At 37.0% G+C, this 60,246-nt stretch overlaps 10 protein-coding genes and 1 pseudogene across 11 annotated transcripts in view; 6 read left to right on the plus strand and 5 right to left on the minus strand.

Annotated features, from left to right (window-relative positions):
* The window catches only part of LOC130987591 (reticulon-like protein B21), a 4,251-nt gene extending 4,149 nt beyond the window's left edge, over positions 1–102 (minus strand). The window contains exon 1 of the mRNA XM_057911177.1: positions 1–102. This exon is cut by the window's left edge and continues 1,133 nt beyond it. The gene's annotated coding sequence lies outside the window, so the exon portion shown is untranslated.
* A 2,922-nt stretch (positions 103–3,024) lies between these two features.
* Positions 3,025–7,183, plus strand: LOC130987593 (omega-6 fatty acid desaturase, chloroplastic). Its single transcript, XM_057911181.1, has 10 exons — positions 3,025–3,427; positions 3,532–3,592; positions 4,042–4,283; positions 4,408–4,551; positions 4,790–4,941; positions 5,601–5,723; positions 5,841–6,018; positions 6,273–6,391; positions 6,532–6,646; positions 6,742–7,183. Exons 1-10 carry the CDS (start codon positions 3,389–3,391, stop codon positions 6,901–6,903), a joined length of 1,335 nt encoding a protein of 444 aa, XP_057767164.1. The 5' UTR covers positions 3,025–3,388; the 3' UTR covers positions 6,904–7,183.
* A 1,227-nt stretch (positions 7,184–8,410) lies between these two features.
* Positions 8,411–10,578, minus strand: LOC130987594 (BTB/POZ domain-containing protein At4g30940). The gene has a single exon (XM_057911182.1). It carries the CDS (start codon positions 9,952–9,954, stop codon positions 8,626–8,628), a length of 1,329 nt encoding a protein of 442 aa, XP_057767165.1. The 5' UTR covers positions 9,955–10,578; the 3' UTR covers positions 8,411–8,625.
* A 1,695-nt stretch (positions 10,579–12,273) lies between these two features.
* On the minus strand, positions 12,274–17,952 carry LOC130987595 (ubiquitin carboxyl-terminal hydrolase 23-like). The gene is made up of 10 exons (XM_057911183.1): positions 17,424–17,952; positions 16,210–16,324; positions 15,966–16,076; positions 15,634–15,806; positions 15,228–15,554; positions 14,779–14,904; positions 13,890–14,594; positions 13,108–13,783; positions 12,920–13,016; positions 12,274–12,786 (listed from the first exon to the last, which is right to left on the minus strand). Exons 1-10 carry the CDS (start codon positions 17,700–17,702, stop codon positions 12,627–12,629), a joined length of 2,769 nt encoding a protein of 922 aa, XP_057767166.1. The 5' UTR covers positions 17,703–17,952; the 3' UTR covers positions 12,274–12,626.
* A 5,762-nt stretch (positions 17,953–23,714) lies between these two features.
* LOC130990022 (uncharacterized) lies at positions 23,715–28,193 on the plus strand. The gene has a single exon (XM_057914224.1). The coding sequence runs from the start codon at positions 23,715–23,717 to the stop codon at positions 28,191–28,193; it is 4,479 nt and encodes a 1,492-aa protein (XP_057770207.1).
* A 375-nt stretch (positions 28,194–28,568) lies between these two features.
* On the minus strand, positions 28,569–31,457 carry LOC130987596 (uncharacterized). The gene is made up of 2 exons (XM_057911184.1): positions 29,512–31,457; positions 28,569–29,430 (listed from the first exon to the last, which is right to left on the minus strand). The coding sequence occupies exons 1-2, from the start codon at positions 31,420–31,422 to the stop codon at positions 28,708–28,710; spliced, it is 2,634 nt and encodes an 877-aa protein (XP_057767167.1). The 5' UTR covers positions 31,423–31,457; the 3' UTR covers positions 28,569–28,707.
* A 2,206-nt stretch (positions 31,458–33,663) lies between these two features.
* Positions 33,664–34,320, minus strand: LOC130987597 (LOB domain-containing protein 25-like; annotated as a pseudogene).
* Positions 34,321–36,982: 2,662 nt separating this feature from the next.
* On the plus strand, positions 36,983–40,063 carry LOC130987598 (probable LRR receptor-like serine/threonine-protein kinase At2g24230). Its single transcript, XM_057911185.1, has one exon. The coding sequence runs from the start codon at positions 37,351–37,353 to the stop codon at positions 39,919–39,921; it is 2,571 nt and encodes an 856-aa protein (XP_057767168.1). The 5' UTR covers positions 36,983–37,350; the 3' UTR covers positions 39,922–40,063.
* A 3,538-nt stretch (positions 40,064–43,601) lies between these two features.
* Positions 43,602–45,705, plus strand: LOC130987599 (eukaryotic translation initiation factor 5A-2-like). Its single transcript, XM_057911186.1, has 5 exons — positions 43,602–43,865; positions 44,778–44,900; positions 45,023–45,079; positions 45,193–45,267; positions 45,430–45,705. Exons 1-5 carry the CDS (start codon positions 43,743–43,745, stop codon positions 45,532–45,534), a joined length of 483 nt encoding a protein of 160 aa, XP_057767169.1. The 5' UTR covers positions 43,602–43,742; the 3' UTR covers positions 45,535–45,705.
* A 1,635-nt stretch (positions 45,706–47,340) lies between these two features.
* Positions 47,341–52,755, plus strand: LOC130987601 (probable WRKY transcription factor 32). Of its 2 annotated transcripts, none has more exons than XM_057911187.1 (5): positions 47,341–47,723; positions 47,892–47,944; positions 48,790–49,430; positions 49,527–49,685; positions 52,127–52,755. In XM_057911187.1, exons 1-5 carry the CDS (start codon positions 47,447–47,449, stop codon positions 52,467–52,469), a joined length of 1,473 nt encoding a protein of 490 aa, XP_057767170.1. In that variant the 5' UTR covers positions 47,341–47,446; the 3' UTR covers positions 52,470–52,755. The 2 variants fall into 2 exon arrangements, with proteins under 2 accessions (XP_057767170.1, XP_057767171.1); XM_057911188.1 differs by having other exon boundaries at positions 48,802–49,430.
* Positions 52,756–55,441: 2,686 nt separating this feature from the next.
* On the plus strand, positions 55,442–59,546 carry LOC130987602 (leucine aminopeptidase 1-like). Its single transcript, XM_057911189.1, has 10 exons — positions 55,442–55,704; positions 56,038–56,452; positions 56,644–56,838; positions 56,941–57,166; positions 57,254–57,380; positions 57,636–57,731; positions 57,978–58,055; positions 58,430–58,490; positions 58,557–58,744; positions 59,221–59,546. Exons 1-10 carry the CDS (start codon positions 55,492–55,494, stop codon positions 59,353–59,355), a joined length of 1,734 nt encoding a protein of 577 aa, XP_057767172.1. The 5' UTR covers positions 55,442–55,491; the 3' UTR covers positions 59,356–59,546.
* The last annotated feature ends 700 nt before the right edge of the window (positions 59,547–60,246 follow it).

Raw genomic sequence — 60,246 nt, forward strand, 5'->3', positions numbered from 1 at the left:
GATGTAAATGCAGTACCATTATTCATTCATTCGGATTGAAGGGGGAATTCAAATAATTTCGAGATTTCTTTAAATATCATATTTGTTTCTTTTTTGGTCGAGTTCTTAAATATTTAGTGGAGATTTTTGCTTACTAAAGAAGCTGTTTTGAAACTTTTTTATTAAAAAAAGATAAAAATGTGACAATGTATTAGGGGTGAGTATCGGTTCGATTCGGTTCGGTGCAAAATCGAATCAAAAACTTAAAACCGAAAATCGAACCGATGGTTAAAATTGGAACCGAACCGCACCAATTGGGGGTCCGGAACCGAATCGAAAAAACCATCGGTTCACCGAACCGAATGATGCAATTTTTTTTATTTTATTTTTTTCGAAAATACTATCAATTAAAAATTGTAAAATAATATAAAAAATTATATATTATAATTGTGAATTAGGGTTTTAGTGTTGGGTTAAAAAATTAGAAAAATAATTATATATAATAAAATATTAATACGTATCGGTTCGGTACGGTTTAAAACCGAACCAAAAATTGGAAATCGATACCAAACCGAAAATTTTCGATTTTTACTTTTCAAAATCGAACTGAAAATCGAACCAATAGAATTGGAACCGAACCGCACCAACTCGATTCGATTCGGTTCGATTTTCAGTATCGGTTCGATTTCTGTTCACCCCAATGTATGGTGGTGGGGTGGAAATGAGATGGGTTTACAATGAAATAGGACATCTTTTGATATTTAATAGTATATCCCCTTTGTCTAAGCGCATATCTGCGTTTTACGAGGCACAGAAAATGTCACAGGCTACCGACTAATAATAATATGTCGAGAAAATAAAATTTGCAAAAGAACTTTATGTAGTAGAATGAATTTTATGGTTATATGTGTCTTGGGCCATTCCATATTCATTGGGCATAAAAAATATCGGCCCATATAAAGAAGAGTTAAACATTTTTCCTAAATATATATATAGAGGGTAATTCTACATATAATTCTTTAGTTTATTCATTATTGCCATCTAATTTCTAAAAATTAATAAAAATATTAGTAATAAAATTACAATTCTATCATCATAGCCGTAAATTAAGATTATATTAAAAGAATACGTCCAAAAAAAAAGATTATATTAAAATAATGTTAATATTAGAATTTGACTTTATGATGAATTTTTAGCTCAAATTTATAGAATTACAAATATATTACAATCATATCTTAGTTGTTAAATTCTGACCAATTGAGGGGTGTCATGACTCATCGACGTCCCTCGATATCGAGCTCTGTTATGGATGCTATAAGTATTTTTATGCTTAAGATTGAAAATTTTCAATTTCACATTTTCAATAAGATATGAATCAAGTAAAATTAACTCAATTATAAAATTATCAAAGACTTTGGGATATCCCAAAGTTTCAATGTATCAAAATAAATAAAAATTACTCTTTGTATTTAGCTAAATCCATTCTTAAAAGTAAACACCCATTAATATGATATTAAAATAGGCTATAATGAATAGATTAAATAGACTATTTTTAAAATCCCCTAATATATATTGTATACTAACTTTTATTGTGTGCTCCAACCAATACGTTGTGTGTGTGTCCCTACGATGAGGAGTAAAATACGTGCAAGTTGATGAGTTCGGGTTTGAATCTCAACACCCTGTATTTCGTTTGTTACATGATAGGGTTTCTACATAAAATAATTTATGTATATGAAATAGTTATATTGGAAGTGGGATTGATTATTATTATTATTATTATTATTATTATTATTATTATTATTATTATTATTATTATTATTATTATTATTTGAAGAATTTGATTATTTGAGTAGTAGAACATTAGTGAAGCTCAAGCCAAATTTATGTTGAGCTCGGGCGAGTTTATTTAATTTTTCCACTACTTGTGCTTCGAATTTATTAAAAATAAGCTCCTACCAATATTTATTTAATTTTCAAACTTATCTTTTAACTGTAGGTATTCACAATTTAAATCACATTTATAAAATAGAGAACTAAAAGTTAAATACTATGATTTTAATATGGTTTGCGTGCCACCGTCCATATATACTGCGATTTGTTGAGCCTCCACTTATGCCTATGATCTTCAATAAATGGGAAGTAAAACATAATATTAATGGCTCACCAAATTTCTTGACTTTATTAAGATAGGAGAAAAGGACTTGCACATTACACTATATAAACTTTTATATCATCAACATATTTTTCTAAATTACAACTGTGTCACGTTTAATATATATATATAACATGTCTTATTCCGCTTTTATTGAGAAAGAAAAAAAAAGTAAGGCAAAAACCAAACTCCTGCCGCACATACTTCATAATAACTTGGTATAAAAACATGATGGAGGTCTCAAAATATTCTTTATAATATAAAAGATTATAATAGCATTCCGTGCATTTAAAAGATTACAATAGCATTCCGTATGCACGATCATAATTATAATTAAAAAAATCAAGATATATATAATAAATTAACAAAATAAAAAGATTCAAATATATTTAACGATATCCACTTACATAGAAAATACCAGTTAAAAAAAAAATATTTCATTCGTCCATAGAAAATAGCCATTTTTTTACTATTTTTGGATGTCCACAAAAATTAATCCATTTCCATTTTTGGAAACTATCTATCACATTAATCATTTATATTATATTTATATCATTAATGTTGTTTTTCTATTATATAGTATAAGATTATATCATAATTGTGTGTTCATGTTTGTATTTGTATTAAATAAATCTTTAATAAAATGTGTGTGTGTAATCTTACCCTCATAGGAATAGATATGATTAGTAATGTAATATTATGTTCGGTTGAGTAAATAGGGCCTGAGACTTAATCTCGAGATTATATCACGTAGGATTAGTCATGACTTATGAGTCTTAGCTTACGTCTATGATAAAAACAATCTCGGATAATCATGAGACAATTCAATCTCAAGCAATCGAACACTCCCTATGGATATTATTATAACCTTGAGACACAATTGGGCAGCCCTAATTTGAAGCCATGCATCTTTGACAAAGTAGAGCCCTAATTAACATTTTGGATTGTGGGAATGAGTGGCAATGAAAAAGCAGTGTACAAATTGACAGCAGACTGATGGCTGTGGATTATGATTGGGTGGATTCCGGTCCCAAACAAATTCTAACCAACTGTGTTGTGTGCTACTCTTCAACTATCACTATATAAACCCCTCACCATAACATCCTTAGATTCAGGCCCCATTTTCAACTCTTTGCTAGAATCCTATCTTCAGCTCTTCTACTCTCTGCCCGCGTGCTCTGACCGCGGAGCAGAGAGAGAGAGAGACAGAATTTGAAAAGGGTTTCGTCAATTTGGGTTTCTTTATTGATTGCCATGGCGTGTAGACTTGCACATTCTGGCTTCCTTATCTTGGTAGGTATCGCTTTTTCTGTATTTCTCTCTTATGTGTTTGTGCGAGGAGATACATAATCAGAGTTTTGTACGTTGTTTTATGTAATGTTTCCTTGATTTTGTAGGGGCACCAGAAAAGGCCAAATGAGAGCAACAGAATTTTTGCTCAGAGCTCTACTTCATCAGGTTTCGATTGAGAGATGTGTTTGTGTGTGTTTTTTCTTTCAATTTCGATGATGAAGTTTGTTGAGGGTGTGAATTACGTGGTGGGATTTGTTTTGATCGTGAAAAGTTTCAGTTTTGAATGCTATATTGGTTTATAGAGATGGTTTGGTTTGATTTTGTGGGATGATGGTGAATTACAGGTTCATATCTTCTGAAGTGGGAGAGTGTAGCTCAGAGATTAACCAATATAATAGATGTGTCTCTCTGTGTGTTTCCTTTTAATTTCGATGATGAAATTTGGATTGAGGGTCTGAATTGCGTGGTGGGGTTTGCTTCGATCTTGAAAAGTTTCAATTTTGACTGCTATATTGGTTTGTAGGAATGGTTTGTTTTTTAGGGTGATGTAGAAATAGAAGCCACTGTTTCGATTTTATTGTCGATCATTGTTTTCTGAAAATGGTGAATTGAAGGTTCATATCTTCTGAAGTGGGAAAGTCTGCCTCAGAGATTAAGCAAACGAAAACAATGCTTTAAATCGCTGCAAAAGCGTGAAATTGTGAGAGCTGTGGCTGTCAATGTGGCACCTTCCCCAGCAGCAGACAGTGCAGAATATAGACAGCGGTTGTGTCATGAATACGGCTTTCGACAGATTGGAGAACCCCTTCCAGATAGCGTGACACTGAGAGATATAATCGATACACTTCCAAAGAAGGTGCTCTCTCATTTTGCTTTAAAGAGAGCTCTTGTTTCTCTATCTGCTATAGTGCTTTTAGGAAGCCATGCGTCTTGTCTGTACAGAGTTTACGACTGATCATCCTAACTTTTTTATGTGAAAGGTGTTTGAGATTGATGATGCAAAAGCTTTGAAGTCTGTGTTGGTATCTGTAACATCCTATGCTTTGGGGATCTTCATGATCGCTAAGGCCCCGTGGTACCTGCTTCCTCTAGCTTGGGCTTGGACTGGAACTGCGATTACAGGGGTTAGTTTTGTAATCAATGAGCACTTTTTTGTTTTATGCTGGATAATAGAAATGCTTGTTGGGATAAAACTGAAGAAACCTGCGTTTATAAAAGATGGGAGTCGCTGTAGAAATTTCCTAATTCCATACACCCACAAATTCCTCATGCTGGTTTCTGAAAATCATGCTAGTACTTTTTACTCCTGATTTCAAGCTATAGTTTTTTGACATATAATTTACCAACACTTTCTTTGTATAGTTCTTTGTCATAGGACATGATTGTGCACACAAATCATTCTCGCGGAACAAGTTGGTGGAAGACATTGTTGGAACTCTGGCATTCATGCCTCTCATTTACCCTTACGAGCCATGGCGTTTTAAGCATGACAGGCATCATGCGAAAACAAATATGTTTGTACCCTCTCTCTTAAGACATGTTCATTAATTTGAGACTTTGAGTAAAGTTTTGATACATTATTGCCCTTTCCTACTTGTGTGTGTTGGCAGTTGTGAGGAGGTGGTGGTTTTTGCTTTTCAAACCAATATTAGTATATGATGTTGATTAAATGCTAATTCTGCTCTCACAGCAAGCTGGAATTATGTGAATAATTAAATCTTGTAGTATATAATGCCTAGAAACTAAGTGCCTATTTCTAAGAGTGTCTTTATTTTGATTTTTATTATCAATTTAAAAGTGAAAGAAATGAGTTAGGCTTAGTTATATTCTTCTACAATCTGCATATGTTGATATTCAGGATATTTTAAAGAAATGTTGGAGAAATCATGGGTCTCAACAAGGCAGTAGTAGTATGGTCGAAGTTGAACTCATTTCATCTATCGTTTCACTTTATTGAAAGTGAAAAAGAAATATTTTCGTGCAATAGATGACATAGTGACACTATTCTAAAATCAGGAATAACACCATACGACTAAATATCCCTTTGATCGTAGGTGTTTGTTTTTCTCCCTTCTGTTAGATTAGACTTTCCTCGCACATCAAACCATGTAAATATATTTTGTAATATTACTGTATGAGGAAATCTGATTCATCTCTCTCACGGTCGTTGCAGGTTGGAAGAGGATACAGCCTGGCTCCCTGTTAAGCCGGAGGAATTTGAGTCCTCTTCAATCCTCCGAAAGGCAATCATATATGGTTACGGACCTCTTAGGCCCTGGATGTCTATAGCACACTGGTAATGGTCTAATGTTCCACTATTAAATGTTTTACGTGACACTACACTTTATTATCTTACTGTATTTTCCTATAGAGCCTCGTTGATTTTAATCTGAGAATTTGAAGCATCTCATAGGTTGATAATGCACTTTGACGTCAAAAGGTTCAGACCTAATGAAGTCAAGCGAGTGAAGATAAGTTTGGCTTGTGTGTTTGCTTTCATGGCAATCGGATGGCCTTTGATAATTTTGAAAACCGGGGTCATGGGATGGATCAAGTTCTGGTTGATGCCGTGGTTAGGTTATCACTTCTGGGTATTGCCTCACGCTCACATCTTTCGTGTTTTTTTTTGCTGTGTGATTAGTTTAACTTGCCAAATTTTTATGAAATCTAAGAGCTATAAACACTTGTTTACATTTCAAATAGTTGAGTAAATGGGAAGGAAATCGAATAACTTGCATAAGCATTACATACATCTTTATCAACACATTCGGATTCATTCATTCTGTTTATGTGCACAATAATCTATTAAGTTCATCTTCTGAAAGTCTGTGTTTAAAATTTTCAGATGAGTACTTTCACAATGGTCCATCACACGGCGCCTCATATACCCTTCAAGTCCTCGGATGAATGGAACGCTGCCCAGGCCCAGCTCAACGGCACTGTCCACTGTGATTATCCGAGCTGGTAGTACTTTCACTTGCTGGCTCTTGAATCCGAAAAGAACTCTGCATTGATTGAGAAGTGAAAAACCAAACCTGCAAGATAGAAAAAAACTGTCTCTCTTCATGCAGATAACTGACATAAAAACCTTTTCTCCTCGACAGGATAGAAATCCTTTGCCACGATATCAACGTGCACATTCCTCATCACATTTCCCCCAGAATACCGAGCTACAACCTGCGAGCAGCTCATCAGTCTCTCCAAGAAAACTGGGGAAAGGTAGGATCCACAACCTGCGTGTGCTCGTTTCTCCGTGTTTGTTTTATGATAACACACATTATTCAATAATTTCATTCCCCATGGTTCAACAACAGTACATGAACGAGGCTTCCTGGAACTGGCGGCTGATGAAGACGATACTGACTGTCTGCCATGTCTACAGCAAGGAGAGAAACTACGTCCCCTTTGACGAGCTTGCGCCCGAGGAATCTCAGCCCATCACATTCCTTAAACAAGTAATGCCTGATTATGCTTGAGCCATCATGCTATGCCATTAAGCTTCAACAACTGCCATTTTTGGTCCAAATTCTCTCCCAAAGTTAGGTTTCCTAGCACACCCAATATTCATTGTATCTCATACATATCATTCCATGAATATTATGATGCATTGCTCACTGTCTTTATGCAGATGCAAATTCATTATCTAAAGTAGCAACATAGGCTTATGTGATGGTTTTCTTTTGAAATCTGCATGTTATTGGATGAGAATGCACTGGTGAGAAGAAGAAAAAAAACTAAGGATATTTTTCTTGGAAACTTGACCTTTTCTTTGTTGATGGGTTGACTGTGATTTATTGCATACCATATTAAATAAATCAAATAATTTGTGGAGTGCACAAATGTTAAATTATTGTTGATGCATTAATTTTTAAACCTTGGTTTCAGCTATTAGTTATCTCATTTGTTGTGCAAATCGCTGGCCGAAGTCAATTATGTACAACTTGTTATGTATATTTAATATTTTGTGGGGTTGCCTAAGTTGGGATCTGCTCCCACCACACCAGTTTCAAATTTAAATTTAGTGGGATACAGATTAGATTATGCAAAGAATTTGTGACATTATTAAATTCAACAGAGATTGAGGCTAACCTTTCAACAAAAGATGTTGCCGTCGTCAAATTCTTTACAACCCTTCAATTGATGGAGTAGACGTAGTAAATTTATTCAAAGAAATAGAAATTTTCTTGCTAGAAATTATATTTTAGTAAATGTTTCACACATAAAAAGGAAAAAGAAGAAAGAAACAAGGTCCAAACGTGGCGTGGACGAGCAGTTTGTTTGGTGGGGGATGGAAAAAGTGGTTGGAATGGGAACTCGAGCCATCATATTTTCCATTTGTTCATATTGTTTGGTGAAATTTTATGAATTGCCAAACACGAATTAACTCTTGAGTAAACAAACAATTAAACAAGGACGCGGTCTCCCGTGAAACCGATTTCACGGTGAAACCAGTTTTCCGAATGACACTACTTCAACATACAAATGACACTTTAAAATATTACAGTGTCATTGTGAAACCGGTTTCACAGGAGTTTTTGTGTTAAACAAATTATATTGATATGCAAGGATATAATGAGAATTTTGACATTGTTTTTTCTTGTAAAATTATTAAGTATTATACTTATTAGGTATTTTATTTAGAGACAATCTAAAAAAAAGTGAAAAAACACCAAATCTTTTGACCTAATGCCAAATAGCAGTTGTAACTGCTCACATGCATGTGGGGTGGGTGTCTTTTGCCCCTTTAGGAATCCACAAAAGGGGTTAAATTTCATTACAATTTTAATTTACTATGAGGATAAGGAATCATCTTTTACTAAAGTAAAGAAGAAAAAAAAAGACTGCTGCTGAGGATTCGTTGTCAAAAGAAACCTGACCTTGTCACTTTTGATGGCCCCATAAAACCAATCAGAATAATCAATACAAAGACAGAATTGGTCCCATTTAAATATCAACAACATCATCTACCAAGACCTTAAAGGCTAAATCAAATATTGCATATGTAATACATATATCACACACATACATTATAAGCAAAGACAACTCCAAAGATATGTTTTTTTTCCCTTGTATAACCAATTGCTATATGGAAAACTACAATCTAAACAAGAAAGTAATTGAAGGTGTAAAAAGAACTAAAACTACAATCTAAACAAGAAAATCATTGAAGGTGTGAAAAAAAACTAAGTCAAAATCAATCACATAATTGGAGGAGGGCTAGTCTCCCATATGTCAAACACATTCTCCTCACTATGCAGTGCAAAGAGCCTATCCCCTCCAATGGAGAAGTCACAGATGGAGCCACCATACGCGTTCCTCAGGCGCGACGTGAGCACCCAATCGGGCCCACAGAAGACGGATATGGTGTCGTTCATGGAGGAGAAGAGCTGGCCCCGGTGCAGGGCGAGCTTAGGGTAGCAGGGCTCGTCCGGCATCTTCCCCTTCATGAGGCGGCTCCTCGAGCTCCACCTCAGGGGGCCCCCGGGCCGCCTCAAGTCCATGAACCCTAGATCCTCGTACTCGTTCACCACACACACGGCGGCGCTCTCCTCCATGGCGATGGCGTCCCTGACCCTGCGCTCGTCCCCCACGGCCGCCCCCGCGTCCGACCACGCCCACACCATCCTCTCCTTGTCCCTAAAGTCCAACAAGCTGATGTAGCAATTGTCCTTCCTAGGAAACAGGGTTGCCACCAGCAAGCAGTTGGCGCCGTGCAGCCACTGCAGCTTGTCGGCCTCGCCCAACGGCCAGCCCGCCGGCTCGTAGAAGAAGTCGACCTGCTTGCCACTCACCTGGTCCCACACACCAACACCATACTCATTGCTCCTACCTCTGCAACTAGCAAACAACCTATAATCACAGCTAAAGCTCAATGCTCCACCACTGAAACTCTTCACTTGGCTATCATGTGTGACATGGAATTTATGTCTCAACTCACCACTAGAGGCATTGAAAAGCCCCATCCCACCATCATCCCTACCCAGCCTCTCACAGGCGCTCAACACAATGCTGTCGGAATCCACCCAAACGGCGTCGTTTACCCTCTGGTAGTCGAGATTCAAAGGGGGGTGCTCCTCCATCGCCCAATCATACACATGGACCATGCTGCCGTGGGCCACGCAGCAACCCCCGTCCGGCCCGGCCCGGATGCCCGTGCCGTCGCCCGGGGCCCGCCCCGGGACCGACCGGGAGAGGTGGAGCGTGTTGCCGTCGAATGGGCCCCATTTGGCGGCGCGGAGGTGGTCGGAGAGGCCGTAGAAGAGGGCCTCGCGGTGGAGGAGGCGTTCGGGGATGTTGGGGGGGATGTAGAGCTCCCCGGTGCGGAGGAGGTCCAGGAGGACGGCGAAGCAATCGGGGTTCCGGTCGATGAAGTGCTCGTCGGCGGCGGCGGTGGGGTGGAGATCCCAATTCTCGTCGAACATGGCGCCGAAGAGGGAATTCCGGCCGGCGATTGCCAGCGTCGTCGCCGTCGTTTCGAAGTGGCGCCCGCCTACGTTGAACTTCACTCTATCTTTCTGAACTCCCATGGAATCAAATTCAAATGGAAGAATGTGGAAACAGTTTTTTGATACGACTCAAAAAATCGAGAATTTTAGGATAGAAAAATCGAAGGGGAAAAAGGGGGGGAAGGGGCACGGATTCAAAGTTGGACACTTTTTTTTTCTGGTTTTAATCAGAATCGCACGAGATTTTTGCCGAGAGATCTTCAATTCAATCTCGGAAATTCAAATTCGAAACGATTCTGATAAATAAATAACGATCGCGCAGAAACAGCAGCAAGGAAAAGCGCGTATTTTGACATCAATCAGCAAAAAACCGAACCGCAGAGATTACGAAGCGTTGGAAATCAACAAGGAAACGTTTATAGCATCCGATTATTTTAGGAAAACGCAATCAAAAACACGATCAAAACTCAATTGATTCCATCACATAACTGAAAAAAACAAAACGCAACGAACCAATACAGCAGAAACAGAAGAGGGAAAAAAAAAACGACCAGTAACTGAAAACTCTCGAAGAATCTGTGAATAGGAGGTGAATAATTTGAAGAAAAAGAAGATTTTGATTGTTTGATGAAATTGGAAAAGAGAAAAATGCAGAGCGTTTTTGAGCTGCAAAATTATGGGAGTCTTGAGTTCTGACATAACTAATCATTTTTATTAGCTTTTTATATAAAAAAAATCAAATGGTCTGAAAATGGACCCAGTTTGAGGCTGCAGTAGTATTTTTTCATCTTTAGTTATTGGCCGTTGGATCTGTGAGGACTGAATCAACGATGGAGATGTAAGGGTAGTTTTGGAAATTTGGATGGTTAAGTCAATCAAGTCAGCTCAATTCAGTTACATTTAAGTCATTTAAACTCTGAAATTGGGTTTTAGGTAATTCAAAAAAAAAAAAAAAAATTAAAATGGGTTTTAGGAAAATTTGTGTTTTTATCGTGATTTAATATTATATTTTGATCATAGAAGTTTTATGATTCAGTTTGCAATACATTTTCTGAATCTTTTTTAATATTTATATTAAGTTTATAAATTATGAATCGAAGCATATTTCAAGTTAAGGATTTTAGTTGACTCGGATTGGGTGTTTGACGTATCATTTCCAAATTTTATTGCGTATTTTAGAGATTTTTGATATATGTGTATACATTGACTTTTAAGTTTTCTATAACTACGCAAGTAGAGCTAAAAAATAAATAAACTATGTTAGTAAAATCGTGTGCGTCATTAACGTGTGACACAATTGTGTTTGGCTAATTTGGCATAGTTCTAATTTATGGATAAATTGACATAGCAAGACTCATAATAAATCATTATCATTATAATATTAAAACTGAAAAGTCTCATTCTCTTTCTTTAAAGAAAAAAAATAATTTTAATGAGCCTAAATTTTTAAATTTTATTATTAAGTGTGTAATAAGCCTCTCAATTCTTAAAATGCAGTCATCATTCTTTTTCTGATAGCACATCACATCTCCCACCTTAAGAAGCCTTTCTATGTCAAATTTAAATACCCAATTTTCAATTATGAAATGCATTATTGTAGTAATTAAGTTTCCCACACATAATTAAGAAATAAGTTGGATGTTTTAAGTGTTGTGAGGTGACACCACAAAAAAGATGAAATGATTAAACTTAATCTTGATGAAATCATCATTAACTTAAACCAACCTAATACTTACATCTAAAGCCATTAATTAATAAGCTGACCTAACCTTACATTCACCTGTCCTACTATTTCTTCTCAAATTTCATCAACACTACATAATTAAAAAAAATGTAAAATCAAGGAAATCATTCAACAAATTTCTTTAATATTCAAATTTAACAAATTAACATCATGGGATTTATTTGTTTATTCTTATTCTATACCAAATGAATTCGAAATGATACAACAACTGCATATTTTGGAGCTGTACAACAGCAGCACTAAACAAGCAAAGCAAATGCAGAGATTTGATCTGCTGCTAAGTGTGGCCTCATCTGAATTCCTGGAAGTTGACGTGCCCCATCGCCTGCGCGTGCTCCACGGCCTCCTGCAAAATCGAAAGTCGAGCATCGTGTTGTCTCGAATTCGAGAAACTGAGCACAACCAAGATCATGTATCGCAGACCACATCGCATCGCAGAGTGAAGTTTGCAGTATCTGTATAGCTCCTCTTCCTAAATTTTACCCCCAAAAATGAAGAAAGAAAGAGAAATAAACATCATAGTTAATGTACAAATCAACTCATCTCATGTAACATAAAGTTGCAAGTAACAAATCACCCTTGAAAAAGAAAGACAAGAAACTGACAACATAAAGTTGCAAGTAACAAACTACATTAAAATTTAGAAGTCATTAAAATTTATGCAATTGTAACTTTGTATAAGTAAATGGACAGCTTGAAGGAGTCACTTAAACATGTTATTATAAGGTCATGGCTTATACAATTTCACTCTCACCCTATACCCTCTTTCACCTTCTTCTCAAAATGAAGCTGAAAGCAGGAAATAAATACACCACCCACAGAAAATCCATAACTATGAATGGAAACACAAGGAAAAATTACAGAATTCTGGTCTTCCAAAGCCTTGGGACACCATCTCTCAACTGCCAAAATCGCAGTAACCGCGTTACGAGTAGACAGAAAACATAAGCTTCTCTCCCATGGAATGTTTAGACACCCCCCAAATGCTCCACCATCATCATCATCATCATCATATCCTAAATGGCTGGTTCCCATCTCTGGATCTGTCGAGCTTCGCTCTCTTTGTTTTCGATCTTTTGTTTGCAATTTCTTGGAATAAGTTTGGTCCATCGAAGCTAACAACGGGGACCCTTACCTTCTTCCTCTTTCCTCTGTCGTACTCCTCGTCCCTGTCAGCAAGAGATGTCACAACCATTACATATGTTTGTCCTATCTATAAGGAAAAGTATTGTATTTCAAGATGATCTGAAGATTGATCTTTCATTCACAAAAACCATTTCAAGTAATTATGAGATGACTTACCACTCATCCCCAATATAACCGATTTGGGCAGCAGCTCCTGATGCTCTTGTCTTAGATTTAGTAGATAGTGAAACACCAATGTCATCCCAACGACCAACTGCAATCAGACGCGTATATTTGAGAAAAGAAACGAAAATAAGTAGGAATTATTATCAGTTGGTAAACATCACAGACACCGTGTTCTTTACCAGTTGTCTCTTCTAAGCCCCTGGTAAGCATGTTCATGACATCATTTTGCCTCAACTCTCTTTGGTGCTCTTCAGACATCCCCGCTCCTTGAGCAGTCGATTGCCTTATGTCAGGTTGCTTTTCAGCAGAAACTGTGGAGCCATCGAGAAGAATCCTCTTTCTGAAGTCCTTATCAATAGCATCACCTGATATGCTACTATCACCATCTGAAACAAATTTGGCTTTCTTTTCCCGAGAGCAAGTAGATTCGTCAACAACAGCTTGATGAAACGATTCTTTAGATGCCGATTGTCCTAGCTTTGATGATAAGCCATTCTCACCCAACATATCCTTCGTATCGGGAGACTTCTTAAGCATAGAACATTGCTTTCTCTTCAGTTTCTGCTTGTGCTTTTTCTTTCGTAAGCAGAGGCCCCCGCCTAATATAAGGTTAGAGCTGAGTGATGTGGTGACTGCCTGATATTTCAAGAGCTTCCTCTTTACTTTAAGGTCTTGCCTTTTCTTCTTAGTTATCCCAAGTCTTAGAGGCTCTTTCGACTGCACATTGATTCTTTGCCCATTTTCAACAGTTACCTCAGTATTTGGACTAACAGCCTTCTTTGCTGCCTGCTCGTCTCGAATGCTTTTCCCTAGTTCACCAATTGCTCCCATGGGCATGTTGCTTGTGCTAGCATTCTGAATGGATGAAAAGAAACAATGATAAGTATTATCCACCCTTATACCAAAAGAATGAGAGAACGCAAAAACACAAAAAGGAACAGATTATATACAAGTAAAATACCATTTCAGAAATGGGGCCAACCATTTTGCATTGGTCTCGAGATAATCTGCTGAGCACAGCACTCTCCGGTGCCTTCTCAGCTGATTCACAAGGTTTGTCCTCGTCACTATCCTTGTAGCCCGATGGCATGGCAATAGAGCTGCTTGATTCTTTCTTATGCATTGAAACTTGAGGACTACTGTCAGACAATAAAACAGTACTTGTATTCTGCTCTTCTACAACACTCAACGTGTTGTGGCAGGTATCTGTTGCAACATGACCTCCATTTGAAGCGCCACCAGAGCCATCAACGCTTGAATTTAATTCCATTGAAGAATGTTCCTTCAGTGGAGCCTTTGTCGGTGGCCCCATCGATTCACACTTAGCATTTCTTGCAAGGTCCGAATGCTCAGCTGTCAATTTGCCATTAATGTTTGAGGACGTATTCTCCGAAGGAGCCTCGATCGGTGGAGCAGTCACCGGTGCATCCCTCCCGGATAAAGCTGCAGAGCCATTTAACTTTCTCTTATCTGAACCGTTTTGGATTTTCTCTTTCAATTCCAAGTTCAATTTTGAATATGCAGCATTCCCGATGGCATTCATCACCATGTTATCTTTCTGAAGGGCATTAACATGATTCTTTGAGCCAACGTTTTTCCTATCGCGAACGTAGAACATCATATAGGCCTTCTGTTCCAGAACTTTCCTCTCATTAACTTGGACAACCTATTACATGCCAAAATGATGGTAACCGTGAATTAAGTGTCAACCTATAACTGAATTAAAATTGCAAATAGAAATGAAAGAGGTTGGTTTGTATTTGAACCATATCACAATCATTTCAACTGAAGAATTAATACAATAATAACTAAGATCCCCTCTCATCAAGATAACAGTTATTTTCTCATACCTGATTGTCATCAAGGGAATACCACATGCCACTCGATGTGCGAACAAAACAGTAATAATGGCCAGAATGAGTGCTCCAACCATAATGAACAAGAACTCCATAGAGAGTGTATTTTAGATCCCCATCCTGAAAAAGATAAATATGAGTACAAGAGTGATCATAACTTTGAACAAGTACGAATGCAGGTATCCAAAGAACTGTTTTTTTATTAAAAAAAAAAGAGTTTGCAGGTCCTTGTATACAAAGCTTGCGAGAAAAAATATGATGAAAATAAAAAAATTGAAACAATTTATAAGAGAAGAAGCACAATGAGGACAAGGACACGCCCAAACAGGAGGATGAGCAGAAGGAGCAAGAGCAGAGTACAAGTAGGAGCTCTAGAAGAATAAAAAGGTGAAGATATCTCAAATTGGCTACGAACGTGAGAAAGAAACAAAAGTAGAACTTACATAGGGGCCAGTGACAAAAGGTTTCAAGTCCAACGTAGGTTCAAAAGCAACTCTTTTATCAACTTTTTGGCCAGGAGAATGTGAACTGAAACGCTTCAGGTGAACAGCGAGTACTTGAGGTGCCTTGTGAACTGTTAGCTGCTTCGATGCCTTTACTTTCTGTTTACATTGATCACACTGATATTCCCTCGCACCTCCATCTAACTGCTCTTTGGCGGTGAAATGAGCAAGTGCCTTATACAATGAGTCTGCTTTCTGTATTTCTAGACTTAGATCTAAGAATGGATCAAATTTGTTAGAGCAGTACGAGCACTGCATGCATTTCACCTAGGGAATGACACATATAATTAGCACAACAAAGAGAAAACAAAAACACTAACAGCCTCAAATTCAGTCACAAAAGTACCTGACTACGCAATCGACCACCAAATATTTTGTGGACCAAGCTTTTCTCATAAGCACTAGGAGATTCACTTGGCACTCCAGATGGTAAGCAGCACTTATGCATTGATTCGAGCAAATTCACCATATACTCATGAGCATCTTCTTGCCTGGCATTGCGAAAGCTCCGAGATATGCCTAATATTTTCATTAAGGACTCAAACGTAAAGAGTAAAGAGACCAACGATGTGTATGACTACATGACGCTCAGAGACTTTAAATGACTACCTACATGTGAAATACTTCGAGAACTGAGCACAAATGCTAAAGCACATCTCTTTCATTATCATAGGATACATCTCAAGTTCGACACAAGATCCTTAGGCTCTAGAATCCTCCCGCTTGACTGCAGAGCTCGGCTGACATGTTTCTGGATGGCACATAATGCACAAAACCCGGCAGTACGACCTTCATAAATTATAGGTCGTCAGAGTAAACACATGCTGAAAAATGTATGTCATGAAATATCTGCCCAATCCTTTCTTAAAATCATATAAGAAACCAATGAGATAGATAAATTGATAAAATGAGGAAGGCTCACAAGAATTTTGATGCTTCCCACTTTGAAGATAGGCAGCTAATGGTGCAGTATATGTGAGGCATTGCAGTACCGAATTAAGGAAACAAGTGTTTCCAAGGTTACGCAAACCTGCACCCTGAAATACAAGTTTGAGCCTTTGTACATGCTATGTGACTCATCAAAACATAATTCGAAACTGTAGACTCACAGAATAAAATATCATTTCAAGTATTTGTGAAAGACAATACTCCAAACGTAACAGTTGGCTCATCCATAGACGCCATTGGATGGAAATTCAAATTGAACCCGCCAAGAAGCTTAAATGGAACCACCAAGGCGCGTTCTTTGGTTGAACGTTTATCATAAGAAAATGAGGGATAAAAAAATATGGAAACATTTTATTACATTTTAATGGACCCCACCTTTTATATCCCAAGTTCACTAGGGTGAAAAAACAAGGAAAAATAATATCACATCAATACACCATGTATGTTATCATTAATTGGACGAGATATATATGTTTTCCACCCTTTTCCATCAAAGAGAATGCACCCCAAGTATACAAGTGAAACTGGGTAGATGGAGCAGGGAATGATACAAAACTCATTGTAAAATAAAACAAGAAAACAGCAGCCCATGATATAGGTGCATTTCAAGGGACGGCATTCTCCTACTTCCCAACAAATTGAAGCCAGTAGGAGCATTACAATGCATGACTGCTAGTCTGCTACTTTACTAGAAGAAACCGTTTTAAGGTAACCTTCGAAGCATTGCTCATATTATACTTTCAGCAATTATGTCCGGACAAAATAGATTCTTAAAAGAAGATAAAAAGAAAAGGGAAAAAACACCAAGGTGTGATGGGAGGAAAAGATGCAGTACATTTCATGCATCAGTGAAAAGATAAGAAACAATAATTCCGGTGCAAACATACATGTTCTCCAGTTGACACCGAATAGGAAATTTTTCCACTTTTACTAAGCAAGTTCTACTACATTTCTTCTATCTCATCCGATCACACCAAATTACTGGAAAACAATTGTTCTAAAAAAAATATCAAAATAACACTAGCCACCATATCTTTTAATATGTATAACCAAAAAAACAGGGACAAAACATCGTTCACGAGTAACAAGTAACAAATAATCTCACATCGTTAACGTGAACATTAAAAGAAATCTAGAAGAACATCAAGTAAATTCAAACATATGTGTATAAATATTCCGAGCACTCACAATTCTGCGAAATGTAATCTCGAAGCTGAGCTCAGGATCCAACCTGACATCAGAATGCTCCGATGATTTTTCGTTTTTAGTGCCGAAAACAGAGGAAGCCTTGACCGGGTTCAGCGTCACCAGCTTAAACCCATTGCTGCTCTCGTTTACAAAGCCATTGGAATGCTTCCGAGCTGGGTGGAACTCAATCCTCCTATGGAACAGCGCCACCGTATCGGACTCCGGCTCGGCCCTGCCCACCCCATTCGAACTGATCGTCGTCGTCGCCGTTTCCGCCATATATAAATCGAGCTCCAAACACCTCTCTTGCACCTCAAAAACACATAAATTCTCTAAAAAGAAGTTTGTGGATTTCGATATAGATTTTGCAGCACAATCTCATGCACAAAGAAAAGATGAAAGCGTGAATGAATCCGAGAGATTAAGCTTTCGATAATGTCGGCGACGAGTGCTGGTTATGAATGCCTAGGGTTTACATTACATATATACCAACTTCTTTTTCTTCTTGTCTCTAACTAACTTCTTTTTTCTTTTGTCTCTAAACTCTAATTTGATTAGGAATTTGCCTTTAGCGTTTGTTTGTTTTTTACTCTATAAATAGAGGCATAATATAATATGGTGTAAATTTATAATTTAAGGCATGAATCACATTTTATATATCTTATGAATAATAATTATATAAGTACTACTCCCTCCGTCCACGAAGATTAAGAAATGTGTATAAAGTAGATAAAGTGAGTTGATGGAAATTATTTAAATATTAAGTATAGAGAGAGAGTGTATTGTCAAAAAAGGAAACAGGACATTTCATTTGGGACAACCCAAAAAGGAAAATAGGACATTTCGTTTGGGACGGAGGGAGTATAAAATTTCTTTAAATATAAAATTATAATATTACGTTTCTATGTGTGTATAAATATAAAATTATAATACTATGTTTTTATGTGTGTATTGATCAAACGTAAAGTTGTTAATGCTTAAGGCCAAATATTTTATAATTGTTCAAATATTTATGTTACGTTTTTAAATTTTTTATTACGTCAAAGCAAACGAAGCATAAAGTAATAAATAAAATTTATGCCATCCTTTTTGACAATTATATGTCAAAGCAAATACAAACATGCCAACTATTTCCATCTACAAACCATTAAAAAAATTATTATTAATTCTAATATCTCAGCTCAGAATTTTAGCCGACATTACTGGTAAAATTGTGACTCATAACTTTTGAGCCCCATGCAGTGACGAACAGCCCACAAACAAAAATCAATTGGCCCAAAAAAACAAGGCCCATCATATATAATTATGAATGGGCTATATTTTTGCTATCATAAATTCATAATTCGAATTCCACAAGTTAAATTTGGGCCTTGGTTATCTATTCATTATGGGCTTCTTTTATTTTATGTTTACTTGGTGTATTTCTTTTAAGGAACCTGGTCATATTATTATTATTATTATTATTATTATTATTATTATTATTATTATTATTATTATTATTATATTAGCATGTAAATATACAAATTTTATTTTATTTTTTGTATTTTTTAAAATTTAACATGATTTCTGTTTTCTACTAAAAAATACATGAATTTAACATTTTTTCTTACACCTTTTTGTTTCATTTAGGATATAAATACAAATATTATCCAACACTACTTTTGTGAAGAGTTATTAGGTATTTCTTTTTATTTTTTTAATAAAATTTCAATTTAATTATCCAACACTAGTTAAAGTTTAAACAATTCAACATGTACATGTTGCACGTAAATGGAGTTTATCCAATGCACATTATAGGTAGCGATTTTGATTTTTTTTTTCATTATCAAATTATATATATATATATAAAATAATTTCTCAATTATGTATTGAGCTTTGTTGTCATCATGTCATGATTTAATTTTTTTTTTTTTTTTGGGCTCGACATATTTAGTAAATTATTTTCGAAGTGTTAATTTAACTAATTTAGTAGTGTGTATGAAGCCACCCACCACGATAAATGCAAATCATTAATCTCTCATACTTGCTTTGTTTTCAACCTGTCATTATTGGAATGCCGCTGTCTGCCTCATAAGTCATATCCATGCGCCAATTATGGTGTTTATTCAACTAAAAAAAATTTAAAAAATCTTTTTTAAATTTTAAATTTATTTGGGTATTTAAGGTTGTACATTATGTTTATCAAAATGCACGAGGTGGTAGTTGAAAATTAAAAAGAAAACATGACCCAAATGATTGCATGATGGGTATATGACCGAGAAATAAATTAAATTAAATTATTTAAAGATTTATTCTTTGTAGTCACAGTCTAAATTATTTTGAAAATATATGTATGCTTCCAACCAATAGCATTTATAATCAATATATAATAATTATATATGTTCATCAATTAATATCACGACATTAACTTCGAACACTTAACAAAATGAAAAAAAAAAAAAGTGATAGAACTTCAGAAATGGGACCGTAAGAGATATCGATAGAGTATAGTTAGGGGCTGTTTAGTTTTTAATTATTGCTTACTATTTTTCCAATCAATTAAATTAATCATAAATTTGAACTTTTTCAAATTCAACTTGAATTGAAATTTCCGTAACATTTTGTCCCTATACTGATGCTATAAAAAGACGCCAAAATATTTTCTCATTTTCTTATTCGTCATAGCTAGCTCGTATAAAATATGTCACACAATTAAATTTCGACATTCATATAGGATTAAATATATCCAAGATTTTAATTCGGGCCAAATTTTAAAAAGTTTAAAATTTATGTATTAACTAACCGAACAATAGTAGTATTAGAAACTGAAATTTGAATATATTTTATGTATTTACAAACAATTCACTATTTTTTAAATATTGGAGAGTTTTAACGCATGTCGGCATGTGTGATAGGTTCTAGCTTCTATTATGCAATCAATATTAATCCATGATATCTTTTTCATAACGTGGGATAATGTTTAAATCATTTATGTGCAACGGCCTATAATTAAATTATATAAAAAAAATCATACTAAAAAATTTAATTTTGAAGGTGTTACTAAGAGACTCGTAAAGATCGTTTACTCATAATATAAGCTCACACAATTCAAGTATATATCCATTTCCTAAAAATAAAATAAAATAAAATAATCAAGGTGGTATATTATATCACCACATCCGACTATTGTTTTTTTTTCTTTGTCAATTTTACTTAATTATGCTTTTTTCATCCAATACAAATAAAACCTTTATTTCTATATATTAAGATTGTTAGTACAATCACTTTTTTTTCCAACAAAATTTAATTTTAGGCTTTTAACTATTTTTTAAAAGGCTATAACAACGATATTAACGGATTCAACAAATAGTCCCTCTAATAAAGGATAATTGTAAAGTTAGAATAAACAATATATTTCACGATATTTATTACTGTAGACAATTAAATTGTCGTCGAATTAAATCATGGCACGTGTAAATTCATGAATTAAATATTCAATTATATTTTCTATTTTATTAAATGGGATTTTATTCCTAAATTAAATAGATATATATAATTAATATTTAATAAAATGAATTAATGGGCTTATGGACACCTAAAGCCCTAAAGCCCATGCATAAAGGCCCAAAGCCCATAAAGCCCACGAAGCCCATCTCTAAAATCTATAAATAGAGGTGTTGGGAGCTCATAAATGACAACGTGAAGGAACGGAAGATTGAAGAGCATAAGAATTCTCTCTAGTATCGCAAGTTGAAAGAGGCGAAGAATTGGAGAGTTCAAGTATTCTTCCAAGTATTCAAGTATCTTGAAGAATTCTATCTAGCGTTCAAGTCTTCTTCGAATCTTCAAGTATTTGAGCATTCAAATCTTCAAGTATCCTTCGAAATCTTCAAGCGTTCAAGTCTTCTTCGAATCTTCAAGTATTTGAGCATTCAAATCTTCAAGTATCCTTCGAAATCTTCAAGCGTTCAAGTCTTCTTCGAATCTTCAAGTATTCAATTATCTTCAAATCTTCAAGTATTTCTTCAAATCTTCAAGTGATCAAGACGTTCTTACAAATTCCAAGAACGATCTTCCTCAAATCAAGTTCGAAAGCTTCAAGGCATTCTTACAAATTCTAAGAATGTTCTCAAATCAAATCAAGTTCAACGTTCAATCCAAAATCATGACTTAAGTCCCTTGGATTGACGTCATCAAATCAAGTATTTCAATAATCTTCGAGTTTGTTCAAGAATCAAATGGAAGAGAAGAATCAGAGGATTAACTAGAGATTACAACCCGCATAAATCTATCTTCAAATCTATCAAATTATCTTTGTGACGCGTTTTGTATTTTATCAAATTGAAATACAAAAATTTGTGTTTACAAATTTTGGCACGCCCGGTGGGACATCTCTACCTCTCATCTCTACTCTTCACCAAAAAATCTTGAACAATGTCCATTCAACCAAATGCAACTGCTCCAGCTTCATCTAAAGGTTCTTCGGAAAGCATCGGTGTGATCACGCGAAGCAAAGCAAAATTGATGCAAGAGGTGTCCAAGTCGACTTCCCGTCTTCCATCTATCCATGAAGAAGATGACAACTTTGAGAGAAGCTTCACATTCCCCACTGAAAATTATCAACTCCATGCAAGTGTCATGATGACAAACACTTCCACCATGGAGGAACAACTCTTGAACTTGACAAAGATGGTTGAATCTCTAACCAAGCACATCCAAGAGCAAGATGCCCAGATTGCAAAGCTTAAAGGAGAAAAAGGAGATTCAAGCCACGCCAACAACGATAGGGAAGGCGAAGAAAGCGAAGAAGATGGTGAGAATAACGATGAAGAAATCTCCAAAGACAAATCAAAGAGTGATGGAAAAAAGCCTTCAGGAAAAGACATTCTCTTCTCGTCTGGTGGCCTCATTCCCATTGACCAACTCAAAGAGTTCATCGAAGCAACAATGAAGAATAACTCCGATGGAAGCTCCAAGTCATCGTTAACTTACTCCAAGCCATATACTCGGCGAATTGACAGTATGAGGATGCCTCTTGGCTATCAACCACCAAAATTTCAACAGTTCGATGGCAAAGGAAATCCAAGACAACATGTGGCTCATTTCATTGAAACATGCAACAACGCTGGTACTTATGGAGATCATTTGGTCAAACAGTTTGTTCGCTCATTGAAAGGTAATGCCTTTGATTGGTACACCGACTTAGAATCAAACTCAATTGATAGTTGGGAACAGCTGGAGCATGAGTTCCTCAACCGCTTCTATAGCACTAGAAGAACTGTCAGCATGGTGGAGCTCACAAGTTCACGTCAATTCAAAGAAGAGCCAGTCATTGACTACATCAACCGATGGAGAAACCTTTGTCTCAACTGCAAGGATCGATTGTCTGAATCATCTGCCATCGAAATGTGTATTCAAGGGATGCATTGGGGCTTGCAATATATTCTGCGAGGAATCCAGCCAAGAACATTCGAGGAACTAGCCACTAGAGCTCATGATATGGAGTTGAGCATGATGGCAAGAGGGATCGAAGGACCACCAATCCAGGAGTCTAGCAAATTCAAGCCAGAGTTCAAGAAAGGAGGAAAACCATATGACAAAGCACCAAAGAAGGAATCTATGGCAGTGAAAGCAACTTCTGTGAAATTTCTAAAGAAAGAAGTTAATCAGGAAGACAACCAGAATGCTCCACGAGATAATCAGAACTCTTCCCGAGACATGGGGCAAAGAAGACTTACCTTGAAAGAAATGCAACAAAAGCAATACCCTTTCTTAGACTCTGATGTTTCAGGAATTTTTGATGACCTGCTCAAAGAAAAGCTTATCGAGTTGCCAGAAATGAAGCGACCAAATGAAGCAGGGAGGACAGACGATCCAAATTATTGCAAATACCATCGTCTGGTTGGGCACCCCATACATGATTGCTTCATCTTCAAAGACAGGGTCATGCGGTTAGCTCGAGAAGGGAAAATATCTCTTGAAGAAGACGCTAATACTGTAAATATGGTCTCCACCGACTTGAATGACATAATAGAAGGTATTGGAACCCTGTATGATACATCCAACCAAGTAGATGAAGAACCTGAAATAAACATGGAAGAAGGCGATGATGCATTAGCAATCACATTCTCCAATGAAGACTTGCAACTTGGATTCGAACCTCATAACAGGCCATTGTTCGTGAGTTGTTATACACAGGAGCAAAAGGTCAATCGAATTCTCATCGATGGAGGCTCGGCAGTCAATATCTTGCCACTAAGGACTTTGAAGCAATTGGGAATCCAAGCAGAAGAGCTGTCAAACAGTCGATTGATGATTCAAGGTTTCAACCATGAAGGACAAAGAGCTCTTGGAACTATAAGGCTGCGATTGCAGATGCAGGACATGGAGTCCACAGCGTTGCTTCATGTGATTGATGCAAGGACATCCTACAACATGCTTCTGGGTCGACCATGGCTTCACGAAAATGGTGTCATTCCTTCTACATTGCATCAATGCTTCAAATACTATCAAAATGGCACCGTAAGAAAAGTGGTTGGTGATCACAAACCTTTCACAGAAGCAGAGTCACATTTCGCCGATGCTCAATTCTATTTGGGAAGAACTAAAGCAACAATGGTGGAAAGGGATGTACCACAGGAGGAGTCAGGATCCCGCCAAGAGAAAGAATCTCGCCCAAAGATGGAAGGTTTCACCATCCCTTTGACTAAGATTGATGCCAAAAAGCCCATTCCTCAGTCACTCAAAGATTTTGTCCAACCAAAGCAAAGTGGCGCCACAGAACACGGAGATCTCTCAGACAAAGAACTCTCAAAACACTTTGGTCCGAAGGCATACAAACTCCTTGTGAATGCTGGATACAATCCCCAAGAAAGCTCCACGTCAAAGTCTTATGTGAGAAAAACTGCTAATACAAGCCAAAATCCCAAGGCAGGCTTGGGATACATGGTGCAAAGCCCCATTCGTATTGCCATCAAGAGAGCCACTGCTAACTATGCTAGCACCAAGCAAATCCCGAAATCTTCAAGCAATCCGAGAACCCAAAGGGTTTCTGTTTTCAAAAGATTGGATGAAAGAAAAGCTCAACGAATATCTGTCTTTAAAAGGCTTGGCAAAGGCAAGTCATGGAAAAAGGACGTGACAAAAAGGGCCAATGAATTGGACATAACAGAAAAGCTAAGGAGCTCGATTCCTTCTCGTATGAAGAGGTGTACCACTTTGCTCATATCATGTGGAAAAGAATTGAAGGCCAAAATGAAGACAATCATCTTTACACGGGATGCCGAAGACGATGAAGATAGAGAGAGTGTGGCTTCATCTTACTACACTACTAATAGTGCTAGTAATCCAGTTCCTCTTCCTCATACTACTCAAGGTCAAGTGCGTCGCGAAGATGTTGTTACATCAAACCATATCACCTCATGTGAAGAAGTGGTTGTCGAAGAAGAAGACGCTGAAATAGCTCCTCAACAGTTTGAAGAAGGAGTTAAGGCTACTGTTGATGAATTGAGAGAAATTAATTTGGGCACTATTGAAGATCCACGACCCACTTACATCAGTGCGTTGCTGACCGTTGATGAGGAATACTCATATATCGAATTGCTCAAAGAATTCAAAGACATCTTTGCATGGTCTTATAAGGAAATGCCGGGGTTGAGCTCCAAGATAGCTGTTCATCATTTAGCTGTTAGAAAGGATGCACGACCAGTCAAGCAGGCCCAGCGCCGATTCCGACCAGAATTAGTTCCTCTAATTGAAGCTGAAGTGAACAAACTCATCAATGTGGGTTTTATTAGAGAAGTCAAATACCCAACATGGATTTCAAGCATTGTTCCAGTAAGAAAGAAAAATGGACAAATTCGTGTATGTGTTGACTTCAGGGACTTGAATGAAGCATGCCCCAAGGATGACTTTCCATTGCCAATTGCCGAATTGATGATCGATGCCACAACTGGGCATGAAGCATTAACCTTCATGGATGGATCTTCCGGTTACAATCAAATTCGCATGTCACCAAATGAGGAAGAGTTAACAGCATTTCGAACCCCGAAAGGAATCTATTGCTACAAAGTGATGCCATTTGGGTTGAAGAACGCTGGTGCCACTTACCAAAGAGCCATGCAGAAGATATTTGATGATATACTTCATAAAAATGTTGAGTGTTACGTGGATGATTTGGTGGTTAAGTCCAAAAAACGAAACAATCACCTACAAGATCTACGAATGGTTTTTGAGCGATTGAGAAAACATCAGTTGAAGATGAATCCACTAAAATGCGCATTTGGTGTCAAATCTGGCAAATTTCTTGGGTTCATCGTTCGCCACCAAGGGATAGAAATTGAACAAGCAAAGATTGATGCCATACTAAAAATGCCCGAACCTCGAAATATCCATGACCTGAAAAGTTTGCAAGGGAAGTTAGCATACTTACGAAGGTTTATTTCAAATTTAGCTGGAAGGTGTCAACCATTTAGCCGAATTATGAAGAAGGGTATACCATTCGAGTGGGATGAGTCATGTAGAAATGCTTTCAAGAATATTAAATCTTACTTGATGCAGCCTCCTGTATTAGCAGCACCTGTGCCAGGACGCCCCTTGATTTTGTATATTGCTGCTCAAGAACGATCCATGGGAGCTCTGCTTGCGCAAGAAAATGAAGGTGGAAAAGAGAATGCATTATACTACTTGAGCAGAACAATGACACCAAATGAGTTGAAATATGCTCCAATTGAGAAGCTGTGTTTGGCATTGATTTTCTCCATCCAAAAGCTTAAGCATTATTTCCAAGCTCACACTGTCCGCCTTATATCCAAGGCAAACCCTTTAAAGTTTGTGATGTCAAGACCTGTTTTATCTGACAGGCTTGCACGTTGGTACCTCCAACTGCAACAATTTGAGATTGTGTATGTTCCTCAAAAGGCTGTGAAGGGACAAGTGTTGGCAGACTTCTTAGCAGACCACCCAATTCCTGCTGAATGGGAGCTAAGTGATGACCTCCCGGATGAAGATGCACTTGTAATCGATGTCGCCCTACCATGGTGGATGTTTTTCGATGGAGCATCTCATAAAGAAGGTGCTGGTGCCGGGATCGTGTTCGTGACACCAGAACGTCAAGTGCTGCCATTTTCCTTCACTCTAACTGAGAATTGCTCTAACAATGTAGCAGAATATCAAGCTCTGATCCTCGGTTTGGAAATGGCGTTGAATATGCAGCAATCTCACCTCAAAGTATATGGTGATTCTAAATTGGTGGTTAATCAAATACTTGGACTGTATGAAGTGAAGAAACCTGAATTATTGCCATACGTCAAGTATGCTCGCAAGATCATTGAGTGGCTTGGAGATGTGGAAATCGAACATGTTCCAAGAAGTGAAAATAAGCAAGCAGATGCCTTGGCTAAACTCGCATCTACCATAGCTATGATCAGTGGCGAAATTCAAATTCCAGTGTGTGAAAGATGGGTTATACCACCTATTTTTAAAGAAGAGAAATGCGAAGAAATTGAAAGTCATCTTGTTGAGGTCTTCGAAATTGAGGAAGAAGATTGGCGCCAATTGTTGGTTGATTATTTGAAGTATGATAAATTACCAAATGATCCACGTCGAAGGGTTGACATCCGACGGCGCGCCACTCGCTTCATTTTCTTCAAAGGGACGCTTTATAGGAGGTCTTTTGATGGAGTATTTCTCAGGTGCCTAAGTAGTGAAGAAGCTGCTAAAGCCATGGAAGAGGCGCATTCCGGCATTTGCGGTGCTCATCAGTCAGGTCCAAAGCTGCACTTTCGAATCAAGAGGATGGGCTACTACTGGCCAACTATGGTGAAAGATTGTTTGGATTATGCGCAAAGATGTCAAGCCTGCCAATTTCATGCAAACCTCATCCATCAGCCGCCCGAACCACTACACCCCACGGTTGCGTCCTGGCCTTTTGATGCCTGGGGCATGGATGTTGTTGGTCCATTGACAAAATCATCAGGGGGGCATTTATACATTTTGGCAGCGACCGATTACTTCTCCAAGTGGGCTGAGGCGATACCATTAAGAGAAGTGAAGAAAGAGACCGTTGCTGAGTTTATCAAGACCAACATCATCTATCGCTATGGAGTTCCTCGCTACATCATAACTGATAATGGAACACCTTTCAGCAACACGGTGATAAACAAGCTTTGTGAAAAATTCGGCTTCAAGCAACGGAAGTCATCGATGTATAATGCACCGGCAAATGGGTTGGCTGAGGCATTCAACAAGACTTTGTGCAATCTGTTGAAGAAAATTGTTTCAAAATCAAAGCGTGACTGGCATGAACGTATTGGGGAAGCATTGTGGGCATATCGAACCACCTATAGAACTCCTACGCAGGCAACGCCTTACTCTTTGGTATATGGGGTTGAAGCTGTCATTCCTCTCGAGCAACAAATTCCCTCTTTGAGAATGGCCATTCAGGAAGGGCTAACTGAAGAAGAAAATGCACGTCTGCGTCTGGAGGAACTCGAAGCTCTAGATGAGAAAAGGCTGGAAGCTCAGCAAAAGTTAGAATGCTACCAAGCTCGCCTCTCAAAGTCTTTCAACAAGACGGTGCGAGTGCGTTCTTTTCAAGTTGGAGATTTGGTCCTCGCTGTGAGGAGGCCAATCGTTGTCACTCATCGTGTTGGAAACAAATTCATATCAAGGTGGGATGGCCCATATGTTGTCAAGGAAGTCTACACAAACGGAGCATACAGGCTTCTTTCTGATGACAACGTCAGAGTTGGGCCTATCAATGGCAAGTTCCTGAAACGTTACTATCCTTGAAAGGTGGTAGAAGTTGAAGCATGTACATATGTATATAGTTTAATGCAAAAAAAAAAAAAAAAAAAAAGCCAAAAAGATGAGTCAGATAAAAAAAAAAAAAAAAAAAAACAGAAATGGAGAAAAGCAAACAAAATGGAGTGTATGAAGACAGCTCCTTGACGTACGAGCCTAAACTGCATGTTACTCCTGGCCCGCATGAGTATAAACTGTGCACGGCACCCAATCTCAAACACTTGTTGATCCTATGAACTACGTTTTGACTTGATCCCTTTCAAAAGGGTACGTAGGCAGCTTAGATAATTTCTAAGTTCAGTCATAAGTTGTGTTTGACTCTTTTCAATTTATATTATCAAGTTATGATTTAAGTTGATTATGTGAAGCCAAAAACGTTTCATTCCAAAATAGCAAAGAAATCAAGTCATCAAAGAAGCACAAGCATTGGGAGAAGATGTCAAAATATCCATGACAAACCAAATGAGAATCATCAAAAGAGGAATGATAAAAATGCAATATACTAAGCAAAAGGGTCTTGATCTCTCAAAATCTGCTGCATAGACTCTAGTGAAAGCTTCAAGGCTTCCAAATTCTTCAAGACCTCATCATTTCTCGAAGCCTCTTCAAGCTTGGCCAGGTCTTCCTTGAGTACCTTGATCTCACCACGAGTAGTCTTGAGTATCAGGCTTCGCTGCTCCAAAGACACCAACAATTCTTTCTTGCGTTTCTCCAACTCATCAAGATCCGCTTTTAAAGCATCACAATTCGCAGCATCCTTCTTCTCTTTGGCAAACTTCTCTTGAAGGCAAACCTTGACCTCTCGAACTTTGAGTGTGTGGCCTTCATTGATCTCATGAGAAGCCGACCTTACTTTATCAAAAGCGGTGGCTTTGGAGAATAGTTCATCAATACTATCTTCAAGGTTGGAAAGGTCAAGACCACAAATAATCTTCATACGGGAAATGCCACTCCGTATCTCGTCTTCAAGCGCCGATAGAAACTCGACTTTGGTTCTCTCAACCTTGTCACGAAGCTTTCCCCAGATGATCCTGCAGCACGACTTGAGTTCATCATCGATCATGCGTGTGGCATTGAACTCGGAAGGCGCCCCACATGATGGCATTGGTCGGGGGCGGGATTGTTTAGCAAGACAAGGAATCTCGTTTGACTTATTGGATTCAATGGATACGCAGTCGATTGGTGAGCCCTTCTCAAGATTATTTCCAAACACTTCTTTCAAAGTCTACAAAAGGGCAAGAAGAAGATGCAATTAGAATGGAAATTATATATCAATACGAAAAGAAGATACGAGATGAGGAAAGACCTTGTTCACATCGGCATCCACTAGAGTTGGCTCTTCCTCAACGTGACCCTCGGCCGGTTTTGAGGACCCCGCAATTCTCTTCTTTTTCCAATTACGCTCAGAATTGCTACTACCAGAATCAGCTATAAGGGTGGTAGAGACGATCTTCCTCTTTCCATCTTTGGAGTTGATTGCTTCTTCCTGATCTTTTCTTTTAAAAGTGATATGAGCCGGAGAAGAGATTTTGTCTTCAAAAGAAAATCTGTACGTCCTATCCCACCAAGTCTTATAGTCGACTGAACAATGTATCTTCATGTCCAAAGAAGATCGTGGAAAACATGCCCTTGATCGCGATCTGTGCAGCAAACACATGCGCCAAAGGTTGAGACCTTCTTCCAAAGATGTCCTTCGAATGTTCTGAGTAAGGCTGCTGGGTACGATCTGGTAATAGCCAAATTGACGGCTGAAGCGGTGAGGACCATAAGACTCCACGATGAAGTGGTCATCCAGCCGGCGAACCAAAAAACTCGAGCGAATAGCCATGAAGAAGCATTGCTCAATCTCTCTTGTATTTTCACCATCGACATAGAAAATGTCATCTTCCTTGGTGAATGAGGTACAATTCCAACGAATCGAATTGTACGACTGAATTCGTTCGCGGCACACAACAGGCAGATAATACTTCGCAGCTCCTTCGCCTGAGTATAGAGTCATCTTGGCGACACCAAGGCTTCTGGGAAGGGGAATGTGAGTGTTGAAATAGAGCGCTATCCAACCATATATGAAATGAAAGGGTAGCGTCACCAGGACAAGAGAAGGCTCCATAGAACTAGAGATAGTGTTCAACCCTTTGTAGATGCTGGCTAGAACTGGAGCTGTAAGGGCAACTTTCTGTTTGCACGCCATCAAACTTGCCATTTTGAAAGAGGTTGGTCTAATCGACATGGCATCACCATCTGGAAAAACAAAGATACACAACCAGCAAGCTATATGAGCTGCCAAGTACATAGTGGTGTGATACTTGTCACTAGCATCAAGCTCGATGAATGGAGCCCTTTCTTCAGAAGACCATGGTTGATGCGCTTCAAATGAACCACTCGGATTATAAGTCGATTTGGGGCGTTGAGATTTCTTTGCCCTGCGAGCAGGAGGATGAGAATACTTTGAAGCTTTCTTCGACCAAAATTTGATCCATTCATCGATAGAAACTGAGCTCTTAGGATCCTTGCCATCACGATGCTTAAGAGAATAGTAAGCAGAGAATAAATATCTACAACTCAAGGGAATGAACGGGTTGCCAAACTGATCTTTGCCAAGAATCTCTTTCGCGCAGGGTACAACCTCATCATACAGTGTCCCGGTACACGGAAGCCCTGATAGATACTGTAAATCCCATAGAGAAATAGACATCTCGCCAGATGAAGTGAGAATGGTGTTTGTCGCAGGACACCAAGCTTCACAGAACGCTTTAACCATCTCGGGCTGGCAATCATAAGTGAAAAGAGAGGCATAAACTGCATCATAGATACCAACAACTCGGAGTTCATTCCCGCAGCGGCTAAGGATATCTTCAGTCCACTCCCAATAGCCTTCAAAGAAATGAAATTCCCCACGAAAGCTTGTAACCCTTCCCCATTTGGCATCTTTATCGATGATCCTTCGCCTCAAAGTCAATAGAAAATTGGATTCCTTGCTTTGCCAAGGACGGGCCGGATGCAATGTATGAGCCTTCGACGCTTTGTTCAAACTGATCTCGCTGGTCCATTCCGACTGATATAGAGAATTCAAAAGTTTGGGCCAAGGTTTCACATAGTGGCCTATCAATGCCGGAAATACTCTTAGATGCATGCCCATTTCCGTCTCTTGCTCATCATCACTCAAAATCAGCAAATAGTCTTGACCCTTGACCACAATATCTTTGAAGACCACCATCGTGACACTGCAAGGAAGCAACACATCCAGACTTAGAAATTTATTTGCATTTAAATAAAATGTGAATTAAATTCTAATCAAGATAAAAGGAGGCAAGCAAAAGGAGGCAAGATTGAATTATATATATATATATATATAAATATATATATATATATATATATATAAAAAAAAAAAATCAATCATTAAAAAAAAGGGGTCACCACTACTTGAATTATATATATATATATATATATATATATATATATAGAAATTCAATCAAAAAAAAAAAAAAAAAATCGGCCCATCTCAAACCAATTACCCTTAGCCCACTTCCTACCATATCTCTTTCACAAAATAAGCCCATCTCTCTATGTTTTTAAAAAAAAAAAAAAAAAAAAAATCGGCCCATCTCAAACCATTACCTCAGCCCATTTCTTTCCTACTACAAAAACAAGCCCACAAAAGCAGCCCATGTCCATCTCTCACTCCTCAAAAAATCTCTCTCACTCCTCAAAATAAGCACAGAACGACAAATGAGTAAAAAAGAGTGGTTTACGGTAGTACCTCTAACTGCCACAAAAACTACCGATCACCGCTGCCAAATCCTTAAGCCGTCTGGGGTCTCCGCTAGGCCCTTCCTCCTCCGACGTCAACCGCCGCTGGTCACCCTCACTTCCTCGACCTCTCTCGCTGGACAACAGAACCGCAGGCCGAGGAAACCAAGAAACGGCTACCACTCCCTAGGCGGCAGCATGCGCGGCTGAGGAGGTGCCGGTGGCGGAGAAGCCCACTGCCTCGGAGAAGGACGTGCCCCCTCAGCCGGAGCCCGAACCCGAGCCGGAAAAGGTGGCGGCGCCTGCGGAGAAGGAGAAAGAAGATGGGCGACGTGATTCGGCAATACTCACAGACCGCTGCTGTTCACTACTGCTAAAGCCGGCGAGTCAGCCGCCGTTGGTCCACCGACGATGAACTTTCGGTCCTTTGAAAGGACCAGCTGTATCGTCGTGTCTGCTACTTCAGTGAAACGAGGTTGCCGAACGCCGTCGCTTCTCAGAAAACGAGGCACCGCTGCTCCTACCCTATCCATGCAGAGAACAAATAAGAATGATGAAATAACAGCTTGTAGTAAGCCAAAGACAGAAGCTCGAAATGAAGAGAAATGGTGAAAAGGAACCAGCCTCAATTTCGGGTATCTACGTCGCGATTAAGAACAACGTCGGTGTCGAGTCCATGATCGAGAGGACTGGATTGGATAATCTCGGCGATAAAATGCTCGAGAGGATTGGATTCGGCAAGGATAAATCTAAGGACAGCGGAAGCTCCGATCAGCATCCGGAGACGATGATGAGAACCAATTCCGAAACGACGGCGGCGAAGGAGAAAAATCGTACAAAAGAGCTGGCGGCGTCAAGCGGCAGCGCTCTCGCTCTGGCGATCCTGCTGAACAAGGCTCTCATTCCGGTTAGGATTCCGATCACCTTCGACCCTTCGGCGGCACTCCGCGAAGAACTAGAAGTAAGCCTAGCTTCGTTTTGAGAACTATAGCTATGGCTACTATGGCTATCGAAGGAGAACTCTTAGAGCAGGCTGTGTAGAAGATGATAAAGAGGGACTGCTCTGGCTATGAAATACAAGAGAATGCACGCTGCCCAAGTTCAGATGGAATGAAACTAATGACAGCTAAAGGCTTTATTTATAGGCAAACTTCTCACCAAATCTCTAAACTTAGCTGTTCTTCCAGCGCCGAAGAGTGGAGTTCCAGCTATGAAAGGCCCTTCAAAACAAGTTGTTAAAGCTTAAAGGGGACTACATTTAATACAACGAAGGACGTTTATTTGCTGTCAAAAATGCTTATACACAGCTGAAAAGCTAAAGTTGTTGCATGGGGTCATAAATGGGCCTAAGAAGAGTAAGGATAATTGGGCCTAGTTTAGTCGGCTTTCTTTCCCGAATGGGTGCACCACAAAGAACTCTGAAGCATTAGACTTACGACCGCTGAAGGTAAGGAAGAAGTTATTTGATCTTCAACTGCCAAGCTGATAAGTACGTAGATCCCGAAGAAGAAGAAAACTTGCAGTCATGCAGGTGAAAAAAACTGATCTTCCAGTGGATGCTTCAGCTTCTGCTGTGTGTTTAAGGGGTTCCATTGGTTTGGCTGATTTAAATGAACCCATTCACATTGAAGAAGCAACAGCTCCATCATCAATTGATTTCCTAGGCCATCCTTCAGAAAATGGAGAGGTTAAAGCCATAAACCAGCATGCTAAATCAACTGCTAGTTTTTTTTTTAAGTGTAGCTGGAGAACCAGTGCATGTGCGTGATGGAACTTCAAACTTCAAAGAAGCCCAATAATCCGTTCCCGTGTTCGGGTCGACAAAACCCGAGTTGTTTCCGGAAGACGGGGCTCCGTTTCCGGTTGCGAAGCGCATGATGTGAGCATTGGTGACGTCGAGCTCCTGCTGAAGGGTGAAGACCTGGCGCTGAAGAATGGTGATGGCCCCCACACACAGCCGTAGACGGGATCTTTCAGCCGATCTTCGGCTTCGTAAACCAGCGACTTCACTGTGTCCTCGCGCTGGTGAGGCGGGATCTCGTTCAGCAGCTTCGTCGGCTCCTCCGCCGTGAAATACGCAGCGAAGATGCAGCCGGATAGGCATCTCCGCCGCAGGAATTTGCAGGCGGCGCACGGTGGGTTTGAGTAGCTGCTCGAAGATGATGAAGAAGAAGCCATGATTCTGCAAAGCAAATCTATTCTAAATGGGCCTAATGATTCAAGTTGATTTGAACAAAACTCATGCAAAATGGGCCAAGTTGATTTATTAAGCCCAATATGTCATGCTTTGATGAGTTCCATGTGATATAATCAAGAATTTTACTCGAATGATTCAAGTATAAAGCCCAAACTTTAATTAGTGGGCTAGGATGCTATATAGCCCAAGTTGTTAAGTTAAAAAAAAAAAAAAAAAAAAAAAAAAAATCAAGTCAAGAACTCCTAAATACGAGTATAAACTATTTACAAAATTCAAAGAAATTCAAGAACTCCTAAATACGAGTATAAACTATTTACAAAATTCAAAGAAATTGAAGAACTCCTAAATACGAGTATAAACTATTTAAAATTCCAATCCAAATTGAAGAACTCCTAAATACGAGTATAAACTATTTACAAAATTCAAAGAAATTGAAGAACTCCTAAATACGAGTATAAACTATTTATAAATTCAAGTTTGAAGTGAAGCACTCCTAAATACGAGTATAAACTATTTACAAAATTCAAAAAAAAATCAAGAACTCCGCGATAAGAGTTTAAACTATCAAGATATATTTCGAGACTCGTCTATTACCAAAGGCATTTCGTCCATAAACAAGTCTCGATGGGGCAATTTGTAGACAATTAAATTGTCGTCGAATTAAATCATGGCACGTGTAAATTCATGAATTAAATATTCAATTATATTTTCTATTTTATTAAATGGGATTTTATTCCTAAATTAAATAGATATATATAATTAATATTTAATAAAATGAATTAATGGGCTTATGGACACCTAAAGCCCTAAAGCCCATGCATAAAGGCCCAAAGCCCATAAAGCCCACGAAGCCCATCTCTAAAATCTATAAATAGAGGTGTTGGGAGCTCATAAATGACAACGTGAAGGAACGGAAGATTGAAGAGCATAAGAATTCTCTCTAGTATCGCAAGTTGAAAGAGGCGAAGAATTGGAGAGTTCAAGTATTCTTCCAAGTATTCAAGTATCTTGAAGAATTCTATCTAGCGTTCAAGTCTTCTTCGAATCTTCAAGTATTTGAGCATTCAAATCTTCAAGTATCCTTCGAAATCTTCAAGCGTTCAAGTCTTCTTCGAATCTTCAAGTATTTGAGCATTCAAATCTTCAAGTATCCTTCGAAATCTTCAAGCGTTCAAGTCTTCTTCGAATCTTCAAGTATTCAATTATCTTCAAATCTTCAAGTATTTCTTCAAATCTTCAAGTGATCAAGACGTTCTTACAAATTCCAAGAACGATCTTCCTCAAATCAAGTTCGAAAGCTTCAAGGCATTCTTACAAATTCTAAGAATGTTCTCAAATCAAATCAAGTTCAACGTTCAATCCAAAATCATGACTTAAGTCCCTTGGATTGACGTCATCAAATCAAGTATTTCAATAATCTTCGAGTTTGTTCAAGAATCAAATGGAAGAGAAGAATCAGAGGATTAACTAGAGATTACAACCCGCATAAATCTATCTTCAAATCTATCAAATTATCTTTGTGACGCGTTTTGTATTTTATCAAATTGAAATACAAAAATTTGTGTTTACAATTACTCCCTCCGTCCCGCGAAGCATGACACACTTTCCATTTTGGGTTGTCCCACGAAGCATGACACGTTTCCTTTTTTGTCAATAATTATTACATTCTCTCTCCTACTTTATCACCTTTATTATATTCTCTCACCTACTTTATCACTTTTATTACATTCTCTCTCATACTTTATCAATTTTATACTTTATTAATTACACACTTAAAACACTAATCTACAATTCCTTAATTCCCGTGCCGAACTCAAACGTGTCATGCTTCGCGGGACGGAGGGAGTATTTAAAGCCTTTTTGGTATTATACATTTTTCACGTGCTGGTAATGTAAAGATTAATTGAGTGCGCATGGGGTTTGGTGAAATATCACGAAATATATTGGAGAATAATTCAATAAAAGGAAAATATAGAACTTCTTTTACCAACTTTTTGGTTGAAAATGGAAAGTATACGAAATGAATTCAAAAAGTAGTAGTATTTCCATTACCCAAACACTAAGAAAAGTCAATTTCTTTTTGCTACTTTATTATTTATAACACAAATTAATTGCTTTATATATTAAGTGTTAAGGCTGAATTTAGAAGTACCTAGAATTAATCTACAACCATTTGTAAATTCAAAACTACACTTAATAGTCTGCGTGTGTTGGTCAAGCAATAAAACCTTGATCTTGGATTCGAGTTTTTTGTAACACGTTCTTTAAAATTTTTTATTTAATATTTTTAATTTATCAAGAAAAAAAACTACACTTAATAAGAATCAAACTAGTATTTTGCTTTTGTAATTTTTATGGGATCGAACCGTTTTATTTGGTTAAATTGGTATGTTAAACTATTTTGGGAAGAAGGTATATTGCTTTTGTAATTTTTATGGGGTCGTCACGTGAAAAATGCAATTTTTTAAAAAAATTTGTATTTTTTTTTTACCATAACCCTTTTAAAATTGAGGAAACTTAAATAAATTATAGTAAATAAATTACTATATTAAAATTATTGAGAATAATCTACTATATCATTATTTATATAAAATTTTCGTGAAGAGTTAAATCATTATGCAAAATCAAGAAAAGAAATCACACATCTATGGCGATGATCATCCACCATCCATAATCATTAAAACCAAAATCATTTAACTTGCATTTTATTTACTGTGAATCAACTTGAGGGGGAGAGCAAATCATGAAAGCCACACCTAAACGAAATCATTGAATTTTAGTAGTAATTATTTTATGGTGTAAATCAGGTAACACTGTAGAGCCACCAGCTTTTTTCTTTCTCATTTAAAAGGTCTCGTTTGCAGCAGAGGGGAAAAACTGGCATTCTAGTGTGTGTTTTGTGTGTGTCACAGACTCAGACAGACCAAAACTTTTCTCGAGTTTGGTTTTCTTTTTTCTTGGCTTCATTAACATGCACAAGTCCACTTAATAGTCCACACCTTGGCTTCTCTCTCCTTCTCTCTCTCTCTCTCTCCAAATTCCAAAAAAAATGTCTCTGGCAATATTATGTGTGTTGGTTGCTGGGGCATAATGGTGCAAAAGTTGTAGCCTTGAAGGGTTGAACACAAGGGTTTTAGAGGGGTGATTGGTAAAAGTGAAAAAAAAATAAAAAAAATTCAATCTTGTTACTGTTTTACTATGAAATTTGAGATGGGTTTAGGGTATTATGGTTCTCTTCTGCTTCTTGCATTGCTATTCAGGCCTTTTGTCTGCCAAGAGCCTAACAAAGATGAATCTTTTGTCTTAGAATTCTTTCACAAAATGGGCCAAAATGAAAACTTTTCTGGCTCATCCTGTTCATGGAGAGGAGTAGTTTGTGATGCCCATGGTGAGAATGTTGTGAAATTGGAGGCCTCAGGTTTTGGTTTATCTGGTGCAATCCCAGATTCCACCATTGGTAAACTCATGAAGCTTGAATCTTTGGATCTCAGCAACAACAAGATCACTGCCTTACCTAATGATTTCTGGGATTTGGGCTCTCTCAAGAATCTCAATCTCTCACACAACCAAATTTCTGGGGTTTTACCAAGTAACATAGGCAACTTTGGCCAACTCCAAAGCTTAGACCTTTCATTCAACAATTTCTCTGGGAGTATCCCTGAATCAGTCAGCTCCCTCCTCAGCTTGCAGGCCCTCAACCTCAACCGAAACCAGCTCGAATCAAGAATCCCATGGGGGATTCTGCAATGCCAATCTTTGGTCTCCATTGATCTTTCAGCAAACAAGCTGAATGGCTCTCTCCCTATTGGCTTTGGTGCTGCACTGCCTCAGCTGAGGTTCTTGAACCTTGCTGGGAACGGCGTTTTGGGCCGTGATTCGGATTTTGCAGGGATGAAATCGATTAGGGTTCTTAACATTTCTGGCAATCTGTTTAGGGGCTCTGTTGTTGGTGTTTTTGTAGGGCAATTGCAGGTGGCTGATCTGAGCAGGAACCAGTTTCAAGGCCACATTGCTCAGGTAAATTTCAGCTCCACCTTCAATTGGTCGAATTTGCTGTATTTGGATGTATCTGAGAACGCGTTTAGTGGTAGATTTTCGACTGGTTTAAGCCATGCTGTGAAGCTTAAGCACCTTAATCTTGCACACAATAGGTTTAGAGAGCAAGAGTTCTTGCAAGTTGATATGCTTTCTAGTTTAGAGTATCTGAATCTATCAGGGACTAATTTGATTGGTGAGATTCCTAGTAATGTCTCTCATTTAAGTAGTTTGAGGATTCTTGATCTATCCAAGAACAATCTTAGCAGCCATATACCTCCAATTACTGCAAAGAATCTTCGAGTTCTTGATCTTTCTTGCAACAAGCTAGTAGGAGAGATCCCATTGATGCTCATTCAACAACTCCATGAGTTGGAGAGGTTCAACTTCTCTTACAACAACCTTAGCTTTTGCGCGTCGCAGTTCTCCTCGGAGACTCTCCATACCGTGTTTATTGGATCAGTGAACAGCTGCCCTATTGCTGCAAATCCGGCCTTCTTCAAGAGGAACGCCCCGAAGCATAGAGGGCTAAAGCTCGAGGTGGCTCTAACCCTCTCCATGGTCTGTGTGCTTGTGGGGCTGCTCTTTCTGGCATTTGGGTGTCGAAGCAAGACCTCGATGTGGGCAGTGAAACAGAGTTCTAGTAAGGAAGAGCTCACTATCTCGGGGCCCTTCTCGTTCCACACGGATTCAACCACTTGGGTGGCTGATGTGAAGCAAGCCACAATGGTGCCCGTGGTGATATTTCAGAAGCCGTTGCTCAACTTCACGTTCGCAGACCTCCTGTCTGCAACGTCTCATTTTGATCGAGATACGTTGCTAGCTGAGGGGAGGTTCGGCCCTGTGTATCGTGGCGTGTTGCCAGGGGGCATTCATGTTGCTGTCAAGGTCTTGGTCCATGGATCCACGATGACAGACGAGGAAGCTGCACGAGAGCTCGAGTATCTTGGCCGTGTCAAGCATCCCAACCTCGTCCCTCTCACCGGATACTGCCTGGCCGGGGAGCAGAGGATCGCCATCTATGATTACATGGAAAACGGAAACCTGCACAACCTGCTATACGATCTGCCTCTAGGCGTGCAGACCACGGAGGACTGGAGCACCGATACTTGGGAAGACGAGGGCCATGTCATACGGAATGCTGGCTCGGGGGGGCTGCTCACGAGCTGGGGGTTTAGGCACAAGATCGCGCTTGGAACTGCTCGTGCACTCGCATTCCTTCACCACGGCTGCTCGCCCCCCATCATCCACAGAGATGTCAAGGCCAGCAGCGTCTATCTCGACTACGAGCTGGAGCCGAGGCTCTCGGACTTCGGACTGGCTAAGATATTCGGGAATGGCCTTGGGGACGAGGTTGCCCGTGGATCACCCGGATACGTGTCTCCCGAGTTCCTTCAGCCGGAGGGTAGCTCACCGGAGGCCCCCACCCCGAAGTCTGATGTGTACGGATTCGGAGTGATACTCTTCGAGCTCATCACTGGGAAAAAGCCCGTTGGAGACGAGTATCCGGAGGAGAGGGAAGGCAACCTAGTGAGTTGGGTGCGAGGGTTGGTGAGGAGGAGCCAAGGGTCACGAGCCATCGATCCAAAGATCCGTGGGACGGGGCAGGATGCACCGGTAGTCGAGGCCTTGAAGATCGGATACCTATGCACGGCCGAGGCGCCGTCGAAGCGGCCGAGCATGCATCAAGTGGTTGGATTGCTCAAGGATCTTGAACCACTTGCACAACAATGAATAGACCTTAGCCTTGTTTTTTTTTTTTTTTTTCACTTCAATGAGCTCCTTAGTTTTGTTTGTGACTTAATTGTCTATGTTTCTCATTTGCCATACTTATTCTTGGCTACAATCTCCAATTTATATACACATGGTTTGATCATTGTTGCTTTATATGTCGAGAAATCTTTCTTTGATGAGAAAATAGCTTTAGATGTGTTTTCACAAAACAAATCGTCACAATATGACTACTATTGGGGTTGTTGCCATTGCCAAACCGTGTTTTTCACTATGGAGTTTTGGATGATTAATTTTTACAATTATAATTATAATTATAATGATGGATTATTTATCAGGGTTAATTGCTTGTAAATTTACTCTCTGAATTAAAATTTTGATCACACTTAATCCTACATGCATCTTGAAGTTAATTGTGTGACAATTTATAATCCCTAGAATTGATTTGTTTCCTAGTTTCGGCGAACATATCAGTTCTAACATGCAGATTTAAAGAGAGTTCTGACTTCCGACTTTTATTTAAAAAACTAATAAAAGTTAATATATTTTTAACTAAAAAATAATAGGAGTATTAATTAGAAATCAAAATTTGGATGTATTTTGTAGATTTATAAATAATTAACCATGTTTATAACAAGGGAATCAACCAAAACTAGATGGGAGTCTATATGCACAACATTTATCTAGCTTCATAGTTGGACAAAAAAAATGACATTTATGGGAAGGGAGATAGGACCACTAAAGGGTTATTAAAGTATTTTTGTACCTTTGTGTAAATGGGACAACTAACTAACAAATAGTTAGTGACAAAATTTCATGGAAATTTCTCATAGGAAAATGGGGGTGATATATAGGCAAATGAGAGGGATGTGTGCTCTTTAATGTGAATTTGGACTTTTACTTGGTTTATAAAATTTGGACCACAATTGGGCGACATAATATCTATCTTTTTCATCAATACATTTTAGGTGGTGTTCGATGATTTATTGAATAAGATAATAATGAGATACAATGTGGGATAAAGAATTTCTTCATTTTAAAGATTAATGTAAATAAATTAAGAGTTAATTGTTGATTAAAATCATAGTCTTTTTTAAACGCTTCAATAATATGTAAATCTTTCGATCTGTAGTAAATTCGTATCACATTTTTTTTATGAGATGAATTTAAAGTTGAGATTTAGACGTCTACTCGACGTTGAAACTCAAAATTGATTGATGATTTTTGAAATTTATTGTCGGGATTATTCTTTTGTATTGTCAATTTTTTTAAAACATTCTGAATCGTAATTTGAACCGTCAGAAAATCATAACTTTGCCACACTAATTCCATAAATTGACTAAACCTCAACTCCAAACTTATATAAAAACTTGTGGGGGACTAAAGTAATACTACAAATCAAAAGCTTTGAACATTCTTAAAACGTTCTAAATTTAAGTTGAATATCATTTAGAACAAAATCGAAAATGCTAAGATTTAATTTTAATTAGATGCATATAATTCTTACACACTTCAACACTTGACATAAATTAATTAACCATTAACTAATCTTGAGTACCTCATGTGAATTAATTATAATTGTGGTCATGGTCAATTCATCAAATTTGGGGAGTTAAGTTCCAACTTCCAATGATCCTATCTATATAATGATGAAATGACATGCCCTTGTATGATTGCTTCTAAGATCATGTTTTCAAATCTTGTTATTAATTTTTTTGAGGTCGACTGTCGTGTTGGATTTCTTTCTTTGACTACATGAAATGATGGGAAATTATTAAATTGAAAAAAAAAAGGATTTTCAATTAACCACAATGATGGAATCAAATAAAATAATGAAGCCAAGTTTGAAAACTTGTTTAGAACAATTCGCCCCACTACCAAAGGTAATTATGAATAGTCACGCCATTTATGAAAAAAGAGTCTTAATATATAGTTTTATATTAGGAGATAGGAATATATTCAACAATCATACAACATTAGTCTTGTTACAAAGAAAATGATTTTGATGTGGCGTAGAAACTAGGTAGGACCCAGACGTCCGACATGTGGTGTTATTGAAATTATAATTTAAAAAAAATTAAACATATTAATCAGCCTATGATCAAAATAAAATGTACTTTATGACAACAAATAATAATAATAATAATAATAATAATAATAATAATAATAATAATAATAATAATAATAATAATAATAATAATAATAATAATAAAGCGTTTTGACTAACTTCATCTCATTTCTCAAGTCGATTATGTAAGTAATAGTATATGTGTCCACAGAGATTGACTTTGTACTCCAATTTCGTCTCAGTATAAAATAATAGTAATTATATGTATGATTAATTTAAAAAAATTATTGAGATTATTAAAAAAAATAATGGCGTAACCTCTTAAATCTTAATAGGCCAATCAATTAACCATTATTTTGGGCTTCACGCAACAGAAAAACAGACAGGTGAGCCCACATATTGTGTGAGGATGTTCGATTAATCAAAAGTCCAACTTATTCCATTTTTATCGAATATAAATAAGACAAATTAGAACCTATTCTTTCTGAAAGGTCAAAGACTCAAAGTCCAAAATTATTCCATTTTATCCATGATAAAAGTGACTCGTTACAACTTAATTGGGCTATCAGTATACTTGGATTCGAAAGAAATTTATTATTATATAAATTTGTGGAATTATTTAAAGTAATTTTTAATTCATGAATTTTATTTCATTAAAATAGAATATTGAATGAAATAATTTTAAAATAAAAGCCGTAATATTTATTTAAAATTGGCCTAAATTAGAGTAAGAAAGCAAGTAAAAAAACACTTAAACTTACATTATTTTTATCTCATAATATATCATCGGCAAATCTATAGTTTTGAGTGTTCATTTTTCATTATCAATATTGATCCATTAATATTCAAATTATAAGAATTTTATCCTTGTACAAATTTCTCTATACCAAAAATTTGGATAAGAAATTTATCAAAAACCAATAGATAAATTCTCAATAGTAAAAACAAAAATAAAAAAAATAAAAAAATAGTGTGTTATAATAATCATTCGATTCTCACATTTTTACTGTTTTTCTCTGCGTAGATAAAATATACTTTCAAACAAGTCTAAGTTGTATAAAAAAAACTAAAAACTTCTAGAAACTTTTTCTAAATTAGTAGTAGCATCTGGAAAGCAAAAATCTATAAATATTTTGTTCGATTTTTTTTTTTTTTGAGGAAACACCCGAACATATTGTTCGGATCTTGATAATTTTATTCAATTTGATTCCAACCTATCCAACTACAAAACAAAATCATAACTAAGATAATATTGAAATATATTTTATATAAAATTAAAAAGTTATGAATTTTATATTTTTAATTATAAAAATATTACTCCCCTAGAACAGTTATGATAATATTATTAGTTATATTTTCAAATCTAAAATTGAAAAGAAAATAACAAATTTTCATGTATTACAATCAACATAAATGTATAAAACAAAAATTACAATGTTAACGCAAATTAAATAATAATAGTGTTCATGATATTATTAGTTATATTTGAATATGAAGTATAATCTGAAGTAATTTATATTAACATATATTTTGAACTTTATGATTTTTCACATAAATAAATACTCCGAAGTATAAAAACCAATTTAAAAATTCCTTTTTACTAAAATGCAAATAAACGTAAAATACGTATCCGAATTTAGTTCTACTAATGCACATAGTTAAAAAAAAATAAAAAATAAAAAATAAAAATTATGAATATATTATCTAAAAAGTCTTTCTTGAAACAGCGAAACAAGGTTGAGAGAGAGAAAAAAAAATGTCGGACGAGGAGCATCAGTTCGAGTCGAAGGCCGACGCCGGTGCTTCAAAAACCTACCCTCAGCAAGCTGGCACCATCCGCAAAAATGGGTACATAGTTATCAAAGGGAGGCCTTGCAAGGTGGGGTTTCAGCTCTATGTATTAGATTTGATTCATATGATTTTGTTGCTGAATTCGAACTGGTTGTTACTGATTTGTTCAGATCTTGTGTGTTAATTCGTTTTTCCTATGATATCTTTGATGTCGGTTTTGTTGATTGTTGATTTAGTACTGATATTCCGTGTTTTGGTTTCCTGAATTTTGTTTGAATCGATGGTGTTGAAATTTGCTTAATTTTTCGATTTAGGGTTTTAAAACACTGATTTCTTATTTTGATGAACTCTGTCGAAATTCTCGAATGAATTTTTGTTTAATCGATTTAATTAGGTCTACGTGTTTGTGTTTGTATGTTTTGGGGGTAGAAATTTGTTTTGATTTTGTTGAGGTTATGGAGGGATCGAATGATTTCGATAAAGCTGTGTACTCTCTTATAACAAGACTAAATAAGATTAAATTCTAAAATGTCACGATATGCTTTAAAAGCTAATGATGTATTCAAATCTATATGTGAAACGACGTTTGCTTGCACTAAGTCACGAACGAGGTTTGACAACTACGTTTGTTTGCACCAATTTGCACTAAGTCACGAACGAGGTTTGACAACTAACGTTTGTTTGCACCAAGTCATGAACGAGGTTTGACATTTAGTTGTCACTTACTGTGTTAAAGAGTCTTAAAAAGAGTGATGGTTGTGCTTAAAAAAAGCTATTATCCGGTTTGTATAAAGATTTTATGACTGCAGGTGTTAAATTATCGTTTTGTAGTCTTAATTCAAATGTTTCAACAGCTGCGATGTCTGCATATCTGAGTATTTTTTGAAGTGTTTTAAGTATATTGTGACTTTTTAGATGTGTATTTCATATCCTGGATAGTTTGCTATTTTTGGAATCAAATTCGTTTATAGGGATAACCTTTCATTTTACACTTCAATAGGTCGTTGAAGTCTCTACTTCGAAGACTGGCAAGCATGGACATGCTAAGTGTCACTTTGTGGCGATCGACATATTTAATGGCAAAAAGCTTGAAGACATTGTCCCGTCCTCCCACAACTGTGATGTAATGTGGTTTTGTTAGTTTTATTATTTTATTGTTTCTCAATCCAAGGCACTATACCTCGTTTTCTGTTTAGTACCAAATAAATTTTGCCGATGTTGTTTGTTTGGAATGTTGCTTCTCAGGTGCCTCATGTCAATCGTACTGATTATCAACTGATTGACATCTCTGAAGATGGTTTTGTAAGTTACTTATACTATGCGTAGTAACTTATATATCTCTGATATTTATGTTTTAAAAACTCGACAATTGTACAGCTAGCTCAAGTCCTTGATCGAGATTTTCTAATGTGCAGGTTTCTCTTCTGACTGAAAATGGAAACACCAAAGATGATCTTAGGCTTCCAACTGATGACAGTCTGCTTGGTCCGGTGAGCAAATTGTATTTACTTTATGCATGATTGAGTATTTGGAGGATTGCGCGATGAAACAAGTTCAAAAATTGTGACCCAAAGTGCTCAATTTGATGATTTCTTTAAGCATGGAGGTTTGGTAGCCTTTTCTTTCTTTAATTTTTTGGCAACCTCATGCAGATTAAAAGTGGGTTTGAGGAAGGAAAAGACCTCGTGGTGTCGGTCATGTCTGCAATGGGCGAAGAGCAGATCTGCGGCCTGAAAGATATCGGCCCCAAGAATTAGATATGTCGCTTCTTATTGCAATATGACATATATTTCCTATTATGGGTGTCAAATGTGTATTTCATAAATTTTTATTTGGCTTTGTTGATGGGTGAAACTGATACAAACAGTGATGATGTTGAACTTGAAGCACAAATTCAAACTTACCTATGGTATTTCATATTCGTTTTAGTCGCTTTCTTTATACTGATATTTGTTTTTGGCCTATCTTTGATCTGCTGAAGTTGGCATATATGTTTTTGGCTTATGTCTGATCTGTTGAGATGCAATTTAGCTATGTGATTGATTGTTGGGTGTTTTTGGGCAAGATTTGTAGATTGCTCCAAAACCTTTAGAATCTTGAATTTTCTCTTAATTCAAGGTCTATTTTATTTGAGATATATGGATTGAAAAGATTTTGATTTACATTTATATTTCAATTACATATTCCTAATTACAAATACCAACATAACTATAACTATGTCATTGAAAAATATGAGTTTAGATTCGAATTTTCACATATTTCTAAAAACAAAATGTAGTCTTACTAATAGTCAAGAAATTTATTTTATGTGATTATAAGATGTTGGTTTTACCAAATTCCACCTACTCTGTTTAACCAACCCAACTAAAGTAGAGGAGAGGATAATCAAAAGATGTTGGTTTTACCAAATTCCAAGCCACAAATAACTCACCTATGGCAAATTACAGTCAACTACATGCCTTTTCTTGCTCATTTCATTCTATATTTTACTCCCTCCGTCCCATGAAGCAAGATCAAGTTTCATTTTTGATCTGTCCCACGAAGCAAGATCAATTTCTAAAAATAGCAAAAAATTTACTCTTTATTCATCTTTTCACTTATCACATTTAACATACAAAATATCAATTTCTTAATTCTCGTGTCAAAAAGTACTAAGTCTTGGTTCATGGGACGGAGGGAGTATTCTATAATTATCTAAATTCAATAGTTGGTGCTTTCCTTGGGATTGTCACAAGTCACTCGTTCTATTTATCTTTATTCATCAACTATTTATGTTCAACTTACTTCATTTTCATTCTATTATGTTTTTTTGTTATAGTGTAATTTGTTAGATTGTAAATTTTTCTCGGATAATGATTGTAGACTTTCCTCATCACAAAAAGTGTCAGTTATTGAATATAGTTTTGATAAACAGAATTTTAGGTACATTATTGAATACTAGTAGATTTCGTAATAAATGTGTTTCAGTTCGTGTAAGATATAATTGTTCAATTTTTTTTATAGATTAACAATTATTAGATAAAGCTCTTAAAAAAATTATTAAATAAAAAATTAAAGGACGTTTTACGGTGAATTCAAATATAAGACCTTTGGCCTAAACATTAAACACTTTATCGTTTGATCAACACATGCACGCATATAAGTTAGTATGATATAACTGTTCAATTAAAAAACAAGAAATGAGGAAACAAAAGTATTTTCTGTTGCTATCGTCGTCCATTCCTAAAAGCAAGGGCATTTCTGGAAATTCGGCACACGAACCGGGGTCAACACAAGTCAACAGAACAATCAAAAACCGGAAAAAAATGTCCGGTTCACAAGAAGTTCTGATTCGGAACGTTAGAACCATAAAACACAATTAAAGTTTTCTATCGACACTCCAAAACCACTCCCTCCACTCCCCTCACCACCTCTCTCGTTGCGAATTCCCGAATTTACCCCCACACAGCCATCGCGCCCTCCGCAAACACGCCTATTAACCAAGGGCGCTTTCAGTCATTTCGACAGAAATATTCCGAAACGGGGAATATGTACAACAAATAAAGGAAATGTATAATTACTACAAAAACGGTTCTTCAAAAAGAATTGTGGAAAAGAAGAGCTTTTTATTACCTGTTGAGAGTCGCAAAAGCACGCACCTCACACACTGACTCTGTGTGGGAATCCGCCATGGAAGGAGCGAATAATCGGAGCTCCGACGCTCTTCGGGAGAAGGTGAGCGAGGATTCGGAGCCGTCGGAGGAGAGAGGAGTGGAGAATCGAGACGGAAAAGCTGAGAAAATTGATGAACAGAGTCGAGTGAGCAGTGGTAGCACCAGTGATTATGCACTCGGGAACAGTTCTAGAGGAGAATCGAAAGCTTCTCAATTACAAACCCTAGCCTCTGTCGAGCTGCCCGTCGCTGATTTCCGAGCCGATTTTGATGATTCATCCGATCATCTATCCGGTATTGCGTGCGTGTGTGTGTTTTCTGTTGCTATGTTGTTTTTCGGTTTTGGTTGTGAATGGCATTCTGCTTTTAGTTTGGCATAGCTGAGGGATATGTATGCTAACATGTATAACTGCGGGAGAGTGAAATGTGAATGGATTTTGAAGAAAATGTTGAATTCTGCAGAGGTTCCAGTGGAGTACTCGCTGCAGCCGGTACCGTCGGGGGAAGACATGAAGGTTTGGGTTTAATTCGTGACACTCGCTTTGTTGCTCTGCGAACTTATTGGACTTCGCTTTCATCGATTTCCTTGTATAGAATGAAGTAGGATAAGAAGACGAGGATTTTTGAATTTTATTTTGCGGTTGTTGTTCATGATGTGAAGCTGAATTTCTTCTGCTGCTGCTGTAGTTTATTGTCTTGGCATGTATCCAAATTGAGTTGAAGTCAACAAATATGGATGTGCTAAAAGTCTTAGTTAATATAGTCAAATTAGTGTTTCTGTTTCTTTAAGTTTATGCAGCTCAGCTCCTGGACTAAGTCCAGCACCCTTTATTTTCCTGGTAACTCTTCTAGAATATATTTGGCTGTTGGTTGTCTTAAAGAATTCACAAGAAGTATAGGTTATTAGTTTTGTAAGGGACTAGACAGACATCTTGCTGCTGCTTGCTACAAGGAGTACTTGCAGAGCTATAGATTCTTTCGTTTCTTTCTTTTGCTAAATATTCATGATAATTTTTTTTGGTTAGTTTGCACATGCCATTTCTAGTGAATATTTAAGTAAAAAGGAAGTTGGATGCTCAATTGCATTAAAATTTTTAAGATTATTGAATGTGTTTTCTGCAACTGTTGTATAATTTTTTAGTCAAATCTTTTACTGCAATAATTTAATGAGTCATCCGTATGCTGCTTGTATTATCTCAAGGTACTTGCTTTGTTGCATTAACCAACTCTATTGAAACTTTGCTTGATCAGAATACCACTATCATTATTCATTAGTATATTAACTCAGTTTTAATGTATACATAAGCATATTGTGTATCTCGTATAATGTTCCTTTTAGTTTAACCTTTTATTAATTTAGTTCTTACCTCAGGATCATGTAAAATCAGTGAAAAAGATAGTGCCGAAGGATATAGGTGGTAAAAGCAGTGCATCTGCTACAAAGTCCAGTTCCTCTATTGCAAGTTCAAACCCACCGGAACAAAAATTACGACCAGTAGAGAATGGGAGCAATCTGTGCATTCCAGAACAGGACAAGCAGAATCCGAAACGTTTGTCCATTGTGCCTACGCCAAGAACTCCTTCTGATGGGTACAACTGGCGCAAGTATGGTCAAAAGCAAGTGAAGAGTCCAGAAGGTTCTCGGAGCTATTACAGATGCACATTTTCAGACTGCTGTGCCAAGAAGATTGAATGTTGTGATATCTCTAACCGTCTAATAGAAACTGTCTATAGAAGCCATCACAATCACGATCCTCCCCAGAAATTAAATAGCACTAGAGAAAATAAGCCTTCATTATCAAGTCCACCCGTCAATGGGAGTAATGATCCAAGTCATCTAGTTAGACATGTAAATGATCCGGTGCCATCTACTCCATCCAAAGAACATGTAGTTGCTCTTGATGAGAAACCTGAAACTAAACAGGAGTCAAGTGGTTCTGATGAGACCACTGTAGCTGATACAAAAGAGCTGTATGGTGATGGGCCTGAATCAAAGAAAAGGTATGTTGCTTTCATGACCAGTCATTTTTATGTTATCCTTTATGAGAGTTAAAACCAGATGATTTGACATTTTTTAGTTCTCTTATAAATCACCAGGCAAAAGAGAAATTCCACAGGTGAAGTTGAATCCCTTCCTAAACCCGGAAAGAAGCCTAAATATGTTGTTCATGCAGCTGGTGATGTGGGAATATCAGGAGATGGCTACAGATGGCGCAAGTATGGGCAGAAAATGGTGAAGGGGAATCCTCATCCAAGGTACCATCTAATTTTCAGTTAACTTTATGCTGATTCTTGCACTGACTTAGTTAGAATCAATCCTGACCATGTTATATTGAAACCACCAGAAACCTAAATGCTATCTTCTGCAAATGAGGTGGTAACACATTTCTACAGTTGACCTTCCGCACATATCAAAAGTGCTAAATTATCTTCTCAATATTTGCTAGCATTCTATTTTGTATGTGATTCCCAGATTCACACAATATTTTTGTTCTACATGTTTCCTTATTAAGGTTTATTGGCCAATTTAGGAACAATTGTCTGCATATATGACTTGTTTCAGACTTTCAGTCACCGCTAATTATGTTATTCCCCGATGCACTCCCATGTCCATGAAAATATGAAATGAAACAAGAGAAAATGAGTAATGCTTTCCCTAGCATATACCATATACATACAAACAATCTTTTCATTCATCTTTAATTATAAGAATTTCGCAATATACTCCTATGAGATGAAGGGCATGAGGGTTCTTAGAATAGCAAGTTGGCTGCCTTGAACTAAGTTATTAATTATTGTGCAATTAGGAAACTCAGATTGTATGGGTGGTAAACAGTGAATTTGTAGAATGGCGGTACTGGACTGTTTATTTTATAGTTGGGATGCCTGGTAAACAGAGACATAAACTAATCCCCGTGAGAAAGAGAATGAAGAAAATGAAATTGAGTGGTAAAATACTTGCCAAATTGAAGAAAGTGTTTCTGCTTAACTGTAAATGAGGACTTCATCTTAGAATGCTGAGTGCTTGAACCGTGGAATTTAAAAAGTTGCAATGGCCAGACAAAACCAAGGAATACCTCGCTCGGGCTAGGAGCAACTGGGGGTTGGTTGCACACTTTTCTCTCTCGCTCTCTCTAAAATCACATGTTGTGTTCTTCCTTACCTTTATCTTTTCCCAATTTCTGTTAAAACTTATTATATTAGGATTTTAACTTTCATGAGATTTTAACGGTGCGTTTACTTTGATGGAAAAGGAGAGAATACATATATTTTCACCATTTTCCCACCATTTTCACATGTTTACTATGAGAAAAATTTCTCCGGGCATCTCCTTTTCACTCATTTTCTCTCCAATGTTGGATAATATTATTTTCGGGCAGTGGTGTGAAAATATTTTCCAACAATTTAGTTTTTTTTCATCTATAGTAAGCATATGATAAAAAGGGAGGAAAATATAATATTTTCTCATCTTTTCTTATCCATCCTTTTCCAATGAAAATTTTACAACCAAAGTAAACGCACCATAAGCATGATTTTTCTTATCATTATTTTATTGAAGATGGATCATGTGGTGAAATTCTGAAATTTCCAAGAGTTTCAAGTGCTGTAGAGTTTATTTATAGCTGACTATTTTGCACTTTTTGCTGCAAAAGTTATTCACCTTGAAATGTACATCATTGTTGTACTTCCAGTTCAAAGCTGTGAAGAAATGTGGTGCCAGTTTTCATGCTATCATACAATAACATTTGCTAACTTCGAAGGTGTATGTCACGGCCGTTGATAGTGTTTTGATTTTCTGATGTTACAGATTTCTGTCGTGTGCTCTTAGTTAAAATGTCTGACCAAGCAGCAGATTTCATGAAATTGGCACTATGTTTAAGGAATGATCTATTTGTGAAATTGATTCCAAGTATTTTGATCCCATGAAATGAGGATCTTTCCCCTTCCCTAGGTAAAAAATCCTTTGTACAAAGACTCAAGCACTCTGAAGTACAGACTAACTATATATAGGTGTGGAGTTGAATAGACCATCCGAAACTCATGCAGAAATGCCCACCTAAAATAAATACTTAATCAGAAACATGAAGGCACCCCAAAATGTAAAATTATGTCTTGGATTCTAAAGATAATGTTTGTCACGAGTACATTCTCAAGCTGATTTAATGCTTAGTTGCATTATATGAAAGGGCTGCCTTAATTTCTCTGCATTGTACTACAAATATAGTAACAGTTATAAGCTCAAATTGGACCTGTGACGGCGTAACCTATGCAGTGAAAGAGCACAGCGTCTGTCACTGTTCTACCATTAGTTAATGCACCTCATACTTACATAAATTTAATATGGTTTTTGGACATGAAATCTGATCTGAAGTATGGTAAGATCGAGACATTTATGGTGGGATAGATATCTAGGCTTTGACAGCTGAGTTTAGGGGATTTTAACCAAACCACGAGCTCCCCATCTTAACACTAGATGGAGATCATAATGTTGGGGAGGCCCATGACATTATGGTCACAATTCTTACTTCTGGAAGTGTTTGTCTTTTGGCCATCTGCACCTACCTTACTTCTCAGAATTAGGAAATCATTAATTAACTCTATTAGAAATTTAGAATGAAAAGTGCAAATTGTTATAACCAGATTCTATCTACCTTCTGGCTCCATTTGATTTAAATACCTTGTGTCTGAATTTTCAGGAACTACTATAGATGCACTTCGGCTGGCTGTCCTGTTCGAAAGCACATTGAAAGGGCAGTTGATAACTCCAGTGCTGTAGTAATAACATACAAGGGAATTCATGATCATGATACGCCAGTACCAAGGAAGCGTCACGGACCAAAAGGTGGCATTGCAGCTGCTACTTCTCCCGTCTCTTTAAACGATATGCAAAGTAAAAGCAAACTGCACAAGACTCAGCAAACCCAATGGTCAGTGGACAAAGAAGGCGAATTGACGGGCGAGGCTCTTGTTGGCGGGGATAAAGCATCAGAATCAGCAAGAACACTTTTGAGTGTTGGCTTTGAAATAAAGCCTTGTTGAAACCTAAACACCCGTGGCTGCGCCGCACCGGGAAAAGCCAAATAGCGGTGCGCATTTCCTGATCAATTTATTTTCTAATAACACAGTTGATTTCTTCTTTTCTTCTACTTTCCCTCCTTTCCTATCTTTGTATGTTATATTTGTTGTAGTCTTATGTTAGTCTTCAGCTTGTGTGGTGATTTCTATATGAAGAACTGAGTAATAATAATAGGTTGATTGTAGTTGTAGCCTGTAATATTAATGGGAGTAATTTTATGTAAAATTATTGTTGATTTAATGAATCAAATCTTTAGCAGTCTTGGATTCTTCAGGAGAAACATTAAACCATAAACTTAGGAAATCACATGTGGTAAGAGACAAAGTTAGCTGCTTGGTTTTGTCTCCTTGTTTCCTCAACTTGTGAAATTCTCATAGGTTATATATATAGTTGGAATCTATAATAGAAAAGCATTGTGGTTATTTAGATTGATTCATTCTATAATGGGTTGGATTTAAAATATTTATCTTCTTAGAACTATTCTTGTAAGATACAATGAGTTTGGATTGAAGGATTTGAAATAAATGAGATTTCAAATCCATATTATACTAAAATTTAGTATATCCAAAACATTATGGCCCAAAACATGAAGGTCCCATTTGACTTCAAATTTTTGGTGGGTCCGTCTATATAATTTATGTCGCGACACGTGTATCATTTAAAAAGTTGCATATATATGTGTGTGTTTACACGTGCTGTGTTTAGTGTTTTTTTTTTTTAATAAAGGTAAAATGTGAATCACAAGAAGCGCAGTTAAATATGAAGTTTGTTTGTAATCAATTTGCATTATTAAATGCTTGTATTAGGTTTCTTCTAGTATTATAGAAGAGATTATTTAAGTACATATGGAGTGATAAATATGCACAAGTTCATGCAAGTTTCATACAACATACAAATATGATACCAATAAAACTAAAAAACTCGTGATATTTAACAATAAGTGGACTTACTTCAATAATTACACTACCTAAAAAAAGAATAATAATCACTAATTTTATTGCATAGTGGCGGTCTGGTATTATCCACTAAACACAAAGATGCTTTTCATTAAAATAAATATTTTGTTGCTAGTTTCATGCCATATATCCTCACTACTAGTTTGACATTCTCTTGATAATTGTGAGATTATTGAAATATGTATATCTTTCATATAGAGAGACAAAATGTAACAAAATTAATTGATGCAGAATATCGGATAGTTGTAGAGAAACGAGAAAAATATACTGCATATAATAAATTTTTGTGAATATATATATTTTTTAAATAGACAGCCGTGGAATGTATCTAAAGAAGGGGCTTACTTGATCGTGCGGGTCGGATCCGGATCTGTCGAAACTTTTATTTGAAATACACGTTACTTTTATTCATAACAGCTGTCACTTTTATATAACAGATCATAAGTTTGAATTTAGGTCATCGAATCCAGATCGAATTTGGACTAACCCGTCCTGCTCGCACTGTATGACCGCGCGCACAACAACATTTGTGTCTAAAGAAAGACTAGATTTTGTTGAAAATCCATAGTACATAATCCTTTAATTAATTAATTAATTAATTAATTAATCAATCAATCAACTAATCCCCTAACCTTATTCGCTAATTAAAAATTGATTTTGGTTAATAAGGACAAAAGGTCCATGATGTGGATTTTTTTAGGTTGTCCTTTTTATTCTCTCCTCAAAAAGTCTTGATTTATGATAAAGCTTTAAAAGCCTAAATTAATTTATAGCTCAAAACTAAAAATAAAACATTTATATCTTATTTTAAGTGAGATTATATGTTAAAGAGAAGTGAATTCTCAAATCTAAAAGCAAACATAGATCCCAATATACGAACCTAAAGAGTTGCGACAAATAAAGAAGTCAAACATAAGAATATAAGTTAGACCTTAAGATAAATTTAAAGAAGCTTTGAAGACTCAAAATTGATCATTTTTTTTTAGAAGCAAAATTGATTATATTTAACAATTGATATCAACACTGAAAGACAAAAACACGCGTAACTTGAAAAGTATTTTTACTATCTTTTGGACTAATGAGCCTTAATAGTATTATATTTAGATTATAGATTATAAATAGAAGAAAAGAAAAGAAATTCTCTCTATCATTTGTAATTATATTACATTCTTAGCTCGACTTTCTCATTTTCTTCACAATCTACCGTTGAATTTGAAATCCGATTTAATAGTCTGTCTACGTTTGCCAAAAAAAATTAATAAATATTTCAAAACAATTAAGTGATGTCACCAATTCATCATACATCTTGTATTTAACTCGACAAATTATTATTATTATTATTATTATTATTATTATTATTATTATTATTATTATTATTATTATTATTATTATTATTATTATTATTATTATTATTATTATCTCATTCACACCTAATTATCAATGCATAAGTTTTTTCTTAAGTTTGTAAATAGTATTTTAAGAAAATATAGTAACTTGTGATAAGACACTACTTAATTCAATTATTTGATTGTGCATTTTATTTTTTTGAATTATTGATATACATCGCGCTAGGTTTTGGTTTGAAGGTCCACGTCTTTATTAAAACTAATCGTAAACCTGATCTATTATTTATCATAGACTTTTATATAATTTGAGCTTAGCATATCTAATTGTACAAATTAGGTTTGAACTATTAGGACCTACAAAACCAAACTTCATCATTTAAAAAGTTCACATTAACCTTATCATATTCATATATATCTAATGTAAATGCATGTATACTATTTTTTTTTTTTTGAGTTAATAAGTTTATTACTACATCTTAAGTAATGGAATTAAGATTTTGGCAACGAATATAAACTTTTCTATTTTTAAAATAACCCTTTTTAAAATACATTGAAAAATCGAACTTCGATTGGGCCCGACCCAAGCAGGCCAACATATAGAACTCCGGCCCGGCCCGAAGAGGCCATTGTCATCTCGTCGAGAAGAAGACGTGTTCACATTGTATGTATCTTTATATCTATATATGTATCTATCTATATATATCGGCAGAATGGCCACTCTGAGACTAGCATCTGCCGCTTCCTTCACTCTTCTCTCTACTGCCGCTCCTCCTTCTTCCTTCCCCGCCCTTTTCGTCAAATTCACCTTCACACCCATCTCCGCAAAGCGCATGGCTCACTCAATTGCTCGCGCCACTCTCGGCCTCACCCAGCCCAGCAAGATCGACCCACCTAAGGTCTCTATTTCTCTTGATTCCTATCACTTAACTGGTTTTCAATCGATGTTAATTAATGAGAAATGTTTTGATTTTCTTTTTTGGACATTTTTGGATTAAGTGGCTGTCAAAAAGACTTGATTTTTTTTTTCATTGGGATAACCTGTCAAACGGAATGATTTTGTTTAGTAGTGGTTGTTAGATTACTTGTAAAGCGATGATTGTGCAAGTATGTCTTAATTAGTAGTATTTGTTTGTGTGTTGCATGTTTATATATGTAAAGAGTGTGATCGGTTGATTGATTGTTGGATTATTAAGTGGAGTAATTTGTTTTCTGGGATGATGTGATGTTAGATCTCATTTGCTGCAAAAGATGTTGATTTGGTGGAGTGGAAGGGAGATATAGTAGCTGTAGGTGTCACAGAAAAGGACTTGGTTCGAGACGACAACTCCAAGTTCAAGAACTCACTTCTTCAAAAGCTAGATTCCAAATTAGGAGGATTGTTGTCTGAAGTCTCGGCCGAGGAAGAGTTCACCGGAAAGATGGGACAGTCAACTGTTGTTCGACTTCCCGGTCTTGGTTCCAAGAGAGTTGGTTTGATTGGGTTAGGTTCGGGTGCATCAGCAGCTACAACGTACCGCAGTCTTGGTGAGGCCTTGGCTGCAGCTGCCAAGGCAGCTCACGCGACCAGTGTTGCCGTCACTCTTGCTTCTCCCGAAGGGATCCCTGCGGAGTTGAAGCTCACTACTGCTTCAGCTATAGCATCGGGTATACTTCAACTTCACTTGTTGGATGTTCAAATATTAGCTGCAGGCAGCATTTGTCTTGTTTTGCTTATAGGGATGTGACTTTGATTTCATCTTTTGAACTTTGCAGTGGAAATAGTAGAATTAGGCCTGCAACATTTGTCTTGTTTCTTATAGGGAAGTGATTTTAGTTTGTATTTTTAAATTGTGCAGGAGCTGTGTTGGGTACTTTTGATGATATTAGGTTTAAGTCGGAGTCGAAGCAGCCGACTCTCAAGTCAGTGGATATCATCGGTCTTGGTACCGGATCTGAGATCGAGAAGAAACTCAAATATGCCGGAGATGTTTGTTCTGGGATTATCTTAGGGAGGCAGCTTGTAAATGCTCCGGCGAATGTCCTTACTCCAGGTTGGTTTGTAGTATCTGATTGTCTAAGAGCTTTGTGTTGCATATTAAGGTTTGATTGTGTAGCTTTTTATCTTATGATTTCTTGATTTTCATATATTGCAGGAGTACTCGCGGGAGAAGCCGAGAGGATTGCTTCCGAGTACAGTGATGTTTTGTCTGCAAAAATATTGAATGTGGAGCAATGCATAGAATTGAAAATGGGCTCCTACTTAGGTGTGGCCGCGGCATCGGCTAACCCTCCTCACTTCATCCATTTATGCTACAAGCCACCAAGTGGAGAAGTTAAAACTAGGCTGGCCTTAGTTGGAAAAGGCTTGACTTTTGACAGGTGATAAGAGAGAGCCTCCTGTTTAATCGATATTTTTAACAAACATGCTCTCATTCAAATTCTTGGATTCTTGTCTTTGTTTCACAGTGGGGGCTACAATATCAAGACGGGACCTGGGTGCTCCATCGAACTCATGAAAGTCGACATGGGAGGTGCAGCAGCAGTATTGGGTGCAGCAAAAGCACTTGGCCAAATTAAGCCTGCTGGAGTGGAGGTGGATATTTTTCTTTCTGGCTAGATGTGTTTGCCTTCCTCTTCTTGTTTTTGAGTTATCAATATTTTATTGTTTCGTTTTGGTTTCCCACGTGCATTTCTTTTGCTTAGTTGTTGAACATATGTTTCATTTGTTAGACCAGAAGGATGGATTAGACAAAGTTTAACCACCACCACACAATCTTATGCCATTCTTACTACACGATTTCGAGATGGATTAGTAGAGATTCCAACAACTTTTTTCATGCGTATGCAGGTCCACTTCATAGTTGCTGCTTGTGAGAATATGATAAGTGGAACAGGTATGAGACCAGGGGATATCATCACAGCTTCAAATGGAAAGACAATTGAGGTATTCTTCATTATTTTGTTGTACACTAGCTTTTCTACTATTGTACCTTAATCAGTTTGGGACAGGGAAGGCCTTCAGCTACTACTAAGTGATGAATTGATACCAATTTCTAAGAAGAAAATGAATGAAAAAGCATTAGAAATATCTTAAAAGTGAAAACAATGCTTCAGTTTGGTGTGATCATATGTTAGTATTGAATGTTGTAGGTTGTTCCTTTTCTTGATATCTTATGTCATTTGATGTTAGGTAAACAATACAGATGCAGAAGGCAGACTTACGCTTGCAGATGCTTTGGTGTATGCTTGTAATCAAGGAGTTGACAAGGTAGGTCGAGGTGTTTATCATACGAGTTACATTCTCTAAGGCTTAATGTTCTTTGGAAATTTAACGCATAGTTCTCGAGAAAGTCAGTCTAGTCTATAACTTGTTGACTGAAGAGTGTATTCTTAAGCAATAGCCTATTGATTCACATGTTGAGTTTTATTTTTCTTGAATAAGGATAAATGTATCGATTTCCTTAATCTATAAAATTGAAATTCGTCCCTTCGATTGACAAGATTCTTGACAGCAATGAGAAGGAAATAGGGATAGAAGGAGTGAATAATCCCATACACAGTGGGAACTAAAAACTAAAATATTGCTTCTTGGGTCACTTTGAAGTAGTTTTTTAACATTTTTTTACCCTCCCCAATTTGTAGATCGTTGATCTTGCTACACTGACTGGGGCATGTGTTGTTGCTCTTGGACCCTCTATTGCCGGTAGGTGACCTTCGATTTATGAAATGTTTAGCATGGGGGCAGAATCTCATTTATGCGTGAAAACAGGCGTTTTTACTCCTAGCGATGACTTGGCAAAAGAAGTAATAGGCGCCTCAGAGGCTGGTGGTGAAAAACTTTGGAGAATGCCCTTGGAAGAAAGTTACTGGGAGTCTATGAAATCAGGCGTGGCTGATATGGTAAATACGGGTGGCCGCCAAGGTGGGTCCATCACTGCAGCTCTCTTCTTGAAGCAGGTAAAAAATCACCAACCTTTCACCATTTTTAACCCAGTTCACTTGCAGTAGGACAAAGCTTCATAGTTTATGTTTGGATTATGGCCATTGACAGATGAATGGTAGTTTTTCGGCATTTTCTCTTAGGGTCATCTACTTTTCATGATTGAGTATTTTTATCCTCATTATTAGGATTTCTCCAGTCCCACTCTTTCAATGGGATACGAATCAAAAATAAAATTAGCTCAAATGATAGGAATTTTCAAGGGTCTTGTTATCCCAAAGTTTCAATGGATTAGCTATACTATTTTTATCTATGTAGGCTAATCTTCAAAAGTAAACGCCTCCTTAGTGAATATTGTTATACACGAGAAATACGGATCCATGTATACGAAGAGAGTAGGAGCTTTTAACCAAGAGTATAGTCGAATGAAGTATGTGCTAGTAGTGATGATTTTTTGGGCTGTGAAATGTGATAAAGAATGATATGCTTGCAGTTTGTGGACGAGAAGGTGCAGTGGATGCATATAGACATGGCCGGCCCCGTCTACAGCGACAAGAAGAAGGCGGCGACGGGGTTTGGCATCTCCACGCTGGTCGAGTGGGTGCTCAAGAACTCTTCTCCTAAGTGAGATGGGATGAATATTGAGACATTCTTGGCCATAAACACATGCCTTATAACATGTGTAATAAAGGGTGGTTTGGTTGTGTGGGGAAAATATGGTTGGGTTTGTTTTTTCATGGATTTAACAAACTCCTTTTCTTGCCTCATTCTATGTAGTTTCTCCCTTCAATCCATTTTATGGTAAGCTATTTTCTGTGATGTGTTGTGGAAGTGAATTAGGAATTGTTTTAAATTGTGATAGGGAAAGGGTGCAGATATAGACATATAGTTGTTTACCAAAAATCCAACTCGAACATATTGTTGATCTCCTTTCCTCGAAAAAGACAAAAAGAGCCATGCCCAACTATATAGCATGGGTTTGATTCAAGGTTTAGCCTACCTACAAAAGTGCTACTAATATATAAAAGTATTCAACTTGCTCAATATATTTATAAAAAATACTCATTCCGTTCATAAAAAGATGTTTTAAGGGAGGGCGGCACAAATTTTTGTTTATTTCATGAGTGGAGAAAGGGGTCCATAAATTAAGAGTGGAAAATGTTAATTAATTTACTTCAACATCTTATATTTAACTTTTCAAGAACTCTGCTATCATTATTACTACTTTTATTAAATATATATATATATATATATTATTTATATATTTTAATTTCAAGTGCTAGAAAATGCGATAAAAGAAGCAAAGAAAGAAAATAAAACTAAAATTCGAAAACAAACAAAAAGAAGAGAAAATTAAATTAAAGCCCATGCACTTCAAGTATGCGCTCTGGGCTCACATTCCTTTTATTCGAGCGTCTTCCTATCTTCCGTGAGACTTCCATATCATGCTGCTATTCAAGTAGACTAGTGTGTAACCCGTCGAAATTCGACGGGGAGCCACTTTATGTTGTAGTAATTA

This window comes from Salvia miltiorrhiza, chromosome 6, assembly GCF_028751815.1.
Source record: "Salvia miltiorrhiza cultivar Shanhuang (shh) chromosome 6, IMPLAD_Smil_shh, whole genome shotgun sequence".
NCBI lineage: Eukaryota > Viridiplantae > Streptophyta > Magnoliopsida > Lamiales > Lamiaceae > Salvia > Salvia miltiorrhiza.

Excerpts from the sequence above, each read along its gene's own strand:
- LOC130987596 (XM_057911184.1), bottom strand. The coding sequence starts at position 31,422 with ATGGTGGTCTTCAAAGATATTGTGGTCAAGGGTCAAGACTATTTGCTG. Across the intron at positions 29,431-29,511 it reads TGGATGCCGATGTGAACAAG|ACTTTGAAAGAAGTGTTTGG; the intron begins GTCTTTCCTCAT and ends GCCCTTTTGTAG.
- LOC130987595 (XM_057911183.1), bottom strand. The coding sequence starts at position 17,702 with ATGGCGGAAACGGCGACGACGACGATCAGTTCGAATGGGGTGGGCAGG. Across the intron at positions 16,077-16,209 it reads TGGGAAGCATCAAAATTCTT|GTCGTACTGCCGGGTTTTGT; the intron begins GTGAGCCTTCCT and ends TAATTTATGAAG. Across the intron at positions 15,555-15,633 it reads GTGGTCGATTGCGTAGTCAG|GTGAAATGCATGCAGTGCTC; the intron begins GTACTTTTGTGA and ends GTCATTCCCTAG.
- LOC130987599 (XM_057911186.1), top strand. The coding sequence starts at position 43,743 with ATGTCGGACGAGGAGCATCAGTTCGAGTCGAAGGCCGACGCCGGTGCT. Across the intron at positions 43,866-44,777 it reads TCAAAGGGAGGCCTTGCAAG|GTCGTTGAAGTCTCTACTTC; the intron begins GTGGGGTTTCAG and ends ACACTTCAATAG. Across the intron at positions 45,080-45,192 it reads ACATCTCTGAAGATGGTTTT|GTTTCTCTTCTGACTGAAAA; the intron begins GTAAGTTACTTA and ends TCTAATGTGCAG.
- LOC130987602 (XM_057911189.1), top strand. The coding sequence starts at position 55,492 with ATGTATCTATCTATATATATCGGCAGAATGGCCACTCTGAGACTAGCA. Across the intron at positions 56,839-56,940 it reads GGCGAATGTCCTTACTCCAG|GAGTACTCGCGGGAGAAGCC; the intron begins GTTGGTTTGTAG and ends CATATATTGCAG. Across the intron at positions 57,167-57,253 it reads AAAGGCTTGACTTTTGACAG|TGGGGGCTACAATATCAAGA; the intron begins GTGATAAGAGAG and ends TTTGTTTCACAG.
- LOC130987593 (XM_057911181.1), top strand. The coding sequence starts at position 3,389 with ATGGCGTGTAGACTTGCACATTCTGGCTTCCTTATCTTG. Across the intron at positions 3,428-3,531 it reads ATTCTGGCTTCCTTATCTTG|GGGCACCAGAAAAGGCCAAA; the intron begins GTAGGTATCGCT and ends TTGATTTTGTAG. Across the intron at positions 6,392-6,531 it reads CACTGTGATTATCCGAGCTG|GATAGAAATCCTTTGCCACG; the intron begins GTAGTACTTTCA and ends TCTCCTCGACAG.
- LOC130987594 (XM_057911182.1), bottom strand. The coding sequence starts at position 9,954 with ATGGGAGTTCAGAAAGATAGAGTGAAGTTCAACGTAGGCGGGCGCCAC.
- LOC130990022 (XM_057914224.1), top strand. The coding sequence starts at position 23,715 with ATGATTCAAGGTTTCAACCATGAAGGACAAAGAGCTCTTGGAACTATA.
- LOC130987601 (XM_057911187.1), top strand. The coding sequence starts at position 47,447 with ATGGAAGGAGCGAATAATCGGAGCTCCGACGCTCTTCGGGAGAAGGTG. Across the intron at positions 47,724-47,891 it reads TTCATCCGATCATCTATCCG|AGGTTCCAGTGGAGTACTCG; the intron begins GTATTGCGTGCG and ends TGAATTCTGCAG. Across the intron at positions 47,945-48,789 it reads CGTCGGGGGAAGACATGAAG|TTCTTACCTCAGGATCATGT; the intron begins GTTTGGGTTTAA and ends TTATTAATTTAG.
- LOC130987598 (XM_057911185.1), top strand. The coding sequence starts at position 37,351 with ATGAAATTTGAGATGGGTTTAGGGTATTATGGTTCTCTTCTGCTTCTT.